This window comes from Lutra lutra, chromosome 10 (genome assembly GCF_902655055.1).
Source record: "Lutra lutra chromosome 10, mLutLut1.2, whole genome shotgun sequence".
Classification (NCBI taxonomy): Eukaryota; Metazoa; Chordata; class Mammalia; order Carnivora; family Mustelidae; genus Lutra; species Lutra lutra.
In genome coordinates this window covers 97,634,370-97,696,816 of record NC_062287.1, presented here as the reverse complement: position 1 = coordinate 97,696,816, position 62,447 = coordinate 97,634,370, and the positions used below count along the sequence as shown (strand labels likewise).

The 62,447-nt window shown below is 48.9% G+C and overlaps 1 protein-coding gene across 1 annotated transcript; it reads left to right on the top strand.

Moving 5' to 3' along the window:
• Positions 1-5,747: 5,747 nt before the first annotated feature.
• On the top strand, positions 5,748-55,795 carry LRP4 (LDL receptor related protein 4). The gene is made up of 38 exons (XM_047692329.1): positions 5,748-6,017; positions 19,727-19,873; positions 21,230-21,346; positions 21,602-21,715; positions 22,198-22,314; positions 22,651-22,779; positions 23,018-23,137; positions 23,569-23,694; positions 24,294-24,419; positions 24,609-24,743; positions 25,121-25,246; positions 25,593-25,823; positions 26,896-27,052; positions 28,490-28,707; positions 28,868-29,044; positions 29,429-29,551; positions 31,183-31,391; positions 31,567-31,648; positions 32,184-32,289; positions 33,345-33,546; positions 34,994-35,183; positions 35,272-35,403; positions 36,313-36,453; positions 36,785-36,871; positions 36,978-37,149; positions 37,751-37,913; positions 38,039-38,264; positions 38,601-38,904; positions 40,693-40,911; positions 41,076-41,210; positions 42,133-42,241; positions 44,158-44,302; positions 44,575-44,688; positions 45,143-45,278; positions 48,423-48,490; positions 49,048-49,135; positions 50,680-50,821; positions 53,284-55,795. The coding sequence occupies exons 1-38, from the start codon at positions 5,966-5,968 to the stop codon at positions 53,614-53,616; spliced, it is 5,718 nt and encodes a 1,905-aa protein (XP_047548285.1). The 5' UTR covers positions 5,748-5,965; the 3' UTR covers positions 53,617-55,795.
• Positions 55,796-62,447: the final 6,652 nt, after the last annotated feature.

Genomic DNA, 62,447 nt, shown 5'->3' with positions numbered 1-62,447 from the left:
CTCTGTCAAATAAATAAATAAAATCTTTTAAAAAAAAATTCTTTGAACTCTCCTACTGGCTTGTGAGTTCCTTGAAGGCAGAGACAGTGTTCATTCATCTTTAAATTTCTAGTGTCTAATAGAGTAAAGGCCTGTTAAATAGATTTTTTTCCCCTCTAGATTAAAAGCCTAGAAAATGAAGGCCATCCAATCCATGGGATTTATGGTTGCCTCATAGGAACCAATTCATGAAATAAATTCATTAAACCAAAAGGCCAGCAAAATGCAAGACTTAATTGAGAAGAGCATTAAAAATCAAATAGAGGAGTGCCTGGTTGGCTCAGTTGAAAGAACATGTGACTCTTGATCTTGGGGTCATGAGTTTGAGCCCCATGTTGAGTGGAGATTACTTAAATAAATAAAATTAAAAAAAAAAAAAAACAAACAGAAAGCATTGGCATATCCTTCCTAGATCTAAATACTGTGTGTGAGAGATCACCATATATTAAGAAATGCCCAGGAAAAAAATCAACTAGCTCAAGAAAAGGCATACAGATTATGCTGCAACAGATTAGTTCAGGAGGATGAGAGGAAATATACTAGGAATCATTAAATAAACTTGGGATATGATTTAGAACTTCCCAAACTTTAGAATCTTAGAACTAAAAGCTTCAGTCTCTATGTCTATTCTTTTCCTTTGAGCCATCCCTAGATTGTTACAAGAGTGTATTGTTCTAAAACTCAAATCTGACCTCATTACTACCTTACTTTAAAAGCATTGCTGACTCACCATTACTAGGATGAAGCAAAATTCCTAAACATGCAGACAATATACATCCCTTCACGATCTGATCCCAACCTACCTTTCCAGCCACCTTGCCATTCACTCTTCCCTACGTACTTAATACTCCAGCCATACTTTCCTACTCATTATTCCCAAACACAATGAACTCTTTCCCACCACTTTGCTTTGGTATAACTTCTTTCTGCCTAGAATGTACCTCTCCCACGTTTTCTGCCTAGTAAACTCTTACACATCCTATAAGACCTAAGCTAAATGCCCTGACCCTGGGAAATCTTATCTAACTTCCTAAATAAAATAGGATAAAGGCCGTGAGGGAGAACAGGCAACTTTACAATGATAAGATGAGGTTTTGTTGAGGCTGGGATGCTGAGCTGAAACTAGCCTTGGAAGGGTCTGGGGAAACAGTATTTTAAGTTAAAAAAAAAAGACAGCTCATGCAAAAATTGGAAGAAATGCTAGCATGTTGCAGAGCTTAAAGAAAGCCGGTGTGGCCAGAGCAGAATGAATAAGGGGAGAAGTGGTCAAAGTAGCAGGCAGATTCCAGGTCATGAAGGACCTCGAAGTCCACATGAGAAGCATGGATATTATTCCAAGTGCAATAGGAAACCATCAGAAGGTTTTAATAAAGACACGATATATAAAGATACGACCTGATTTATGTTTCTTAACAAGTCACTCTGGTTGCTGTACGTATAGAGAATGAATTACAAAAGGGCAAGTGTGAAAACAAAGAGACCACTTGCGGGCTCCTGGGTGGCTCAGTTGGTTAAGCGACTGCCTTTGGCTCAGGTCATGATCCTGGAGTCCTGGGATTGAGTCCCGCATCGAGCTCCCAGCTCCATGGGGAGTCCGCTTCTCCCTCTGAACTTCTCCCCTCTCATGCTCTCTCTCACTCTTTCTCTCTCTCTCAAATAAATAAAATCTTCAAAAAAAAAAAAAGAAAAGAAAAGAGAGAGAGAGAGACCACTTGCATAGTTGCTTGATTCATGTTTGTTATTAAATGTGTTTATTCATTGCTCCATTTGTGTATCCACCATTCTAAATTTATCTTTGCTGCTGAAATAAACAAGATATATTGAGATATTTGCTGCAAAGACTCTACTTATATATGCCAGATGTGTGACTATTAAGCTTTCAGGAGATAGAAATATGTGTAGAAAATCTTGCTTTCCAGGATGTGCCCCAAGTTAGGCCAGAGAACTGAATCAGCCATTGTACCCCAGCCCCTGATGTGAGAACCACTGCTGTACTGGAACATGAAAAGCATTGGCACTAGAAATGGTGGTGTGAAGCGTTTGTGATTAAAGAAAATGCCAATCAGACTCTTTCCTTATACTTTCATTTTTTCCCCCACTTCCCAGTAGTAGTCCCCTGGACTTAGATAACAGCATCCACTGCTAAAAGTTAATGATACTTTCCCGTAAGTCCTCTGGACTCTTTCCTGGATCAGGGCCTTTGCAAATGCTGTTCCTTCTGCCTTCTGCCCCCACTCCCAGCCTGTGACTCTTGCTCGGCTTAGGTGTCAGTGCCTCAGACAGGCCTTCCTTGAGTCCCTAAATCTAAATCAAGTTTCTCCTTTCACAGATCTCAGTAATTTTCCTTGAATGTCCCTATCATTTATCACTTTAAATTCATTCGTGGGATCATTCTTTCAATGCCTCTGCATACCTATATCTCCTTCCAACCCCAACCGTCAGACTGTAAGTTCCAGGAACCCAATATATCTGTTTACAACTGCCTCTACCTTGTCTGGAACATAATATGCCCTTGATAAATACTTACCAAGTGAACGAATACTGGAAATAAGCCTCCCTACGCAGAAGTGGCAGGTGTAGGACTTCTTTAGCTCCTTTAGCTGTGCTTTTTCTTGTTTTTCCTTCTACAACTTTAAGAACTCTTTCCCTCCACTCATGCTGTGTTAACAAGAAGGTGATTCTGGAGAGTAGATGCAGCAATTCTTTGCAGACTCACATTAACCTTTTTTTTTTTTTAAGATTTATTTATTTATGTGAGACTGAGAGAGCACAAGTGGGAGGGGCAGTGGAAGAGGGAAAGGAAATCTCAAGCAGACTTTGTGCTGAGCTTGGAGCCTGACATGGGGCTCCATCTCACAACCCTGAGGTCACGACCTGAACCAAAATCGAGAGTCAGATACTCAACTGTCTGAGCCACCCAGCCTCCCCTCATGTTCTTAATCTTTGAAAGCAGGGTCTCCCAACCTCAGCACTATTAAAATGTGGGGATGGATAATTCTTGGTTATATCATTCTTTGCAGGGAGGATGTCCTGCTCATGGGAGGTTGTTTCCTAGCGTCCCTGGAGTTTACCCGTTCGTTGCCAATAGCACCCACTCCCAAAACGTCTCCTGGGATTGCCCCATGTCTGCGAAATCACTCCTGACTGAGAACCACTGTTTTAAAGTGTAAAACTTCAGGCCTTTTACTCTTTCAGATGGATTATATCTAGAAATTCAGGTTGCTGAATGATGCCTAGGTTATAAGAGAATTATTCCAATCCAGCTGGATCAAAATAGTGCCCATTTCTATCTGGTTTCTGTAGCACTCCCTGTGTTTCCTTTGAAAAGGCCATTAGTGATGGTCTAATTCAGGGCAATATTCTGATCTTGGAAACTCAGTTCCCTGGTCTGTCCTAGAAGGATGAAGGAAGGGGTGGTGTTTCTGAGGAAACTAATGCCTCTGGGACCCCTTTGGAATTGGCAAATTTTCTAGGGGCATGTCCCAAAGGACAATAAAAGGGAGACAAACAGCCCATTCTGGCATGCTTTTCAGGATCTCTCACTCCAAACAAGAAAGTCTGAGAGGCCTGGTAAAAATAAATATGGCCTAGCACTCCTGGTATAAGAGCAGTTTCTGACAGCCAAGACTTAACTCACCCTAGGGGGTGACCCAGGCAGGGACTATGAACGAAGTTCGTTTCTACCCATTGATATTCCCAATGACTCACAGCAGCCAGGGATGGCTCTGTGCACCAGAACCGCACTGAACCATGGAGGAGGAGGCCTTGGGATGCACACACAAAATGCAGCCTCTTGAGACTGAGTCAGACAGGGACAGCCAGCTTCCCCCTTCCTCCTCAATCCCAGAAAAACAACATAAATCATGCCTTCTGGAAGGAAACCTATCCTTCGCATACAGATGTTTATAAATTCTTAATCCCCTGACATTGAAAGTATGGTGACTGCATGTCCTGGATTTTTTGGGACAAATGTATTCATTATACCACATGTCCTTAGTTTTCGTGTGGAAAAAAATGTGGTCTCCAGAATCGTAAGATCTTTCTCAACAGGTCAAAAAGCATAGACAGCATATATTGAAACCCTGAGACCAGCCAAGGCCACATCACAAACATTGTGGGGGTGTGTGTGAGGGAAATGGGTGATAGAATCAGCGTTTCTACTCTCCACTTCTTTCTCCTTGGATTTTAGGCTAATATGACCTAGGTCATCAAGGTCGACTGTCTTTCCTAGCAGTAGGATCCCGTAAAACCGACCTGACTCGACTGCCGCCTTCAGTCAGCAAGAAGAAATACACACAGAGAAAATGCCTAGGCATTAGTTACCGTGGTGATGCTGGTTCAACCACATTTCACCTGTGTAAAAATTTCAGGCAGAACAGTATAAAGAAGTACCAGCTAAAGGAGTTAACACTTCACTTGTTGTTGCTGCTGCTGCAAAGTTCGCGTTAGCTTTGATCAAAGATGATGATTTGAAGGGAAAACCTTTGCAACATTGAAAACAAGCAAGGATGAAATGCCCACCTAGCCATTGGAGAAATCTCCTAATCTCCACTTTGCACGATACCACATTGCTTTTCCCTCGGCTGACATGGAGCATTTGGGTCTTCTGGACTCTATTTACTTGCAAGAGGAATGTGGTTTAATGAGACTGCAGAAGACCCAAAGCTGGGGAATGTTGGCATACCAGCTTGGAGGGAAAACTGATAAGAAGATGCTAAGGAAGCTGGGGGCTTGGACAGAAGGAACAAGACAAGATTCAACAACAACAACAAAAAAAAACAGAATTAATTCATATTATTAATACACTCTGGAGAGAGCACGGGCCATGAAGCGAAGACAAGAGAGGAGTTTAAAACTTTCTGCAGTAAGGGGCAAGTTAAATGCTGCTGTAAGGCCCTACAGACCCAAGCCCAGAGGAGGCTCCAGTCTCTGGGAAAGTGCAAGTACAAGGAAAGACTGACTTCCTTACCCCCTTCCTTCCTTGCCAGGATCAGAAAGTCAAAGAAGGGGAAGAGGCTAACAACACTGATTTACAAAGACAGCGAGGAGGAACTATGTCTGGGTCAATTCTGGACGTCTGAGCTGGGGTGAGAGGACCCAGACAACCACCTCAGGAAATGAGTAAATGAAAAGGGGGAGGTCGTGGAATTATTTAGCCCTAGAACAACGCTGCCTAGACCGGAGTGGGGGTGGAGCAAGACGAAAATCTCAGAAAAGGAATTTTGACAGTGAGAATGCTAGTTAAGATACAGCCCTCCAGGCCCCCTGATGTCCCTTGTTTGATGTTAATAAAGACCTAGGAGGATTATGCATTAGCAAGCCTTGCGTATTCTGAGACATCAATAAAGTCTGGACTTGGGGCTGGTAGGGGGGCCGGGGTCACGTCCAGGCGACTTGGGTCAGCCCGGGTGCTCCTCTCGGGCACAGAATAGAGTGAGAGGGATCGAGAGTTGCTGCTGGGATAATGTTTTAAGTCAGGGACATTTGAGCAGTAGTAGTGGGGACACGGAGGGGGGGCTCTCTCGAGGACGAGGAATGTGGGGGCGGCCTGAAGAGGAGCCCGGCCAGTGCAGGAGGCGCTGGCGGGTGGGGGCCGGGGACCGGGGGGCGGGGGCCGAGGGCGGGAAGGGGCCGGCCCGGCGCTGGGGGCGGGACCAGGCGCGGTGGCGGTGGCGGGGGCTGCGGCGCGGGGGGCGGGGCGGCCTGGCCCGGGACACCCCCTCCCGGTCCCCTGGCGGGGCGGCTTCGGCTCCGGCAGCACTGGAGGCGGCAGCGGCCGGAGGGCGACTTGCGGGGCGCGCCCGCCCACCGCGGACCGGGACGCTTCCCCCTCCGGGACCCTGTGCGGATTCCCTCTGCCGCGCTGTCCCGCGGGAACCGGCGGGACCCCCGGCCGACAGGGAGCGCCGGCGGCGGCCGCGGCACCATGAGGCGGCCGTGGGGCGCGCTGCTGCTTGGCGCCCTGCTCTGCGCACACGGTAAGCGGCGCCGCCGTGCCCGCGCCTCCTGGCCCGCCGGGAAAGTTTGTCCGTGGGTCCGGCCGCTGCAGGACTCACCTCCCGCAAACCCGGCGGCGCGGGCTGGGGCCTGAGACCCCGCGCCCTCTCTCCAAGCAGCAGCCCTGAGCGTGCGTGCGGGGGAGAGGAGCAGGAGCTCCCCCAGCTCTTCCAGCCCGAGAGCGGCGGCCGTGGAGCCGCTCCGCGGCTCGAATCTGGGCCGGGCTCCGGGAAGATCCGAGGCTCCCGCTCGCCTTTCCTCGCTGCTCTTTGAAGAACTAGGGGCTGCTTCCCTTTCAGGTTAAGACAGGGTCTCTGCGTCCTTGGTGCGAATGAATGTGTGCGAAGAAAGGGAGGCGGGCAAGGTTGGTCGCTAAACCATAAATTGTAAAAAGCCCTCTTTGCAGGGACCGGGGGTCTCAGGCGGATTTCGGAGCTGGGCTCCAGTAGAATCGGAATGCTTGGGTTCTGGGGATTCCTCTACTCGGGGAACAGTTAGTTAGTTCCTCGGTCTCCAGACCTTGCTCCCACCGAGGGTCTTTGGGTACTGCTTGCTCGCAGCATCTCCTCTTAGTGGTGTTTTGGGTTCCCTCTCCTGGCTGCGACCAATCAGCTTTCTGCCCTGGATCCTTCCCGGGGGGGAACCGGGTTGGAAAAGGGGCAGAGGAGGGACACAGGGGAAGAAACTGCTGGAAGGCTCCGGCAGAGCCGTCCTGGCCGGAGTAGGGCGGGGGACGGTTATCGCCGAACATCAGAAGGCAGGCTCCGGGTCCGCGCGGTGACCCTCGGGGGAGCTGGACGGATGGCAGCAGAACTGCTGCTTCATCTGCTCCTTATTAATAACTTGTTTAGTGCCCGGACGCAACTGCTGTGTGTGATTTGGGCTCCAGTGGAATCTAGTTCCCCGCAGCTGCCTAGCACCGAGGGTGTACCCCGTGATTTAGCAGCTCCCTCCAGTTTGTGCCCAAAGATCAAAGAACTTTGATCTTTGAACCCCAACCCTATTCAGCTGGGGGAGATGCGAACCTTCTCATTTTCGCAGCCCCGATGAGGGGGTGGGGTTCGGAATGGAGGGGTCTCTCTAGACCCTGGCCCGGCTTGCACCGGGTCTTTCTTTAGCGTGCTCCGGGAGCTCGTGTGGAAGTTGTGCCGATTTCGGAACTTGCCTGGCAGGGCGTGGAGATGCCTGGGCACTCGTTTTAAAGATTGGTTTACCTCCCAAATCCAAAACAGAGTTCTCGTGTCTGTTATTTAAACTACCCGTGGGTTTTAAACAACTTTTTCCATGCCCTCTCTAACGCCGACTGAGTTCTTCCTCTCCGCGTAGTAGCCGGGCCGAGCCACGTTCCTCCTCGCACTGTACTCTCCCCCGCCCGGGCTCTCTCCTAGAAGGTTATTTGTAGCCTCTTTGGCGTGTCGGGACAGCGGCCCTACTGGGGTAGGAATGTAGCTGCTCTTCCCACCACATGGGCCCCTTAAAGGGACAGCTATGCTTTTTGGGGGGGTTTCCCCTTTCGGGCTGCAAGAGAAGGGGATGGAACTTTCCTCTCGGCCCCCTGGAGGAAGTTTTGAAAAAGATCAAGGGAAATGGCACGGCACTGGGAAAAAAGAAAAAAAGGGAAGAAAAAAAAAAGGCTAAAACGGATACCAACAAACCCAGAGAGGAGATTGTCTCCTTCTGCCCTAGGGAAAGGGGAGCTGGAAGGTTCTGGGCTGAGACTGTCCAAGAGAATTTTATTGCTCCAGAGCTGTCAAAAGTGCATACACTACATCTGCCCTGAGAATGGAGGTAGAAAATTGCGTATATTTAATGCTTCACAGAGAAAGGATGGGAGGGTTCTTGATAACTCTTTTAGGTTCTTTTTAAAGATAAAAATTTATTATTATTTATCCAAAGACAAGGACAAAAACTTTCATAGAAACTTCTGAGCACGGGAGACTGCCTGTGCACATGTGTAAGGACACTTAGTGGCAGGAAGATCTAAACTTTGCCTAACTTGATACTGAACCATCCTTGGAGGTCTGGGGGAGGTAGAGGGTGGGGAAGAAGACAGATTCATGGTTTACCAATGAGACTGAGCAGTTGCTCGACCAGAAATATCACCAAGAAGCTTCCTAATACTATGTTCCAGGGGCTCATGAAGAAGACAGTGTTTTATAGTATGGATGCAATACACTAAGGTTTGGGTGCCTGGGTGGCTCAGTGGGTTAAAGCCTCTGCCTTCGGCTCAGGTCATGATCCCAGGGTCCTGGGATGGAGTCCTACATCGGGCTCTCTGCTCAGCAGGGAGCCTGCTTCCCCCTCCCTCTGTCTCTGCCTGCCTCTCTGCCTACTTGTGATCTCTGTCAAATAAATAAATAAATAATCTTTTAAAATAAAATACACTAAGGTTTAAGGTGCTTACTTGGATGCTGCTAGTCCTATGGGCTTTTCCTAGAGCCTGTGTGTTTGGCCTGAACCTACATAACCCTCCAACCTTAAAAGTTTTGTTAAGAAACTTGATTGCTGGTGATAGCCCTGGCTGTCTTTCTCCTGAGGGTTGAGGTGAGGCCTCAGGCAGTATATCATGGTTGGGTTGGAAGAGTAGAAACCATGTTTGTCTTGGAGCTCTCTTCCAGGTAAGCAAAAAGCTGAAAATTCTGCTCAGGTGCTTAGGTAGATTGAAGGCTATTTCTGAGGTGAGTGCAAAAACGTAGAGCTGAGAATGGTCTCCTTTCCATCTGATTGTTGTCATGGTACTTGGTTGACCTTGTCCCTGATCTTGTTGGACTTGTGAAAGATGCTTGGCTTGTCACTGATTTTGGATTTCCTCTTCTGTCCCCTGTTGAATATCAGATAACATCTTTGGGACTGGCACAGGGTATTAAGAATGACAGGTGCAAGGGAACCAGTCTGGCTATGTCTGATACAGAACATGTTGGGTATGTCCATCTTCTGGGCCAGCAAAGAACATAGAAGGTCACAGAGGACAGAGTATTTTATAGGTCTTTGCTCACTCTTTCTACTGATTGGCTGCTACTCTTGATCCCTAAGAAGAGGAAAAATAGGAAGGATTGGCTATGTTGCTTCTCCTTTGAAGAGAAGATCAATACTACGCACTTCCTGGATAGGGAATTTCAGGGACCACTTTAGGAATATTTGTCTTTTCTTTAATGATCGGGCACATCTCATAATTATGAGACAGTTCCATGCCCTTGGTTGAGTAAGTCTGTTAGAGCGTGTTCCCGCCACAATCTCTACATTCCTTGGTGAAGCCCAGCCACAAGTTTTGCCCACAGTTGCTTAGGCATGGGGCATCTGGACCCCAGACAGTGTCTGAATTAGCATCTCATCTTCAGCCAGAGAAGTCCTTCTCCCCTTCTCAGCATGGTGGGATTCTGTGTCCCAGGAAAGACTTCCCACTGACTGGTTGGGTGACAGAGCCCGGGTTTGGCCCTATAAATAGCTCCAAAGAATGCCTGTGCTTATCACTCTCCATCTAGCTTAGAGCTGACAGGCTCAGGTTCTTTCTCCCAGATACACTCAGGAGCATTCCCTAAATTGGGCTCTGCACCCATTCATTTGTTCATTCATTCAGCAAACACACATTTGCCAAGCACTAATGTTAATCACCGCATGCATAGCTCGGTGATTAAGCAGCAGAGGCATCCCTGGGTTTGAATCTTGACTTTGGTACTTCTTGGTGACCTTACGCAAAACACTCTCCCTGAACTTCAGAGTTCTTATATGTAAATGAGGGGAGAGCTGGGGTAGTAATAAATTATCACAGGAGACTATTGTAAAAATTAAATGATATAATACCACTCAACACAGCCTACTCTGTTACTGCAGGCTTGGATAAATGTTAGCTGGTTTTTAGCATATTTGCATAAGTAGATTAGAGATGGTTCTTATCTTTGGACTATGGGAGCCAGGTAAACAGATCATTATACTGTAGTGTCCATCAGCCCTTCATTTCACCTGGTTTTTTGCTTTTCTCTTTTAAAGATCTTGTCCCTTCCTCCCACCCCACCTTGAAAACCTAATGAAACCTAAGCATAGTTCCCCTCCTGTGCATACTTCCAGAAAGGAAATCTGTGAAGCTCTCTCTACCATGGTCTAGGGAGCCCACGCCACCTTAGTTTTCCTGGGAGAGGTCCTAGGAGATGGGGTTTTCCTCTGGGAGCTTCCTTGTTAAAACTCTGGGATCAGGGATGAGGCCAGGCATCTCTCAGATTGCTGTGACCTGGGGTGAGAGGTGCTGGCTGAGGTCTCTTGGAGCTGGAACAGTTTAGAATTCCAAGCTCTTCCTCCCACTGGCCTGGGAAAGGAGTCAGGCCCCAGAGCTCATAAGGTAGTAATTGCCCCAACTTGGGGGCTGGGCCATTGCAGCCCTGCCTTCCTTCATGACTACCGTCTTCAATCAGGAATCCTGTCAGTGTGCAGGGATAATTGATGTGGGTCTCAAGCCCATGACTCGCCCCCACCCCCAACCCCCAGCTCCTCCACCCCAGAGTTTGACCCCTGTTGTCTCTTTGTTTCTTCCTTTTAAGTCGGTGCCAGTGATGTGATGTTTTGGGGGGCTGCGGAAAGTTGACCGTAACCAAGAGCAGCCAGTAAGAAGAGCTGATTCACTGGCCTTCCTGGCGGTCTGTTGACTCCATTTTCTGTTCTGCATTTTTGATTTAGCAAGAAGCAAACATCTTAGGTGCCCTTGGGCACCTCTTTACGCCCTTCCGAGCAAACTTCATTCTTTCACCGCACTTAGGCATTCCTATAGCAGAGTGGATTGAGGCTAAGCGTCTCTAACACTCCTTCCCCTGCCCATTCGGGTCTGAGTGAGGCAGGGCAGGGCTCCGCCTGAGAGCCAACTGGGGAAAGCCTCGCTGGGACTTGCTGCAAGCCCTGACTTGGCCTACAGGAGCTCCCCGCCTCACCTCTGCGCAGAGCCAAGGATTGGAGCAAAGCCGGAAACAAAAGACTGGGAGCAAACCTCCCATCTGGCTGGAAGGCAGCGACACAAAGGTGCTGCTGCATAATTTATCACCAGAGGTTTTCTGGAGCAGGGGGAGGCTCTGGGCTCAAGGCAGAGCTTTTTGGGGGGAGAGGAACCCTCCTCGTGTCTCGGTGTAGGCTCAGGCAAGTACTGAGTAGGATACGGGGAAAGATACCTGATCATCACGTGAAATAAAGCTTGGAGACCATAAGTGCCTCTCCTAGCCCAGCAGCTGCATTTCAGGCCAGGCCTACAAGGCAGGGTCGGTGGGGGGGCGGGGGAGGGGGGAAGGGAGGCCCTCCGAATGTTCCTTTGCTTGGCCCCAGCCTTGGGAGCCTGCCTACCACCCCCTTTTGGGCATGAATGAGGACAAGAGATAGTTTCTCTGTTGCATCGACTACACCCTTCTGGTGACCAAATTCAGATGCGAGGTTATAATATCCATGAGCCTAGCAAATAGGAAAGGGGGGTTCTGTCCTCCTCTTTCTACCCTCCCACTCCTCAGGCAGTTTAGACAAGAAGTTTCAACTATAGGTTCAGAGAGGGGGTAAAAGCAAATGGTTCTAAAATGCATCTCCTCGAAATAAGAATCTCTGCTCTTCTGGGAAGAATCAGGGGTAACCATTTTTTGCCTTGCAAACTGGGATATGTGGTCTAAATAATACAGAGGGACTCCTGGGGCAGTCAATAGTTTAAAATCTTAGGGCGCCTGGGTGGCTCAGTCCTTAAGCATCTACCTTTGGCTCAGGTCATGATCCCAGGGTTCTGGGATTGAGCCCCGCATCGGGCTCCCTGCTCAGCAGAGAGCCCGCTTTTCCCTCTCCTACTCCCCCTGCTTGTGTTCCCTCTCTCGCTGTCTCTCTCCCCTCTTTCTGTGAAATAAATAAATAAATTTCTTTTTTTTTTTTTTAATTTATTTGACAGACAGAGATCACAAGTAGGCAGAGAGGCAGGCAGAGAGAGAGAGAGGGAGAAGCAGGCTCCCTGTTGAGCAGAGAGCCCGATGCGGGGCTCAATCCAAGGACCCTGGGATCATGACGTGAGCCGAAGGCAGAGGCTTTAACCCTCTGAGCCACCCAGGTGCCCCAATAAATAAATTCTTTAAAAAATAAAAAAATAAAATCTTTTGCTGTCTCCCCATCACTGTGACATTTATGGTGCGTTACCACATTTCCCCCTCACAGTGTCCTGACGAGGTACATAATGTTAGGTTCCTGTCTTACAGATAGAAAACTAAGGCTCAGACACAGCTCATGAGTAACTGGCCTAGGATTTGAACCCAGAGCCAAAGTTGTTAAGCCTTTAACCCATACAACCCGTTAGTATGGAATATTTTATATCCAAGCTATAACAAAAGAACTAGGTTGGAACTATCTATATTCTCTCTTAGATTGGCTTCCCCTCTCTGTTTTCAGTCTTCATCTTCTCATGGATTCTCAATGCATAAAGAATAACTTCTCCATGCTTTTGACGGAGGGAGGCTTTATTTATTTACTTAAAAGAGGTGGCAGAAGGAGAAGGAGAGACAGAAGCTTAAGCAGGATCCACGCCTGGCGTGGAGCCTGACACCCGGCTCTATGTCACAACCCTGAGATCATGACCTAAGCTGAAATCGAGAGTCAGATGCCTCATCAACTGAGCCGCCCAGGCGCCCCAAAGGAGGCTTTAAAAGCCTCCCAGGGAGAGAGATGAGGTTTGCTGCTCTCGTGAAGCCATGTATTACCGTGTGGACCTTGTGTTTTGAGAGGTAGGGGGAGAGGAAAGCAGTATTTTGGGAGCAGCCCCTCACAGAGCACGGCCACATCCAAGCCATGTTGGATTTGTGAAATCTGTTGGCTGAGCTGCTGGGCAGGGTAAGTAGACTTTTGAGGACTTGGATGGAGACAGCCCAGTATCATAACTATGTTACTGGGTTGAGAGAGAGGACATATCTAGGTAAAGATGAAGGGATCAATAACTGTGTTATTAATCCTTACTGTGTACTTCATATGTATTATTTCATTTAACGTCCCAGCAAGCCTGTGAAGGAGGTCCTGTTATTGCCCCCATTTGACAATAGAGGAAGCTAATCCAGTTCTGAATTGTTCTGTGATTTAGGTTCTGAGTGCTCTTTTCTATACTTGCCTCCTAGGAAGTGACTGATGATAAAGCAAAGATAAAGGATACTTATGAGCCTTGAGCTCCTCCGGAGAAAGGCATTGAGGAGGACTCTCGCCACAGTCCCCTTGTCCCCCTCTTCCTGTGGTCATTCATGCCACCAGCTTAACCCCTTGAGAGAGGCATTGCAGCTTGGCCCACAGTAGGATTTTTAGACACCTTGAGTCCTGAAATAGCGGGGCTTAATCATGGGGTGGCTGGATAAGACCGCTCTCAGTGAGTCAAATTCTATCATAGTAATAACAAGAGCTGTCGTTTACTGAGAGCCTAATATGTACCAAGCATTATGCTAAGTGCTGTTTATGAATTAACTAATTTAATTCTAATAATGTCCATGTGAGGTAGGGTATACGCTAATCCGGATTTTCCTGATGAGCAACTAAGGTATAAAGAGATTTAAATAACATGCCCAGGGGCAGATAGCCAGGAACTAGCTTAGTTTTGTTCCCATGCTCTTAGCATGAGGCTCCTCTGCTTGGAGGGCCCAGGATTTGAACCCAAGTAGGGCCTCCCCTACTTGAGAGGCTGACCATTACGAACTTCTGTACCATGGTGAAGAGTGGCAAGAGAGGGACCAGTAATCATGTGTCTGAAGATGCCCTTTACTGAGGCATCCCACTGGGAAAAGACTTCACCCAGTCTTCTCACACCAGTTGAGGCTGGCCTCTAGGGACTTAGGGACAGAAATAAGTAGAGGGGTGCCTGGGTGACTCAGTGGGTTAAAGCTTCTGCCTTCGGCTCAGTTTGTGATCCCAGGGTCCTGGGATCGAGCCCCACATCGGGCTCTCTGCTAGACAGGGAGCCTGCTTCCCTTCCTCTCTCTCTCTCTGCCTGCCTCTCTGCCTAACTTGTGACATGTCAAATAAATTAAATCTTTAAAAAAAAAAAAAAAAGTAGAATCATAACAGGTTCGTATCACAGCCTGACAATCCAGCGGGCAAAAGGAGCTCTTCCAGGAGAAGAGAATGATTTTGAACTGGGTAGGACCAGGACACCACCTGAAAAAGAAGATTCCTGTTTTCTTCAGTACAGATTAGGTAGGAAATAACTACTTTTATTTCTGATATTCCGGGCTCCTCTTTTCCTTTGGCTCCAACTCGCACAAGACTCTAGCTGAAGATCTCCTTCATTCCTTCATTTTACAAACTTGTATTGATTGATTACTACATACCAAGCATTGAACCGTGCACTGTGACTACAAGGAGAAAACTCTGTCATACAGTTCCAACTGCCAGGAGGCTTGTGGTCTGGGAACAGTGATCCCACAGCAGGCTAAATGCTACCAAAAGAGGAGGCACAGGGGCCCTTTGGAGAACAGACGAGGGGCTTTCAGTTTATCTGGGGCCGCATGGGTCCAGGTCAGGCAGCATCAGGAAAGGGTGCACTTCCTGGCCTCCTACTGCCCACCATTTACCTTTTTCGGTGTTGGTTCTGATGTTTTCTAAGCAAGCTCTGTCCTTTGAAACAGAGGCTGCTTACAGGTGCCCAGGGTTCTCCCGATTCCATATATCTTGTGGATGAGGCGAAATTCATTTCCAAGTGGCTCCTTGCTGCCACTCCTTTTAGTTATGTCAGTTTTGTCTCGCTCCGTGGGCATCCCTTTCAGTGAGACACACTGACTGTGTAGGCTGCCCAAGGAGCTGAAATCAGGGGATTGGTCCCTTGATTGGCCTGGAGGTAGTTTATTTCATTTCACATCATTTATCTTCATTAAATGAGGTTAATATCCTCACCACTGCCACCAGTGGGCAGGAGGAGAGGGGAGAACTTTGGTGTGTTACAAAAATCGTTGTCTGATGATAAGTGAGTGATGGTTCCACCCTTTCTGCTGTCCTCCCTTTCCTTCGGGTAGCCGTCCTATCCCGGCACTCACAGCATGCTCCTTAAGCCTTCTTGTTCCTGGTTCAACTTGAAAACGCTGCTCAGTAGCTGTGTCCACCGTGAGCCTCTAAATGACAGGTGTGGCGCCCCCTGCAGCTGAGTGTTCTATGGGATGGTGGAGGGCAGTGCCTCTCTAACCTCCAGGATGCATCAGTGGCCTCTGGGGAACTTGTTGCAAGTCCAGATCCTGAGGTCACATTAAGAGAAGAATACTGGGGGCGCCTGGGTGGCTCAGTGGGTTAAGCCGCTGCCTTCGGCTCGGGTCATGATCTCAGGGTCCTGGGATCGAGTCCCACATCGGGCTCTCTGCTCAGCAAGAAGCCTGCTTCCCTCTCTCTCTCTCTCTCTCTGCCTGCCTCTCCGTCTACTTGTGATCTCTCTCTGTCAAATAAATAAATAAAATCTTTAAAAAAAAAAAAAAAGAGAGAAGAATACTGGTCTAGGGGTCAGAATGGGGCTGCCATTCTGGCTCTGCTACTTACCCCATGACCTTGGCCGAAGCAGATGACCTTACTTATTAAGTGGGGACTGCAGTCACTACTTAAGGTTATTTTAATGATTAAAGGTGAATGCAAGTAGGCGTGCACATGTGCCTTACAAACTCTGAAGAGTAACTGCAAAATAGTATTATTTGTTGTGAGAAACCCTGTTCGTTTCTGGACCAACACAACATGGAGGCCCTGGTTCAAAGCGCTGGGGCTCCAGACTGTCCCTGCTTCACTATTTTTAGGGCAAGAGACGTTGGTCTTCAGTCTGAGCAGTGACCAGAAGGAGAGGTGATTGCTTGAGATCCACAAACTCGCTGTGTATTTGCTAATCAAGAATGCGTAAAGGAGAGGGATCCCGAAGTCTCAGTGTCGGAAACTCCCCTTTTTGACCTCCGCCTTTTGGAAAGTCTCGTTTGTAATAGCAATACTACTTATTGGGAGGCAGTGAAATGAAGTGATTAAGAGCAGAGGCTCTGGGATTAATCTGCCTGGGTGTGAATGCTGGCTTCAGTCCTCCGTTAGTACCTGTGTGACCTCCCTGCAGACTTCACCTCTCTGTGTCTCAGCGTCTTTAAGTGTAAAGTGGTGACAATAATAGCAGTGTCACCTCCCAGGGGTGCTGAGAGCATTCAGTGATGGAACATAAGAAAAGCACTTAGAAAAATATTTGAGAGACGCCCAGGTGACTCAGTCAATTAAGCGTCTGCCTTTGCCTCGGGTCATGATCTCAGGGTCCTGGGATAGAAGCAGGGAGCCTGCTTCTCCCTCTGCCCCCTGCCTCCCCTGCATGCTTTCCCCTCCTCCCTGGTCAAATAAATAAATAAATAAAATCTGAAAGAAAGAGAGAAAGAAAGAAAGAATCTGAAGGGCATCTGGTAAGTACATACTCAGTAAAATATGATGGTTGTATTTTTATTAAGGTTTTGTCATTTGCCAGTCCTGTGGTAAGCAGTTTACATGGTACCCGTTTCATGGATGAGGAAACTGAGGCTCAGAGACCTTAATCAACTTGCTCAAAGTTGTAGAGCTGGTGGTAGAACCAGGACTTGAATTCCAATCTCTCTGACTCCAAAATCTGTGTTCTTTACTACAACGTGCCACTACATGTGATATACCACCAAATGGATGTCGCCCTTCTTTCCTTCAGAACAAAGCTGTGAGAAATTGGTGAGGTGGCTGAGGCAAGGGAGGCAAGGTGTAAGTGGTGGGATTTTGGTTAACCTCCCAGGAAGACCCTAGGAGCCCATTCACATGTATCCCCAAAACCGGATGACTTGCCTATCAAGGGCAGGGAACACTTGGGGGAGAGATCTCTTCCATGGTTGAATTGCTTTAGGTCAAAAGACCCAAGCCCCTGGAGGCTGAAGGGAGTGTGGCTGGCCAGTAGCTTTCAAGGCCAAGAGCACAGCTGAGTACTCCAACTTACCACTTTCCAAAGTGAAGACTAAGCGTGCCACCTGCCCTTCTCTGTTTCCTTTCTTCACTCTTTTTGTTCAAAAGGGTTAAAAGCTGTCCTTTCTGATCACAGCCAGGACTGGCGTGAAAAGGCAGCATTCCACCTCCAGGGATCCAAGAGGGGCAGTGGTTGTCCAGAGAGCTGGCTTTTTGAAGAGTAATGTGTCTGTGGAGAGCCCAAGCCCAGGGTTTGCCTGATGGTGGCTGCCTGACCTCCGCAGGCCAATGTTCCCATGCTGCTCTGCCAGGCAGGAAGTCGGGGCTCTTCAGTGCCGGCAGCTAACTGGATGCCCACCTGATGGAATGCCCTGTGCTTTGTTCCTGAAGTCCGAGCGTTATATCAGGACTTCTTTTATCTTGCAGCCAAAGGCGGGGGTGGGGCCCTAAAAAAAAAAAATCCACCGAGAACTGAAGGCTCCTCTACCTTCGGTATCTTTTGTAACTTGCACAGGGCACCAGCACCACAATCCTGCTGTTCTTGCTCTCCTAATCCTGGTGCTTTGGGAAAAATTCAGCCCCTGCATCCACAACAGCCCACGCCCCCAGCCTGCATTTACTGAGCATCTCCGGTGTGCGCCAGGGCCCGAGGTCAGCTTCATCCGTGTTTACCTTCTGGTCCAATCCGTGTGGCTTTTCACAAACGAGGAAGCAGAGGCTCAGGGAGCGACTTGTGCAAGGTCACACAGCTAGTCAGGGGAGCCCAGTCTGTCTGCTCCAGTCCCAGGGGACCTCTCCTGCTTTCCTCCCCTGCTCCCCTCACCCCGCTTCTTCCTCTCTGGTGTTGTCACCCCTTCACCCGACGTGAATTCCACGTTGGTGTCACCCCCGCTCCCTGCTGTGTTCTCAACCTCTCTCGACATTTGGGACTGGACAATTTCTTTGTCGTGGGGCCTGCCCTGTGCACTGTAGGCTGTCCGGCGGCATCTCTGGCTTCTACCCATCAGATGTACCGCCAGTCATGACAACCCAAAATGTTGTCACACATTGCCAAATGTCCCCCTGGGGGAAAAACCATCCCTGGCTGAGAACCACTGAGTCAGACTTATCTTCCCACTTCACCGTTCCTCCCAGTCAGGGGCATCTGCATGCTGGGAAGCCCACCGAATGGGAATCCTTTGGAATATTTCGTCTTTGCTGTTCCAGACAGCCAGCGTTCCTTAAAGGAGTGCCCATAGCTGTGATGAGCTGGTCTCAAAAGTTGTTCCCCGTCTGAGTGAAAAAAGCCCTTTCCCTTCTCAGCGCTCTCAGAATGGGGCTGGGTCTCCAGTGCTTCCCTGGGGAAGAATCCTCCATCTTGCCCTTGCATAGAGACCTGGACAGACAGGAGCCCCAGGCTAGGAGTAAAGCCTTCCTCTGAAGTGTAGAGATGCTGCACCTCTCAAAACGATTCCTTTGGCTTCCACAGGAAATCCAGCATCTTTTTTAGGGCAGCTGATTGCCTTAGCTTGTGGAGGGGGAAGGCAAGGTCTCGGTTGAGGATATGGTGAAATCTGTGTTCCTTTACTCCAGAAATGTACATTTCACCTGTAGTTTCAATGGTTCACTGATCCCAAATGCTGGCCATCTATCCATCCATCCATCTGTCCATCTGCAGGGTAGGATAGGAATCCATGCCTTATGCTCACGCTTACCTTTGGGGGCTCAACTGGAGAGGGACAGCTTCAGGGCTCTCTCCTTGCTTTTGGAGAGGATAGCAGTACACCCTTTCATTCTGGGCCCTAATTCCTTCTCTTTTCCACCCCAGCCTGAGGGCAGGGCCCCGCTAAGGGGAGGAAGGGGAGAAGAAAGCAAGGGAGAGAGATGAGCAATGAGCGGTGGCCCCCTTCTTTCCCAGCTGCAGCAGCCCAGCGGGTTAGATGAATGCAGGGAGCGGGGGAGAGTGACCCTGGCAGAACCCTTTGTTCCAGCTGAGGCTGGAGCAGGGGCACTGAGCCATTCACACGCCATCCCAGGGCATCCTGCTGGGCACGCTGGGGAGGGGGCACAGCAGCCGGTCATGGGACTTGGCCAGGCAGATAGCTCCATGTTCAATAGGGAAGCCCAGCTGCCGTGCTGCTGAGCCTGGGGGAGGGGCAGCTTTTGCCATCCTTCCTCCGGGCTGTGGCCTGTCCTATAGACTCGTCTCAGTCACTCTGCCGAGGCAGGCTGGTCCCCCTGCCCTGGGGCTCTGCTTCTCCTGGTCACCCTCCCCAAAGGTGAGTTCTGACCTCTGATCAGGAGACTCGCAACATCTGTGCTGCTTCCTGCTCCCCTGTGTGGACTCCTTATTCCAAAAGGGGCCCCGGCATTTTAATTCCACTACTGGAATTCCTCCCTGGCCAACAACCAAGGGTCTGGTCCTGGCCTGAGACAGAACCATCCATATTTCCACCTAGCTTTGGAGGACAGGGTACTGAGTTGCTCTCTGCATCACCCTTTCTGCCCCCTTGCCCCTTTTCCCTAAGAGCACCATCTCTCTGAGTGATATCATTTATCTCTGGGGTACTTGGGGGTACTGGGCAAAAAGCCTGGTCCTAGAGGGGGTACCTGGACTGCTTATGAATCCAGAGCCACAGATTATCTTCTGGACCATTTGTGCCTTGGAGGAAGGTGGAAGGCATGACGGCGTGATCTGTATCACTGTGGCTCCCTGGGTGACAGTGGCCCCAGACTAGGCTTGTCAGCTTTGCTCTCTAGAATGGGCTTTGGTTGGGCGGGAGCAGAGCCCTCACAGGTTCCTTTCCCCTCTGCCCAGGCCTCGCCAGCAGCCCCGAGTGTGCTTGTGGTCGTAGCCACTTCACGTGTGCAGTGAGTGCCCTCGGCGAGTGTACCTGCATCCCTGCGCAGTGGCAGTGTGACGGGGACAACGACTGCGGGGACCACAGCGATGAGGATGGCTGTAGTAAGCACCTCCCTCCCCCACCAGGCACCTCCAGCCTCCCTACACCCCCCCCCACCCTGGGCAGTGTCAGGAAGCCATAGAAGAAGGACCCAGGGGTGAGGGTCTGAGGAAGTGTTCTGTGCACTGCCCGTGTCAGACTCAGCACGTTGGACTCCTGTGGAGGTGACAGATATTGACAGAAGGGTGGTTTCTTCACTGCATATATGGCTCCAATCCTCCTGTCTTTCCTATATTTCCACGCAGATATGAACGATAAACTGTGACAAGTGTGGAAGAAAACACCCTTGAAAACCATAGGCAGTCTCTTTAAATAGATCTCTCTGTATTCATGTGAATGCGTATTTGTGCATTTTTAATGTGCATACTGCATGCGGATGCAGATCATTTCTGTTTCTCATGCTGGTATTCTGTATAATAGGAACTTTGCAGAAAATCTTACAGTCTCTTTAAACCTTCCTTTCCACCAGCGCGGTAACATACACGCAACAGGCTTGGGCATCGTGCCCCGGCTCCCTGGACCTCTCGCTGCTGAGCCAGTTGTCTGGGTGCCACTGCAGCACCTATGTCTGCGGGTGGTTAATTAGTCTAATAGGATGGAAGCTGCAGCCTGGACCTTGTTAACCCCCACCGGTTTGGCTAATTGTGGTGATAAGTGGCTCACTGTCCTGTGCGTTATCTCAAAAGACCGCCGTGAGCCAAGTGTAATTACCCCCACTGTTACAGTCAGAAAACCTATGGCTCAGACAGGGTACCTGACTCACCCTGTGGGATAAGTACTGAGTTCTAGAACTGGAAGTTGAGCCCAGATGTGTTAATCTTCACTTAACAGGAGGAAAAGGGGTTTGGGGCGCCTGGGTGGCTCAGTGGGTTAAGCCGCTGCCTTCGGCTCAGGTCATGATCTCAGAGTCCTGGGATCGAGGCCCGCATCTGGCTCTCTGCTCGGCAGGGAGCCTGCTTCCTCCTCTCTCTCTGCCTGCTTGTGATCTCTCTGTCAAATAAATAAATAAAATCTTAAAAAAAAAAATAACAGGAGGAAAAGGAAAACAAAAACAAAACACCTCTTTTTCTTGCTCATGTTTCTCTTACTGCTTTCCTAGTGGTTTGGGGTTCCTTGGGCCTCCCTGCCCTGGGAACCCCTCGTGGCCATTCCCTGCAAATATTGTGGCTTCTTAGTTGTGGTTTCTTCTTAGCTTCTCCATCAGCTGGGGGCAGGCATGGGAGTCTGTGAGGAAGGACTATAGGTCACGTCGGGAGACGCAGGGGAAGGGGTGTTGGCACAGGGTCTCCAGCCAGGTGAGGCTGTCCCGTTAAATATCCCAGACTCATTCTCTGTTGCCCTCTTTTCCCGGGACTCAGTGCTGCCTACCTGCTCTCCTCTTGACTTTCACTGTGACAATGGCAAGTGCATCCGCCGCTCCTGGGTGTGTGATGGGGACAACGACTGTGAGGACGACTCGGACGAGCAGGACTGTCGTGAGTGCCGGTGGCGCCAGGCGGGCTCTGTCAGGCTCTGTTGGGAAGGGATTCTCAATCAGAAAATGATGCCCCAGGTCCACATCAGCTCTAGGGTCTTAAGCTCTTTGTCCCTCCTTTCACCTTCCCTCTTGGTTAAATGAGCCCAAGAGAGCCCCCCTGCTTCAGTGTTGGGAGTGTTGGGAGTAGCCCGCCAGCCCTGTTCTTGGGGCTTCCTGTCGGGCTTGCAGCAGCCTGACAGCTCTGTGCCCACAGCCCCCCGGGAGTGTGAGGAAGATGAGTTCCCCTGCCAGAATGGCTATTGCATCCGGAGCCTGTGGCACTGCGACGGGGACAATGACTGCGGTGACAACAGTGATGAGCAGTGTGGTGAGTGGAGCTCTGGGGGTGGGGGTGGGGAGGATGGCTGCAGTGGTCTGGCCTGGGGGAGAACAGGCAGCAGCGGCTCTAGCCCGTCTGCACCGTGAACTGCCTGGGGTATCTGGAGCACCTGGAGGAAGGCTGAGGGGTAGAACCATGCAGACCCCAGGAACCGCAGGACTGGAGCCCAAGGCCCAAGTCTCTCCAGGCCAGGGACAGAGCAGTGCAGACCCCACGGGACAGGAGCCCAAGTCCCAGTGTCTCCAGGCCAGGGACAGAGCCGTGGGGACCCCCTGAGAACCCGGGAACAGGAGCCCAAGGCCCAGCCTCGCCAGGGCCACCGCTTCCCCCACCACAGTCTGCACCAAGTCTGTGATGTCTGGCAGGGACTGGGTCAGATCTGCAGGGGCAATAGGGTGGGCGCTGGGGATGATCAAAGGAGGGCGGCCTATAGGGCTCCTGCAGGATTGCTGTCCCCTTGCGTCCCCCAGACATGCGCAAGTGCTCTGACAAGGAATTCCGCTGCAGTGACGGAAGCTGCATCGCCGAGCACTGGTATTGCGACGGTGACACCGACTGCAAAGACGGCTCTGACGAGGAGAGCTGTCGTGAGTGGCCCCAGAACCCAGGCTGGTGGGCTGGGCTGGGCAGAGGGCGGCATCCCAGGGGCCGAAGGCTGGGGCAGCAGGGTGCATGCGCAGCGGCCCGGGAGGGCGGGCTCTTCAGAAACAGCACCTCCGGCGCTGAGCAAGGCTGGGAGCATCTTCCCTGGGTGCGGAGGGGAGGGCCCGCTTTGGTCCACCAGCACATGGGAGTCCATTATGGCCATCCCAGATGACACTCACTTTCCTTGCCTGAATGTCTTACCCTCTGGAGGAGTCAGGGCCTCTCTCCTGTGTCCAGGCCTGAGTGTACGCCCCTCCCTACCCCTGCCTGCCTTCCAGCCTCAGCAGTGCCAGCGCCCCCCTGCAACTTGGAGGAGTTCCAGTGTGCCTACGGCCGCTGCATCCTCGACATCTACCACTGTGACGGGGATGATGACTGTGGAGACTGGTCAGATGAGTCCGACTGCTGTGAGTGGTCTGGCCAGCAGTGCGGAGGAGGAGGGAGGGAGGCCAGGCCCAGAGGAACTCCTGGGGTGGTAAGGCACAGGTGCCAGCTGGGGCACGAGCTCCGGGGAGGAGTTTCCGGATTCCGGGCTCCCTGTTGGGCAGAGATGGAGGAGGCGGGTGCTGGGGCCGGGCTTTCTGGTCTGCCCTGGACACTGTGTCAGGGACTGGCTAGAGACAGGAGTCTGTCCTATTTCCTCAGCCTCCCACCAGCCCTGCCGCTCGGGAGAGTTCATGTGTGACAGTGGCCTGTGCATTAACGCGGGCTGGCGCTGCGATGGCGATGCGGACTGTGATGACCAATCAGATGAGCGCAACTGCAGTGAGTGGGGGCAGTGCCAAAGGGCAGGGCTGAAAGTAGGGAAAGGGCTCTTGGAGCCAAAAAGGCCACCATCAATAAAGACAGATGGGGCAGGACTGTCGTGGACGGTGGTGTAGGTTGGGCACAGCACAGAGGTGTTCTGTCTGAAGGGATGCCAGTCACACAGTGGATGTACACATTCTGTAATTATATAGATTTGTATATTTGTCCCTGTAGTTTTCTCATGAGTGGCAGGAAGGCGTCTTGATGAAAGGTTACCTGTTTTCTAATTTGCGCAAAGACGCCATTGGGAACAACTGTGAAGGAGGACAGTGGCGTGGATGCTGACATGGGCTGCAGTTGGGGAGGCGGGGTGGGGCCTTGGACCACAGAGGGGCAGAGCCTCAGGCCACAGCGGGGCCAGCCTCTCATGAGGCCTTTGCTTTGCCCAGCCACCTCCATGTGTACAGCTGAACAGTTCCGCTGCCGCTCAGGCCGCTGTGTCCGCCTGTCCTGGCGCTGTGATGGAGAGGACGACTGTGCAGACAACAGTGATGAAGAGAACTGTGAGAACACAGGTGGAGTCTCCCAGGGTTCGCCCAGGCCCCTGGGTCCATGGTTGAGCTGGCGGACAGGGGTGGCTGAGGGTGTCACCACTGCCATTCCAGTGGGCTACAGAGATGATGCTTACATCACATCTTGCCCACGGCCTGGATTTTTCTTGCCCTTCTCAGTTACCAGTGTCAAATCCAGGTGCATCTATTGCCTGCCCAGCCGTATGGCCCGGGACACATCAGCCACCTCTCACGTTCCGACTCATACACAGCCAGCCCGCCTGTTGCTCTCGCCTTGTGAGCAGGCACTGTTCTTTGTGGCTGACGGCCCCCACTGTCTTGGCCATGCTGCCGGATGCGGGACACACGGATGCACTCTCTCCCTCTGTCCCACATCCCTTACCATCCCACTGTGGTGTTCCTGGGGAGCAAACGAATGCAGACATCCAACCAGCCCTGTCTGAGCTGCTTCCTGCCCTGGACCCCAACCCTCCCACCTTGAGTCTCATCTGTCTCCAGCTCGCCCTAGAAAATGACAGGCTCCCGTCCTTTTGTTGACGTAAGCCCTGCCCTGCTGTGACCTGCCTCTCTCTCCCGCCCTGCTCTGCTGCCTCCCCCTCTAGGAAGCCCCCAGTGTGCCTCCGACCAGTTCCTGTGCTGGAATGGGCGCTGCATCGGGCAGAGGAAACTGTGCAATGGGGTCAACGACTGTGGGGACAACAGTGACGAAAGCCCACAGCAGAACTGCCGTGAGTGTCCCCAGTGGGCGGGCACAGCCCCTGGTCTGGCTGAACCCCACCCATGTGGTTCAAAGAGAACCTTCCCCGGGGATTCGTGCAGCCTCGGGAGCTGTTCTTCGTGGTCCAGGTGGAATGCCAAGTTGGCTGTCTGGGGGAGGATTCTGGGCTCAACTCCCATCTCTGGCTTGGCTGGCACAGGGCCCCGGACGGGTGAGGAGAACTGCAATGTTAACAACGGTGGCTGCGCCCAGAAGTGCCAGATGGTGCGGGGGGTGGTGCAGTGTACCTGCCACACAGGCTTCCGGCTCACCGAGGATGGGCACATGTGCCAGGGTGAGCTGGGGCCTGCTTTGGAGCTGGGCAGGGGCAGTGGACAGACAGCTGTGTTTCCCATGGGTCAGACATTTGACAGACGCAACCTCCTTTCATCATCCCCTTAGCAGGTGGCGATGGTCCTGTCTGTCTCACAGATGGGGAAACTGAGGCCCAGAGAGGTTAAGTAACTTACTAATGGCCACAGAGCCGGTGAGAGCAGAGTTGGGATTCCAGCCCAGGTCTCCATGACCTTGATGCCCTTACCACTTGTTGTATACCCTTCCCACTGGGCCTGGAGAGTAGATGGGTATGTGGGCAGGAAAGCGACTAGTCAGCCTGAGAGTTGGGGTGGGAGGGTGGCAGAATGGAGATCTGACCCCACCCGGTCCTCCCAGATGTGAATGAATGTGCTGAGGAGGGGTACTGCAGCCAGGGCTGCACCAACAGCGAAGGGGCCTTCCAGTGCTGGTGTGAAGCAGGCTATGAGCTCCGACCTGACCGGCGCAGCTGCAAGGCTCTGGGTAAGAGCTGTTGGCATTCGGCTTGCTGGGCAGAGGGCTGAGCCTGGAGACATCCAGGGGCTCCAGTCCCTGGGATTTGCTGACAGGTAGAAAGAGTTTTCATCTCAGGACAGTGGAGCTGTGAGTTGCATTCTGAGCCCCAAGAAAAACTCTGCTGGGGTGGGGTGTGGGGGAGAGTATGCTTTGGAGGCTCCCACTCTTCTAGTCCAGTCATCAGCAGATGTGGCCATGCCCTCAGCGGCAGGGGGCCACATTTGTTCTGCTGAGGATTTGGGGGTGCATGCTGACACGTATCAGGGGCAGCTCTGGAGCCCAGTGGGGGCCCCATTTCTATGCCACGTCCCAGGGCCGGAGCCTGTGCTACTGTTCGCCAATCGCATCGACATCCGGCAGGTGCTACCGCACCGCTCCGAGTACACGTTGCTGCTCAACAACCTGGAGAACGCCATTGCCCTTGACTTCCACCACCGGCGCGAGCTTGTCTTCTGGTCGGACGTCACCCTGGACCGGATCCTCCGTGCCAACCTCAACGGCAGCAACGTGGAGGAGGTTGTGTCTACAGGGCTTGAGAGTCCAGGTAGGGAATGAGGCCCCAGGGGGAAGGGCAGGGCCACAGCATGTACAAAGCAATCGTGGAAGGAACAGGATAGTGGCTCACAAACATTGGTCAGCAGAACATCTTTCTCTTCCGGCGAAATCTTGGATGGAATTCTAGTAGCGAAAAACGTGAATTTTAACGGTTCAGGTTTATGACATTTGCTCATTATTGGACTCAATAGTAATGAGATATTTTGATGAATATAATCATTTGAAATCAGAGATTTATGGGCAGCAGTTACAATTTGTTCTAAGTCTTTTTTTTTTTTTTAAGATTTTATTTATTTATTTGACAGAGAGAGACACAGCGAGAGAGGGAACACAAGCAGAGAGGGAGGGAGAAGCAGTCTTCCCACCAAGCAGAGAGCCTGATGCGGGACTCGATCCCAGGACCCTGGGATCATGACCTGAGCCCAAGGCAGATGCTTAATGACTGAGCCGCCCAGGCACCCCTTCAATTCACTCTAAGTCTTAGCATTTGGTTCAGTTCAGAATTTTGTTTTGGTTGCTTTGTATTAAGGATAGTCTCCTCAATCCAGAGAGATACATACAAATGTCTACAGATTTAAAAAAAAACAAAAACAAAAACAAGAGCTCACTCTATAATCTCAGCCTATTCTACAGCCCAGTGAAATGGATTAGATTCTGGCTCATAAGCCTATGGAACTTCCGAAACCCCTCTACAAAACTCTGAGCCACAGTTTGCAAACGCGTGAGCCAGAGCAGCAGGAGACTCTGAGCGTGGGTCAGGGAGCCAGGATTCAGGAAGCAGAATGTGGTTTGCTGTGAGGAGGAAGTGCTTGGCCTTGGACAGTTCCTTGACTCCTCTGTGCCTCAACTCCTTCATCTTCACAGGAGTTTTAGTATCTAGTTCCCAGAGCTGTTGTGACGATCAAGTGAGTTAATATACATAACTATGGTCAGAACGTGGTCAGAATATGGTCAGAACAGTGTCTGACCCAAAACCTTCATGTAAGATTTTGCTCTGTCATGTCGGCCCAGAGGAGTGTTGGCTGAGTCCCTGACCCATTCCTGCTGCCTCTTTCCATCAGGGGGCCTGGCTGTGGATTGGGTCCATGACAAACTCTATTGGACCGACTCAGGGACATCAAGGATTGAGGTGGCCAACCTGGACGGTGCCCATCGGAAGGTGCTGCTGTGGCAAAACCTTGAGAAGCCCCGGGCTATTGCCTTGCACCCCATGGAGGGGTGAGTGAGTTGAACCTCAAGCTTCCAATCCCTCCTGCAATATCTAGCAACAGTTTCTAGGCCGCCTGGGCCAGACCTTGCTGGGGGGGCCTCTTCACAATGTGGCATTAACAGCATTGGCTATGCACCCAGACACGCCTGGATTTGAGTCCTGGCTCTACACTAAATGGCTGTGTGGCCTGGGACAGTCTGTTTCTGCCTCCGCTCACTCACTTGCTAACTCACTTACAATTGGTGATTTTTTAAAAAAGCACACCTACTCCCAGCTGTATGAAGATTAAAAGAGACTCATTTTTCAAACTGGAGATATAATTGACATATAACCATATATTAGTTTCAGATGTACAGCATAATGGTTCAATATTTGTGTATATCGCAAAATGATCACCGCAGTAAGTCTCGTTAACATCTGTCCACGTATGACAGTTACAACAACTTTTTCTCGTGATGAGAACTTTGAAGTTCTACTCTCTTAGCAACTTTGAAATAATACAGTACAGTGTGATGACCTATAGTCACCATGCCATAGGTTACATCCCCATGACTTACTTATTCTATAACTAGATGTTTGTACCTTCTGACCCCCTTCACCCATTTCACCTACCCAAAATGAGATGCATTTTATTTTTTTTTAAGATTTTTTTAAAGATTTTATTTATTTATTTGACAGAAATCACAAATAGGCAGAGAGGCAGGCAGAGAGAGTGGGGGAAGCAGGCTCCCCACTGAGCACAGAGCCCAATGTGGGGCTCGATCCCAGGACCCTGGGATCATGACCTGAGCTGAAGGCAGAGGCTTTAACCCACTGAGCCACCCAGGTATCCCAAGATTTTATTTATTTGACAGACAGAGATCACAAGTAAGCAGAGAGGCAGTCAGAGAGAGAGGGGGAAGCAGGCTCCCCGCTGAGCAGAGAGCCTGATGTGGGGCTCCATCCCAGGACCCTGGGATCATGACCTGAGCTGAAGGCAGAGGCTTAACCCACTGAGCCACCCAGGCGACCCATGAGATGTATTTTAAATGCCACACTACACATTAGATCATTGCAGGTGCTTAATATTTTTATTATTAGCTCATAGGGTTGATCTAATTAATAAAAAGTAGTAATAAATTTTGTTATTAGAAAAAAAAAATCTCCCACAAGGGTTGGGATTTTTGTCTGTTCTGTTCACTGCTATACTCCTAATCCCTAAGAGACAGCCGTGCAGGTATTATTAAAAGAGAGAGAGAGAGAGATTTGTTAAATGAATGAACACCCTGCTAGAGACATTTAAACTCAGACATTTAGAAGACACTCTGTGGACTACACACAGATTGTGTCTCCTACTCGTTGGAATCCCCTGGGTTAAACAGATAAAAGGCCCCAGTCTGGCTATTATTCCTGTTACTACCTGCTTTCCGCTGCCTGTCTCTCAATTTCCTTTTGTCTCTTCCTAGTACCATTTACTGGACAGACTGGGGCAACACCCCCCGCATTGAGGCCTCCAGCATGGATGGCTCTGGACGCCGCATCATCGCCGATACTCATCTCTTCTGGCCCAATGGCCTCACCATTGACTATGCGGGCCATCGTATGTACTGGGTGGATGCTAAGCATCATGTCATCGAGAGGGCCAATCTGGACGGGAGTCACCGCAAGGCTGTCATTAGCCAGGGTGAGGTCCTTTCTCCACTCTCCTTCGTCTCTCATCCTTCTGCCCCAGTCCCAGCCCCCAGGAGCCTTGGCAGAGGGTAAGATTTGCGCAGTTGCCAGGCCTGGGCCCAGAGCCCATGGCAGGCTCTGTCTGGGCTGAGGTCCTTCTGGACTTTCCCCAGGCCTCCCCCATCCCTTTGCCATCACTGTGTTTGAAGACAGCCTGTACTGGACAGATTGGCACACCAAGAGCATCAACAGTGCTAACAAATTCACTGGCAAGAACCAGGAGATCATTCGCAACAAGCTCCATTTCCCCATGGACATCCACACCCTGCACCCCCAGCGCCAGCCTGCAGGTAAGAAACGGCCCACCTGGTAAACCTCCTGTGCCTCTGGGAACCTTCCCTGCACCTGTCACAGCGGCCATTGTTTCTGGCCAGGAAGTCTGTGCTTGGCACGGATAGGGGCCAATTTCTCCCTCTGCTGGACATTCAGGGTACAACATCGAGACCCCAGAAAATGGGCTTCACTGTCCTGACCGAATTCATGCAAACCTTCATAGGCTATCTCTTCTGTCGGGGATTCACTGTGTTCGCAGCTGGGGCAGGTGGAAAAAATAACGAGCTATGGTTCCTCCTTCTAGGGAGCTCACACCCTGGTTAAACGACTGAACTGCCTTGGGGTGGACTCCACCAGCCTTTGGTGTTTCCTGACCCTCTTGCTCTGGACTCTTTGAACAGGGAAGAACCGCTGTGGGGACAACAATGGCGGCTGCACCCACCTGTGTCTGCCCAGTGGCCAGAACTATACCTGCGCCTGCCCCACAGGCTTCCGCAAGATCAGCGGCCACGCCTGTGCCCAGAGTAAGTGGGTCTGGGGCTCCTGCCTCAGTGGACATGCCTTGTGGAGGGGGTGTGGAAGGAACGGGAGATAGAAATCCAAGGGCTTGCATGTCATGGGAGAGGAAGGACTTATGAGGCCGGTGGCTCCTACAGCAAAGCTGAAGCCCAAGGGCTCGGTGACAGCACCCAGCAGAGTATGGGTCCCCGCAGCCAGGCTGGTGGACCATTTCATCAGGTCAAATGCTTTATCCGTAGGCAGTGAGACGGTTCCAGGCCCTTCTAGAAAGCCGGGGTTTCTGTCTCTTTACCTTTAGCCTCCCCCTGTTAAAGACGTCCTTTCAGGCCCTAAACCAAAGAGCCAAGATGAGGACCTTGGGTGATGTTCTGTACATGGAGACCTTGGATAAATATGTGTCTGATAACTGGGAGAAAATGGGGTTCCCTGGTTGCTCCTGGATCTGCTATTTTGGCTTCCTTTGAACTCCTGCAGGGTCATTGCCTTGAGAGGGCCGCCTTATCTAGCTCAGAGTGACAGGTGTTTTTTTTTCTTAAGACTAGTCCAGAGAGAGGGGTGATGTAGGAGTATGGCGTGACCAGCGAGGGGCTTGGGGTCATTCCTCACACATCAGCAGCTGCTCTTACTTTCTGCTGTGTTCCCACTGACCCTCTCGTCCTTTGTTAAAACCAAACTTCTCTTGGGATCTGGGTCCTTCCCAGAGATTGATATGAGGGGAACTATCCAGAGGAACAGGGGCTATTCATTCAGCACACGTTGATTGAGAACCTACCTTCCTTGATTCTTGTAAGTGCCCTGGTTTGTCCCTCTTGTCTCAGTGAGGTACAACAGGTCTCCCCAGGACCTCCCCCATAAGGGTTTCTCAGAGCTTAAAAGGAGACACATGGTGAAGTGAGGCAAGGAGGGTCTTCCAGGCAGATATGTACACTGGGAAATATTCAGATAGGCCAGAATGGGGTAAGGGATGAAGAAGAGCCAGTGGGGAAGAAGCTGTGTATAGGGCGTTGGCCAGAGCGCCTTCTCCGGAGCCAGACCTGAGTCCAAGTCCCAGCTCTGGTGCTTTGTGGCTGAGGGAAGGTGGGTGAGCTCCTTGACCTGCTGTTAGCCTCAGGGTTGCTAATCCAGGAAACGAGAATAAGAATGATGTGAATCACAGAGTTGCCAGGAGAGTGAAGGAGACAAGGCAGGTGAGGAAAGGAGTAAGCTCAGTAGGCATCGTTTGCTAACTTGTGAAGAGAAGGGGACGAAAGTGATGGAGTGGAGCTGCAGCCCTGAGGCAGGCAGGGAAGGAAGGAAGTGAGGTCGGGTGGGAGTGGATGGCCAGCCAGCCAGTGCGGCCGAAGAGGCTGAGCAAAGAGGAGAGGAAAGGAGACGAAGCTGATGGATGCTTAAACGGGATATGCCTCTGGGCCCTGGGGAGAGTCTGTTTCCTCATCCATTAATCCTAAAGCCTGAGTCTGTCAGCATGGGCCTGCCCAGTGCTCACAGGGGGCCGGAGGTGTGAAGAGTAGGGGACAAAGGGCACCAGCTCCCAGGAAGTGTGATTGAACCAGATGTCACAAAGGTGAGCGTCTGTGTCTGTCACTGTGATTGGATTTAGAGCATTAAAAGGAGACCCCTTTCGGCCTTTGATCAGGTCTTGACAAGTTCCTGCTTTTTGCCCGAAGGATGGACATCCGTCGGATCAGCTTTGACACAGAGGACCTGTCCGACGATGTCATCCCACTGGCTGACGTGCGCAGTGCTGTGGCCCTTGACTGGGACTCCCGGGATGACCACGTGTACTGGACAGATGTCAGCACTGACACCATCAGCAGGGCCAAGTGGGATGGAACAGGACAGGAGGTAGGGCCCATCAAGGGCCCAAGCCCTCGGGGAGGGCAGGGACGGAGGGGATGGAATCCACCCTGTCCCGGAACTAGGCTTCCCATACCTTTGCCAACCTGGAGAATTGGGACAGTTGGGCCCCAGAGATGAGGTACAAGTCCAGTTGGTGATCACAGCTTTGCTCTCTGTCTAGGTCGTAGTGGATACCAGTTTGGAGAGTCCAGCAGGCTTGGCCATTGATTGGGTCACCAACAAGCTCTACTGGACAGATGCGGGTATGTACAGGACAGCCATGGCCTGGCTCTGTGGGATTCTTCTTATTAAAATTCCAGCGTCAGGGAGAAGGGACCCAGTGTTCCTCCCAGACCACTTGTCTTGGCCTTAGATCTTGGTGGGTCAGAAGAGCTGAAGCTAGACGCTCATATCTGAGGATTTGACATTTGCCAATCAAATGTCAGCTTCTGCTGCTGTGTAGCTGGTGCTCAAAAATGTTTTGAGGCATTTCAGAGAAGGAAACGATGCTCTGTGGTTTTCCTTCCATCACTGTCTTAATAAAAATGGGCATTTTCTATGCGCCAGGTGAGTCTGGGAGGCAAGAGGAATGCCTTACAGCAGAGCTTCTCAAAGTGTGGTCCTTGGACCTGCAGCATCATCTTCTCCAAATTCAATTCCCTCGATATCTGTCATGCATCTGTCGCAAAATATTTCTTGATCATCTCCTGCAGGCCAGGCTCTGTGCTGGGAGCAGAAGGTAGTAGGGTGAAGGACCAAGGACTGAGTTCATACCTTTGCCCCTTACTTCTTCGTTAGGTACAGACCGGATTGAAGTGGCCAACACAGATGGCAGCATGAGGACTGTTCTCATCTGGGAGAATCTTGATCGTCCCCGGGACATCGTGGTGGAACCCATGGGCGGGTGAGCACCTGTCCCTTTGGGACAAGCTCCACCCATCCCACAGCTCTGAGCACTAGAGGGGAGCCCAGAAGTTTGCGAGAGGGGCCAGATCTTATGGGCACACCTAGGCAGCCAGGGCAGTTAACAGACACCAGAGGGTACAGTGACAGCTCTGTCCCCACAGTGGACGAGGAAACCTTTTAAATTTTTTTATCTTTTTTTTTTTTTTTGGTCCGCTAACCAAAGGAACTCATTGTAAATAAACCAACCAACCAACAAATAAGTAAATAAATCTGTGGTAAGTGCAGATTCCCTATAGTCTCACTCTACAGCAATGACCAAGGCTAACGGTTAACCGTTTAGAGTATTTTTTCAGATTTTCTTTTACACATATATATATCTGTTTGGTAGTGTTGATGGTGGTTTTGGTTTTATGCAATGGTATACTGTTTTGTAACTTGTTTTTTTTTCCCCCTTAACTATATATCCTGGATATCTTTCCACTTAATAATACAGAGCTCTCTTGCTCTTTTTCATGGTTACATAGAATTCTTTTAAATTTGTGTACCATAATTATTGAACCCATCTTGTCAAGGAAACTTTTTTTTTAAAGATTTTATTTATTTGACACAGAGAGAGAAATCACAAGTAGGCAGAGAGAAAGAGGGGGAAGCGGGCTCCCTGCTGAGCATAGAGCCCAATGTGGGGCTCGATCCCAGGACCCTGATATCATGACCTGAGCTGAAGGCAGAGGCTTAACCCACTGAGCCACCCAGGTGCCCCAAGGAAACATTTCTTGCACCCCATTCTTACTTCCCCTCTTTCTTTATCCCTGAACAGGCCTCATTTGCCAAGCACTCCTTGAACCATTGAGCTATGGCTTTATTAAAACCCTGGGGAACCTCTGGATAGTGATAGAATGTACGAGACCTTCAGAGACAGCTTTGAGCCAGGACCGGGCTGTGAGCTGAGACAGGAGGCTGGGGCAGCTAGTGCAGGCAGTTGGCACCCTAGGCACCCCGAGTCCCCCTGGGGGTTAACTAGAATGCTATAAGACCTTCCTTGCCTGTGCCCAGGTACATGTATTGGACTGACTGGGGTGCAAGCCCTAAGATTGAACGAGCTGGCATGGATGCCTCCGGCCGCCAGGTCATCATCTCTTCCAATCTGACTTGGCCTAATGGATTAGCCATTGACTACGGGTCCCAGCGGCTTTACTGGGCAGATGCTGGCATGAAGACGATTGAATTTGCTGGTCTGGATGGCAGCAAGAGGAAGGTAAGTGTGGTGTGAAGACATCATCCCCCACGACCCTGAAAGCCTCTGGGGCAGCTCCCCCTGGCCTGCAGCTTGGAGGACCCAGAATGAACTGTGTGCTATTCCTTTGAGGCTGTGGCTGCCCTCCAGAGCTGAGGAGGGTGGGCGGGAGATTGTTGCCTGATGATGAAGGGAAACTAGGGGATTTGTGTTGATTGTGGTGCACAAACCTTCCTACTAACCATCACAACAGACACTATTTAATCGCCAAATGCCTGCTGGACCTGTGATTGCTCTCTTTGTTTTTGCTGTTGTTCATTGGTATAATTTCAGACAAAAAAGTTGTGAGACTTGTCCCATTGGTTTACCATTCTCTATACACACACGCACACACACGCATTATTATTTTTCTGAACCGTCTGAGAATAAATTGGAAACATCCTATCTGTGACCCCAAAATACTTCAATTTCCTAAGAACAAGGACATTGTCTCAAGTAACCACAGTGTGATGATCAAAACCAGGAAATTTAGCATTGATACAACATTACTGTCCATGTTTAGTCTCACCACCAATTGCCCCAATAATGTCCTTTGTAGCTTTTTTTTTTTTCTTTCTCCTTTCTTAGACCAGGATCCAATCCCAGATCACAACTGTGTTTAGTAATCAGGTCTCTTTAACCTCTACTTCCTCATCCTTATTGAACCCATCCAGTCAAGGAAATGAGTCCCTTCTGTGTCTTTCATGACCTTTGTATTTTTAAATATCAAATGCCAGTTATTTTGTAGAATGTCTCTGTCTGCTGTTCCCTTAGACTCAGATTATGTTTGGGACAGGAGTACTACATTAAATCAAGCCATGTCCAGTGTGTCTCACCAGCAGGCACAGATGTCAGCTTGTCCCTTTGCAGTGATACTAACTTGGCATGGTTAAGGTGGTTGGTGAAGGGGGTGTCTACTGTTTTTCCTTTTGTAATTAATAAATAATTTGTGCAGAGAGACTCTGAGGTTACCTAAATCATACGAGATCTTTTACAATCATCACACAACCCTTGGAGCCAGGCGCTGTCACGGTCATATCACAGATTGGCAAACCAAAGCTCAGAGAGTTTTTTTGTTTTTTTGTTTTAATCAGAGAGAGGGAGCGCGTGGATGCAGGCACGCACAAGCAGGGGGAGCGGCAGGCAGAGGGAGAAGCAGGCTCCCCGCTGAGGGAGGAGCCTGATGCGGGACTCTATCCCAGGACCTTAGCATCATAACCTGATCTGAAAGCAGCCGCCTAATTGGCTGAGCCACTCAGACACCTCTCAGAGAGATTTGATAACCGGCTGTTGCTCAAGGTCGCCCAGCAGGTGGCAGTGGAGGAACTGCATCCTGACTGCACGTGTGGGGGTAGATCCATCTTGACCACCGCTCTGTGCTTCGCACCTTGCTGGGGAATGACATAGTGCGGCCCGCCCCGCCTGGCAGGTGCTGATTGGAAGCCAGCTCCCCCACCCCTTTGGGCTGACCCTGTACGGAGAGCGTATCTATTGGACTGACTGGCAGACCAAGAGTATACAGAGTGCAGACCGACTGACAGGGCTAGACCGGGAGACCCTGCAGGAGAATTTGGAGAACCTTATGGACATCCATGTCTTCCACCGCCGGCGGCCCCCAGGTGAGCAGTCTTTGGCCCGCCATGGCTTCTCCTTGGCCTTCCTTTGCCGTAGACCTCCCCTTTGACGCCCCTTCACCTCCCCCTGCAGTGTCCACACCATGCGCTAGGGAGAATGGAGGCTGCAGCCATCTGTGTCTTCGGTCCCCAAATCCGAGTGGCTTCAGCTGTACCTGCCCCACGGGCATCAACCTGATGCCTGATGGCAAGACCTGCTCACCAGGTAAGTTGGAGCGTCACAAACCGGGATAGAGCCTCTCCAAGTGGGGCAGTGGCTCTCTTCCTTCCCTGTGGGTGGACTCCACGGTGGGTTGAGAAACCATGAGAGGCATAGGGGAGACCAAAAAGTTCTAGAGAGAAGGAAAAGTCCAGAAAGAGGCCCAAGGGACCAGGTAGACAGGATCATAGGCAGAGTCTAACTTGTTCTTATGGGGTCTCTATGCATATTAGAAAAAGATGCTCTTTTCCCAGATGCCCTGCTTTCATTGTTGGAAAATTGTCATAACACACTGATCAGGTTAGAACAAGTCACTTCAGTTTTATCTGCCCAGAGTTTATATAATGAATATTAAAACATATGATCTCTCCAATATCATGGTACCTGCCTTGGAAGTACCACTTTGTGAGTGTACAACATAGGTGACAGCCTCAGCTGGAGGGTCCCGGGAACAGGGCCTGGCTGCCCAGCAGTTCGAAGTTGATGTTTCTCCCTAGGGGATGCTACATGACAGGCTGCATTTGAACCCTAACGTCCTTGGGAGTTTGAATAAGAAAGGATCTGTGAATAGGCCCTCCATGATCTGTAGGGAAAGCCCTCTTTCATTTAACATAAAGTTTTTTAAACCAAATGGTAAAAGTTCTTGAAAAGTGTGTCACTTCTAGAATATAAACAAAGAGCTCTCATTTACAACTATATGTCAGGCCCAGTGCTAAGTGCTTTTCTGGGTACAGATCTCTTCTAGTCCTTACAGGATACCCTGCCCTTATCCCCATTCTACAGATGCTAAAGCTGAGGCTTGAACAATTTAAAGAACTTACCCAGGATCCACTAGAAACTAACAAGAGACTCCAGATCCTCTTACTGGCTGCACTAGGGTGACTGTCCTCTTTCCTTTTGTCCCCACCTGGGCAGGCATGAACAGTTTCCTCATCTTCGCCAGGAGAATAGACATACGCATGGTCTCCTTGGACATCCCTTATTTTGCTGACGTGGTGGTACCTATCAACATTACCATGAAGAATACCATTGCCATTGGAGTAGATCCCCAGGAAGGTCCGTGTGGCCCTCTGTCCCCAAGCTACTGCAGCTGCTGTTCTTTCTCTCCCGTTGCTTCCTGCCAAGAGCCTGGGGCTTCCTGTTCCCTCTGAAACAGCCCTGCCCCCATCTCTGTAGCTTCCTCTTGGGTAACGAGGGCATGGTTTGGGGCCTCGCTTCCATCCCTGCCAACAACTTTCCTCTTACGCTCATTCTTTATTTCCCTGGATTGCCTCTGCTCAGGGGTAGAGGCTCTCTCTGACACACTCTGGCGTCCCTGTGGGTGTCCCTTTGGGTGTCCCTTTGGGAGAGGCATGGGTTCACACTGAGCCAAGCCTTCCCTTTCCAGGAAAGGTGTACTGGTCAGACAGTACCCTGCACAGCATCAGCCGTGCCAATCTGGATGGCTCTCAGCATGAGGACATCATCACCACAGGTGGGCCTTGCTTCCAGCCCAGGGACGCCCTGTCTGACTCCAGAGCTGGGGAAACAGCCCATCTGTTTTAAGGCAGGAGCCAGCGTGCGCTCTTGACTTCCTGCAGGGCTGCAGACCACAGATGGGCTTGCGGTGGATGCCATTGGCCGGAAAGTATACTGGACAGACACGGGAACCAACCGGATTGAAGTGGGCAACCTGGACGGGTCCATGAGGAAAGTGCTGGTGTGGCAGAACCTGGACAGCCCGCGGGCCATCGTGCTGTACCATGAGATGGGGTGAGACCCGGCTCTGGGCAGCGGGCTGGGCTAGGCCAGCTGGGGCTCCCACAGGGGTGCAGGAGAAGAAGTGAACGCAGGCCTGCCTCAGAGGAACGCAGAGACGGACCTCGCCCCTTCTGACTTCTTTTGGGGCGGGTAGGGTAATATAGCGGTAAACGGCACTAGCCTTGAAGTCAGAAATCCAGGATTCAACATTCTTTACCATGTGTTAGCTGCGTCTGTCACTCCGGGTCCTGTTTTTAACCTCTGATCCTCAGTTTCCTCACCAGTAAGTGGAGGTGATAGTGAAAATGTATACCTCATGCTCTTGGGAGGACTAAGTGAGAGAATCCATGGAAAATTCTTTTTTAAAGAAATTGTGGTTAAAAAAAAAAATTTACCATCTCAGTGGTTTTTTAAGTGTACGGCTCAGTAAAGTCTATTCACACGATGGTGATACATCTTCAGAATGTTCTCGGCCTGCAAATCCAAAGCCCTAGACCCCCTGAGCGACAACTCCACTTTTTGCATGAAATACTTTTCACAGCGTTTGGCCTGTGGTCAGTACTTCCAGCATATAGGAGCTCGGACATAGCAGCGAGTATTTTTCCTGGCCCAGGTTTATGTACTGGACAGACTGGGGGGAGAACGCCAAGCTGGAGCGGTCTGGAATGGACGGCTCAGACCGGACTGTGCTCATCAGCAACAACCTAGGATGGCCCAACGGGCTGACTGTGGACAAGGCCAGCTCCCAACTGCTCTGGGCTGATGCCCACACTGAGGTGAGAGTCCTGCTCCTGTTGCTTTTTCCAGAAGCCCAGGGAGATGGGAGGGGGGTTGTTCAGGATCTCTACTCAGGGCTCCTCGCCGACGCATAGTCACCCCCCACCGTCTCCTTCCTCCACAGCGAATTGAGGCTGCCGACCTGAACGGTGGCAGCCGGCACACGCTGGTGTCCCCCGTTCAGCACCCCTATGGCCTCACCCTGCTTGACTCCTATATCTACTGGACCGACTGGCAGACCCGGAGCATCCACCGTGCTGACAAGGGGACCGGCAGCAACGTCATCCTGGTGAGGTCCAATCTGCCGGGCCTCATGGACATCCAAGCTGTGGACCGGGCACAACCACTGGGTAAGAGTGGGCCAGAGCTGGCTTTCTGAGGGTAGCCTGATGTCTGAGATAAGTCGGGAGCACAGAGATCCTTCTACGATCTCAGAGACAAGGACCTCCCTAAACCCCCTTCCTTGATCAGGCTGTACTCTGTCTGGGTGTGGCTCTGGGACTCTGACTGCTATCACCTTCAGAAAACCTGAAGGGAGACACACCTGCTCCTCCTCCCTCATCTCTGCCAGGCACCAGATTCTGTCGCAGGACAGCAGAAAACCAGGCATAAGAGACCAGGGCCTTTGTAAGCTTTCTTCAGGAATCCAGGCTGGATGTCACGGCTCATGCGTCTCGCCTCCCCAGGTTCTAACAAGTGTGGCTCTAGAAACGGCGGCTGCTCCCACCTCTGCTTGCCTCGACCCTCGGGCTTCTCCTGCGCCTGCCCCACTGGCATCCAGTTGAAGCGAGATGGGAAGACGTGTGATCCCTCCCCCGAGACCTACCTACTCTTCTCCAGCCGAGGCTCCATCCGGCGTATCTCGCTGGACACCAGCGACCACACGGACGTGCATATCCCAGTTCCCGAGCTGAACAATGTCATCTCCCTGGACTATGACAGCGTGGACGGAAAGGTCTATTACACAGACGTGTTCCTGGATGTTATCAGGTATGAATGTCCCTGAAATCTCCAGAGGACACAGACCTGTGTCCCATCCCTGGTGGGGTGAGGTCATTGTCCATGTTGACCTCTAAGCAGACTGAGTGGTTCTAATCCTGACTTGTTGTTCACTTGTCACTAACAATAGAGTTCAGGGGCACTGGGTTATTCAGTTGGTTAAGCATCTGCCTTTGTCTCAGGTCATGATCCCAGGGTCCTGGGATCGAGTCCCACATCGGGCTCCCTGCTCAGTGGGGAGTCTGCTTCTCCCTCTGCCTGCTGCTCCCCCTGTTTGTGTGCTTTCTCTTTCTGTCAAATAAGTAAAATCTTAAAAAAAAAAAAGAATAGAGTTCAGATTTGGGGTTTTTTATTGTTGTTGTTTATTTCTAGATTAATAGAAGCCCAGTATATAAAACAAGCAGACTGAGGACCTGGAGCCTTTACCCCACTGCCCGGCCCTGTGGGAGCTCCTTGCATCCCCTAAGACTCATTGATGAGTAGCTAAGCAGTGTATCTGTATTATAATACAGGAGCCCTGGCCAAATGCCAAGGCCTGGGGTTGTTCACAAGGTTGCGTTTTGCTGTTTTAAAAATATTTTTGTTTTGTTTATTTTACTTTTTATTATTCTTTCCATTTTTTTGGGTCCCATCATAGCTGAGGAATGTGATGGCCTGCCACTATTTTGAGGGGTTTATTACGGCAGAGATTCTCCTATAAAAGAATTAGGGCAGGGCGCCTGGGTGGCTCAGTGGATTAAAGCCTCTGCCTTCGGCTCAGGTCATGATCTCAGCGTCCTGGGATCGATCCCCACATCGGGCTCTCTGCTCAGCAGGGAGCCTGCTTTCTCCTCTCTCTCTGCCTGCCTCTCTGCCTACTTGTGATCTCTGTCTGTCAAATAAATAAAATCTTAAAAAAAAAAAAAAAGAATAAGGGCATTCCCCTTGGTTCTCCCTGAGAGGCATATTAGAATCTCAAGCTGGGGTGGGGCAGTTGGGGGGTATTGGTGGTGGTGCCTGGGTGGCTCAGTCGATTAAGCATCAGCTTTCTGCTCAGGTCATGATCCCCGGGGTCCTGGGATTGAGCCCCACTTGAGGCTCCCTGCTCAGTGGGGAGCTTGCTTCTCCTTCTCCTGCTCCCCTCTGCTTGTGCTCTCTCTTTCTCTCTCTCACATAAATAAATAACATCTTAAAAAAAAAAAAAAAAGAATCTCATGCTGGGAGCAGGTGGGAATATGTAGTTTAGAGAAGTTCCTAAAGTGTTTGTGACATACCCCCATCCTGTGGCTGAATTCTGTGGTAGAGGACTAATGTAAAAATACACAGGGAGATTGGACCAATGTGCCTTTCTTATAATTACCACTTATCAATCCTTATCTCTCTCCTAAGGTATATGGGGAATTACTGACCTGTCTTCTGTAAGACATGGGCCCAAACACCTCCTACTTAGAGCAGGAAACACTCTGTCCTCCCAAGGATTTGTCCATTAATTCTGCTAATATTTTGACTACCTCCTGTGGCTAGATGCTGAGGAATGTACTGATAGATAGGTAGTCTCTGTCCCTGTGGAGTTTATAATAGGGATCTAATTATAGGAACATGGATTAAAGGGGTTTCAATCTAGGGGTAAGAGGCTGGCTTAGTTGGAAGAGCATGTGACTCTTGATCTTGGGGTCATAAGTTTGAGCCCCATGTCAGGTGTAGAAATTATTTTAATAAATATGCTTAAAAGTCTGTGGGGGTATCCAGTCTACCTCTGGTCAGTCGGGTCAGTCATCCAGCCCTGGGCTATTCCCTCAGGAGAGCAGATCTGAATGGCAGCAACATGGAAACAGTGATCGGGCGTGGGCTGAAGACCACTGACGGGCTGGCAGTAGACTGGGTAGCCAGGAATCTGTACTGGACGGACACGGGCCGAAATACCATTGAAGCGTCAAGGCTAGATGGTTCCTGCCGCAAAGTGCTGATCAACAACAGCCTGGACGAGCCTCGGGCCATTGCCGTTTTCCCCCGGAAGGGGTAAGTTCATGGCCGGCAAGAGACCCCCAGGGAGGAAGGGCCTGATGAAGAGTCCCTAGGAAAATGCCCATGTACTAATGGTGTCAGTGCGTCCCCCCTAATTCTCCGAGCCTCTGGTTGCCATCTTCCCTTGCCTTGGTGATGATGGTGGTATTGTATCTCAGGTACCTCTTCTGGACCGACTGGGGCCACATTGCCAAGATTGAGCGGGCAAACTTGGACGGCTCCGAGCGGAAGGTCCTCATCAACACAGACCTGGGCTGGCCCAATGGACTTACCCTGGACTATGACACCCGCAGGTGGGAACCCTGTCCCACGGGCTTCCTGGAAATTGAGTGGGTGGAGGAAAGGATGGTGGAGAGTCAGACACTGAAAACAAAAAGATAGAAAGCTCTTCGGTAGGTAAGGAGGAAAAAAGCAAGAAGGATGAGGGGATGTATTCTTAGAGCAAGGGTTGCTGAATCCGGCCCTCAGTCCTCAGATGGATTTTGTTTGTGTGGTTTGCATGTTTTTGATTTGAATGTCTTAAGCAGAGCCTGTCCTCTGGTTGGACCACAGATCCCATGACCCCCTACTCATTGGAGGCTGATTTTTTTTTTGCGTTTGTTACTCTTCTGATCCCTTCACTCATTAGAATTTGCAACTCCTCGTCTAGATCAAAATGCTAGAGGGTTAGAGAAGAGGGTGAAAGGTGCTTCGAGGCAGCCAGCTTCCCTTTCTGCCCCCAGAAGAAGGGAAAGGAATCAAAGTCACCTGGAGAGTCAGGCTGGAGAAGAGGAATGCCTTCTCCCCTTAGCCTCAGTGAAGTCCTTGTACAGCAAGATCTCTTCTTTTTTTCTTTCTTAATTTGTGTGTGTGTATGTGTGTGTGTGTGTGTGTGAGAGAGAGAGAGAGAGAGTGAGAGAGAGAGATCTCTTCTTGAAGAGTGCGTCTAAGAATTTGGACTTTGATTCTTGGGATCAGATGAACCTGGAGGGTGGCTCCTCTGAGATCACAAGGCTCTCTACCCCACCCCAGACAGCTCTGGCCCCCTCCTTGAGTTACCAACCTCCCTTCTTCAGCTTTGGGACTCGCAGTGACCTCTCTGATCAAGGGCACCTTTTGACGACTCACAGCGCCTGCTGAGTCAGCTCAGGAGGGGGCCAGATAGCTCCTTGTGGGGAAGGACTGGGCTTCTTGGCAAGCATTTGGGGCAGCCACCTTCTCTCTTGTCCTTCACAGGATCTATTGGGTAGATGCACATTTGGACCGGATCGAGAGTGCTGACCTCAATGGGAAATTACGGCAGATCTTAGTCAGCCATGTCTCCCACCCCTTTGCTCTCACTCAGGTACTGGCTCAGGAGAGAGGTAACTAAACCTCCTTGATTGGGGGGGTATTCCTTTGGGATCCCAAGTTGGTGGCCTCAACCCTAGTTGCTACGCGACAGACAGGCTATGGAAGCTCATTTCAGGGATGTTTCCTGCACACTGAAGCCTTGGCACCATGTGTCTCCTAGTCCCGTCCCACTACTCCACGTTCTAGCGTTTGAGGGAGGGACTCGGAAATGCAGATTCCTGGGCCCTGGGCGATAAAGACTCTGCTTCATGAGCATTGGGCTTAGGAAGGTGCATTCTAACAGGTTCCCTAGTTGATTCTAATGCCATGTTTCCGTCAGCTGAGCCCAGGCAGCTGGCTTAGTGGCTGTAGGGTAGAGGGGCTATGAGCCCAAGTATTGAGGCAGCCAGCCAGTTGGTACATTTATTGAGCTTCTAATCTGCCAGCTCAGTGGGTTCAAGCTCTGCCTGTTCATTGAACAAGTGCAATTTTAGAGAAGATACTGAACTTCTCTAAGCTTCACTTACCTAAAAAATAAGTAAGTTTAATAATGGTGTCCTCCGGGCACCTGGGTGGCTCAGTGGGTTAAAGCCTCTGCCTTCAGCTCAGGTCATGATCCCAGGATCCTGGGATTGAGCCCCACATCGGGCTCTCTGCTCAGCGGGGAGCCTGCTTCCTCCTCTCTCTCTCTCTCTCTCTGCCTACTTGTGATCTCTGTCTGTCAAATAAATAAATAAATAAATCTTTAAAAAAAAAAATAATGGTGTCCTCCTGGGGCGCCTGGGTGGCTCAGTGGGTTAAAGCCTCTGTCTTCGGCTCAGGTCATGATTCCAGAGTCCTGGGATCGAGCCCCACATCAGGCTCTCTGCTCAGCAGGAAGCCTGCTTCCCTCTCTCTCTCTGCCTGCCTCTCTGCCTACTTGTGACCTCTGTCTGTCAAATAAATAAATAAAATCTTAAAAAATAATAATAATAATGGTGTCCTCCCAAAATACGTGCAAAGCATTAGCACACGTATCTGGAACTCAGTCGTGTTATTTTTAATCATTTTAATTATCACTGGCTGACATTTTTTAGTTCTAACCCTATATGATAATTCAGGGGGAAAGGAGATCTACCAAGCTTGGGGCCGAAACAGGGATCCTCAGTCATTTAAAAATCTTTGTTCATTTTTTACCAATGTCCACTTATCTGTATTGTGCATCATAACCTACCAGCCAATAAGATTTGGGTCCTGCCTACTGATAGGCTCCCCCTACCCCGTACTCCAAATGTAAAACTATAGGATGATATTGAATATGGTTTTTCAATCTCTAAGTGTCCCCTGGGATTTCTGATACATACCTGGAAGCAGGAGGTGAACCACCTTCTCTGCGTTCCCCACCCCTGGCCAAGAAATCTGAGGATCATTTTGCATTAGAAGGCAGCTTCCCCCAGAAGTAACCAGAAGATTTGGGCCAGGGCTCTAAGTGAAGGGCCCAGAAGAGCCAGGACCTTAGAAGGACCCCTTGCCCCCGAGTTCCTCCTATTTACTAGGTACAAGAAGTTATTATTCATTGAGCCACGAAGTCAACTGACTGAGAATTATGTTAGTGCTAGAAATTGAGAGATAAATGAAATGCATTTTTGTCCTTGAAGGACTTAGTCTTACATCACGGGCAGGTAAGCAGATGAACACAGAGTGTCAAGGCTCCCTTGTAGAAGGCACAGAGCAGCATGGAGGAGGGAACTCTGTATGGACTGGGGGAGATGTCCTGGAGAGTGCCATATTGGGGGACACACGGAAGTTGGCATGCTGGATAAGACAAAGAGGGCATTTCAGCAGAGGGAGTACACATGCTGAGGTGTACACTGAGGGAGTACACTGTCCTCTGCTGAGGACAGACTGTTGAATAATATCTACTCTTTATTGGGTTTTCCTGTTGAGTAGCAGGACAGATGGATCTATTGGACAGACTGGCAGACCAAGTCAATCCAGCGTGTGGACAAGTACTCAGGCCGGAACAAGGAGACAGTGTTGGCGAATGTGGAAGGGCTTATGGATATCATTGTGGTTTCTCCTCAGCGACAGACAGGTGGGCTTCCTGGGTCCTGAGCCTGCTTCCTTGCCATCGGTGGGGTGGTGGGTCTCCCCAAGGACTCTAAATGACCGAGACATTTAGACTCACAGGAGATCCTTTTGGCTCCCATTTCAAGCCCCTAGGCCTTTTTCAGCCCCGTGTGGTTGTACCCCTTCTGCCCTACTGCCCTGGGAATGAGGTGCCCCAGAGTTCCTCCTTACTGAGAAGTGCCAAACTGGGAAACCTGATTCTATCCCAAACCAGACACTCACCCGCTCTGCCTCTAGGGACGAATGCCTGTGGTGTAAACAATGGGGGCTGCACCCACCTGTGCTTTGCCAGGGCCTCGGACTTTGTATGTGCCTGTCCCGATGAGCCAGATGGCCGGCCCTGCTCCCTTGGTGAGTTGCACTGGATGGGCCCCTGGACCAGCAGAGCCATTGGAGTGGTAGGGGATCATCATTGTCAGCTCTGTCCTTCTGGGTGGGATCCCCCACAAGGGGTTTTATAGCAAAGTGACTGGGAGCAATGAGCTTGAGCTTTGGAATAGCACAGACCCGGGTTTGCCTGGCTTCTGGCATTTACTAAAATGGAATTCAGGTCTCCTGGTTTCCTGACCCCTGCTGTGGCCCGTGTATTACTGTCTTTCCTGACCTTTGTGGACCAGCTAGCCATCCAGAAGTACTAACATTGGAGCCCAAATCCGTTTTATTTACAGTATGAAGAAACTTTAATGAGGGTGCCTAGGATAAGGACAGCTAAAAGATTGCTTTGTCAAGTGTCCCAGGTGTTACTCTTGGATCATATGTAGAGATCTGGGGCTCCAGGGGCTCACGCAGTCCTTTTTCTCTCCAGTACCTGGTCTGGTGCCCCCAGCTCCCAGGGCTACCAGCCTAAGTGAAAGGAGCCCAGTGCTACCCAACACACTCCCTACCACCTTGCGTTCCTCCACCACTCGGACCCGCACATCTTTGGAGGAGGTGGGAGGAAGGTAAGTGCGTTCGGTATGGGATTCAGGGCTCTTTCTTCCAAATCACCATCCCCCTCCAGCAGAAGACTGGAGTTAGCTTAGTCATTCTGGCACATGGGTGGTAGAGCACATCATTAGCTACCAGGCCCTGCTTTGGGCACTGGAGAGGATATTTTGACTTGTAGACTGTTGCAAGCGATTGTCTTTTTAGCTCTGAGGGCAAGAAGCTTTAAGTGCTTAGAAGATCTCTAAGGGAGAGGGAAATCACTTAGGAGGAGTTTCCTACATGGCGTTCCTTCTTCCTTTCTGTGATGTTTGTTCTTAGGTAACCTGTTTAGTATATTGTCTTGTCCTGCAGTTTACTTAGAAACCACAAAGTCATAGTGGTCTCAGGGCTGTGGTTTTATGACTTGGGACATCCTCAGGACTGCGGTTGGCTTATAATGACCTCAAACACACACGTGTGTGTGTGTGCACATACACACACACACACACACACACACACACACATGTGCACACACACACCCTGTTATTAAATAAGCAAGCATAACCATGAACAGTTCTCAAATCAAGTATAAAATATTATATTTAATTAAGTTGATGGTACTATTAATTTAAGATGCATCCCGATTGAGAGTTTCAACTGAGAAAATGACCAACATCAATTGTGAGATGCCAGTGATTGTAAGACACATTCCTGTTCCAGAGATGTTAGACTATAGAACAATGCACATCTTAAAACTGACTTTTATGGCTGAATACTATTGCATTATATATTAGGGCACCTGGGTGGCTCAGTTGGTTAAGCATCCGACTCTTGATTTTGGCTCAAGTCATAGTCTCAGGGTTGTGGAACTGAGTCCTACATCGGGCTCTGTGCTCAGCTCAGAGTCTGCTTGTCCCTCTCCCTCTGCTCCATCCCCCCACTCATGCTTTCTCTTTCTCTCAAATAAATAAGCAAATAAAATCTTCAAACAAAAAAGAAAGAAAGAAAGAAAGAAGGAAAAATTCCATCATATATATACACCACATCTTCTTTATTCATGGGTTGTTTCCATGTCTTGGCTATTGTAAATAACACTGTCATGAATGTGGGGGTGTAGGTGTCTTTCTGAGATAGTGATTTAGTTTCCTATTGTTACTGTTTTATCTTGCCAGACATTTTTCTATTGAGACATTTTCCCCATTGTAATATACTGTCTCTTTAGTATCAACTTTAGCTTAAAAAGATAATTAACGACTTCAGTTCTGAAAAGCAGAAACATAATAATAATCCCAAATGAGAACTCTAGACTCATGTCTTTAAAATTATAAAATTTGCATGGTGCCTAGATGGCTCAGTAAGTAGTGCATGTGACTTTTGAGCTCAGGGTCATGAGTTCAAACGCCACAATGGCGTAGAGTTTACTTAAAAAATAAAAAAGAAGGGCGCCTGGGTGGCTTAGTCAGCTAAGCATCTGCTTTAGTCTCGGGTCATGAACCTGGGGTCCTGGAATTGAGCCCTGGGTCAGGCTCCCTGCTCAGTGGAGAGCCTGCTTCTCCCTCTCCCTCTACCCCCCTTTCACCCCCCACTTGTGCCTGCTCGCACACTCATGCACACTCTCTCTCTCTCCAATAAAATCTTTTTAAAAAAATTAAAAACCAATAGTGTAAAAACTAGAATTGGAAGTATTAAAAAATGAATGGAATAAAATCATAAAATTTACACAGGATCAAATTCATTCTGTTTGCCCCATTTTCTCTTTTTGGAAGTTTGTATAGAAAACTAAACATAGGGATATAAACATGTATCTTTTTCACTAACTTCTGAGTACTGGCAATCATGATTAATCAGATTTTCTTTAGGATAATTTAGAAAACTTTCGAACCCTACTCAGATAATTTTCTAACATTCAGAGTCTGTCTGAAGACTCCGTGTATCTTGGTTTCAAATGCTCTTGCAAATAGCTTTTCTCTAGCCTTTTAGGAGATGCCTTTAATTGCCTGTTCATAATGTGCCACAAAGAAGTTACCTTCTTAGCATTTCAAGTTGGTTCTCTGAGCCCTCCCTCTGGATGTCTTGCATATTCCCTTGTGAAAGAATGGAGAGAAGAAAAACAATTTTTTTTCAAGGTCTATTTAGACCTTGTGCTACTCTGTATCCAATCAGAGGTTTGCTTGGCTGGTAGCTTCTTCCAACTCATCCTGGTAACTTAATAAATCCTACCCCTGGTATCCTTAGTGTTCTGTCAGCAGACGTCCAGCTTACTTCCAAACTGCTTCTCCTTTTTAGAGGAATCTTTTTTAAAGAGTACATATTTAAAAACCCATTTAAATACAGGGCGCCTGCGTGGCCCAGTCATTTGAGCAGCTCAGGTCACGATCTCAGGGTGGTGAGATAGAGCCTGCCTGCAGCCCGCATCAGGCTCTGTGCTCAGCAGGGAATCTGCTTGGGATTCTCCCTCTCCCTCTGCCCCTACCCACTTGTTCTCTCTCTTTCTCTCAAATAAGTAAATAAATCTTTTTTTTTTTTTTAACTATTTAAGGGGTGCCTGGGTGGCTCAGTGGGTTAAAGCCTCTGCTTTTGGCTCAGGTCATGATCCCAGGGTCCTGGAATTGAGCCCCACATCATGTTCTCTGCTTAGGAAGCCTGCTTCTTCCTCTCTCTCTCTCTTTGCCTGCCTCTCCGTCTACTTGTGATCTCTGTTTGTCAAATAAATAAATAAATAATCTTTAAAAAATAAAAAATAAAATAAAAAACTATTTAAACATGACTCATACTGATTTCTTTGTATTTCCTGGTCTGTGCTTCTGATATCTCTCATTAGGTACAGTCAAATATCTGAAAACCTGACTCAAAAGCCTTTTTCCTGTCCTTCCCAGGACCTTTTTTTTTTTCTTTTTAATTTAAGAGCGAGAGATTGGGGATGGAGTGGGTAGTGGCAGAGCAGAGGGAGAGAAGGAATCTAAAGGAGGCTCCACACCCAGCACAGAACCTAATGTGGGGCTCGATTGCATGACCCTGAGATCATGACCTGAGCTGAAATTGAGAGTCAGATGCTTAACCGACTGAGGCTTCCAGGCGCCACCACCGCCCCCCCCCAGGACTTCCCCTCTTTCCTGGAGGAAGGCAGGATCTTTATCAAATACAAGTAGCCTTCACCTACAGTTTTCTCTGCCCCACAGATGCTCTGAAAAGGATGCCCAGCTGGGCCTCTGTGCCCATTCCAACGAGGCTGTTCCTGCTGCTCCAGGTGAGCCCTGAGGGCCCAACTGTTCAAAGACGAAGAAGCTTTAAGGCACCAGAGCCTCCACTGATATCTTCCAGAGCCTTCATGGGGACTCTTTGGGGTTGTTGAGCCCGTGTCTCAGAGTAAATCCATAGAAAAAATAACATTAGCTAGCTACCACTTACAGAGTGCTTTCCACGTGCCAGCCGTTTGTTAAGCTGTGTATGTGTGTGTGCACCTACACATGTGTGCATGTATGTACATGAATGTACACACTCAGCTTTCACTGCCACGAGGCTAGGAACAGTTTATTATTTACATTTAACTGATGAGAAAACACAGGCTTCAAGTCAAGCATCGTGCCTTAAGTCTCATGGCTAGTAAGTAGTGGACCTGGTCATAGAGATGCTGGCAGGCTGATAGGTTTCTTCTCAGCCCCCCACCCCTGTGGCCTCTTCCCTGGCTGTTCTCAGATGCTTTGCCATCCAGGCCCTACCACAGGAGCCTCCCATCTTCCCGCCCATCACACCAGCTGGCGGACTGTCCTTGGTCCCAGCTTAGCATGACTCTGTTCCTCCTAGGCGAAGGACTTCATGTCAGCTACGTCATCGGTGGGCTCCTCAGTATCCTGCTGATTTTGTTGGTGATTGCAGCTTTGATGCTGTACAGGTAACCTCAGCCTCGTCACGGGGGGCACGTGACCATGGGTCCTCATTCGCATGGCAGTGATCTCGGGAGGCTCCACGTCTTGCTGATCCAGCCTCTGACCAGCCTCATGTCGAGATGGGTCCCTGGTCAGAGCCGCAGAGAGGATGGGTAGAACCTGAATCCTGAACTCTTCTTCACCATTCACAGCCTGAGCAGGTTCCTCACGTTACGACCCAGGGGCCCTTGGGACTTTCTTTATAGGCTAGGATGCTAAGCCTTACTGTGTGAGGCAAAGCTGGGACCGACGCAGGCATCTCTGCTTTGCCACTACTCTACCTCCTCTCAGACCCTGGAAGTTGGAAAGGCCTTTTCCTCACATAACCATGGCCTCTACCGCAATATTATTTGACCTATCATTGCTCAGTACGGATCATCCTGGGAAGGTGGAGTGTGTCATTTTCAGTTTAGAATCCTCTTTTTACAACCTCATATGTATTTTCCCCAAATGCTTTAAACACCGCTTGCAGCAAAATTCCAGGATTTTGCTCTGCTGCTGTGGCTCCTGCTAATAGTAACCACCACCACCACAACAACAACACGCTAATAATAATAGTCATACATAGTGGATATGTATGAATGCCCTCAACAATGGTTGTAGTACAAGTATTATTATTCCTCACTTTACAGATGAGGATCAGAGGCTCACAAAGTTTAGATTATGTCCACCAAGATCCCAGCTAGTAAGTAACAGACGTGGATTGACACAGATCTGTCTTGACTCGGTATATCAGCTATCCATTGCTGGATAGCAAATTATTCTGAAACTTAGCAACTTAAAATGACAACCATTTATTATCTCACAGTGTGTGGGGGTCAGAAATCTGGATTCAGTTTAGCTGCGTGCCTCTGCCTCATGGTTCTCTTACAGACGTCAGTCAGGGCTGTGGTCTTATCTTAAGGTTTGACTGGGGAGGGAGTCCCTTCCAAACACACTCATGTAGCTGTTGGCGGGATTCAGTTCCTCACAGGTTGTTGGACTGAGGGTGTTGGTTCCTTGCTGGCTGTTGGCTGGAAATCTCCCTCATCACTTCCCTGCCTTGTGGGCCTTCCCAAAAAACACCCGACAACATGGCAGCTTGCTTCCCCAGAGCAAGCATAAGCGAGAATGAGGAAGGAAAGGCAACCTAAGATGGGAGCTACAAGTTTCTTTGGAACCTAATCTAGCATCCATGACTTTTGTAAATCCTGTTCATCAGAAGTGAGTCACCAGGGCTGCCTGGCTGACTCAGTCAGTGGAGTGTGTGACTTTTGATCTCGGAGTTACAGGTTTGAGCCCCACGTTAGGTATAGAGATTACTTGAAAATAAACCATTAAAAATAATGTAGAAGTGAGTCACCAGATGCAGCCCACACTCAAGGGGCAGGGATTCAGAAGGGGTAAAGACCAGGAGGTGGGGATCACTGGGGCCATCTTAGAGGCTGCCTACCACTTTCAGGTTACAGCTTCCCCAGATGTCATCCCCATAAACATATGAACTAATTTCTCATCACCTTTCTTCCTAAAGACACAAAAAATCCAAGTTAACTGATCCCGGAATGGGGAACCTGACCTACAGCAACCCCTCCTACCGAACTTCCACTCAGGAAGTGAAAATTGAAGCAATCCCCAAGCCAGCCATGTACAACCAACTGTGCTATAAGAAAGAGGTAAAAATTACAATTTATATTCAAGGTGGGATCTTGTTTTTGGAGAGGGGATGGATATGCTCCAGTTGCCTAAATGGATCAGTGAGGGATGCCGGGTGGTCCCACCTACCATTTTGGAAGTTATAGTGAACACAAGAACTGAATCTGATATGGGATTCTGGAGAGATCTAGACTTTCTGAGGGACCAGCTTGAGGGACCTTAGTGAGAGCAAGGTTAGTAAGCAGATTTCAGAAGGTCTAGGTCTGAAAGTGTACACCTCCCTGCCAGGAAATATTTTCCCCGGCTCATAGGTTTTCTCTCCTCTAGTGGTCATTCCCCTGCAATGAGGCTGCACCCCTCTGAAACACCCCAGATTCCTAGACAACACCCAAAAAACCTGAGAACTTCTGGACTCTCCTTTTTCTAACCTCTGATCCAAGCTGTTGGCACCTAGGGCTGGAAATGGCTGGGTTTCTTGCTATTCTTCCTCTTATCACAGAGTCAAGAGATTTCTGTAGAATTCTGAAGGTTTACATGCTTTTGCTCTCTTAGCTCCTTTGTTGCTTCAGTGAAAACGTATGTGCTGAATGTTTAGGCTTGAAAAATAGTCCCATTTCCACAAGGGACCGGTATCCCCTAATTTCAGATTTTCCTAGTCTAATACGACCCTTGCTTCTTCCAGAATCTTGTAACCTTTCATCAGAAGTTTTATCCCTTATGAAACCCTAATTGGTCTACTCGCCTGGCGTCTGGCACAGTCAACACTCACCCTTACCTCTCCAGGGCTCCCACGCATAATGAGTACATTTTACATAACAATCACATGCTTTCTGGATTCATACATTTCCATATTAAAAAAGCTTCCACGGGGAGCCAAAACACCACCTGCAGGGCTAGTGTGCAGTTTCAGGGATGGTAGAGCCCTCCTCGATTAGTACGTTTGAGAGAAAGACTCCTGAGTCTTAGGTTCCTAGAGTGTTTGATGCCCCCAGAGAAGAACCGTCATAGGGGTCCTAGGTTAGACCTGAAAAGTGTGTGACCTGTTTCTTCTGTTGTATGCTTTTCCTCAGCAGCTCTTTCATCCCTCTGACAGTCTTTCACCCTTTCTCTTCTGATTTCCTCCTGATTTCAGGTACCTGTTGCCATGTGTTTGGAGAGGAAAGAGTGTTCCCTTCCCCCTACCCCGATTGCCATTGCCATGTCCCCCATCTCTCCTAACCTACCCAGCTTGTCTCTGCGATGAAGACACTGCATGACTCGGTGTAATCTGATGCTAATTTCAGCTCGGAGGCTGTGATGCGGTGTGCTTGTGTGCTGTCTGTCTGTCTCTGCTCTGTGGACGGAGCTACCACTCCTAGAGGGCCATCCTCAAAGTCTCCTTTTTAATGTAGGAGCTCAATCAGGAGAGTGTGTCACTCTTGATCTCAGGGTTGTGAGTTCAAGCCCTATGCTGGATATAGAGATGACTCAAAAATAAAATCTTTAAAAAAAAAAAAAAACTATAGGGGCTCAGTTAGACATCTGTCGAGTTGAGTTGTTACTAAAACAGCGGAGCACTTAGAGAACTCTTGGCCAGAATGCTGTCCCAGGACAGAAACTATGGCATGGCCCATTTTCTCCTGGTACCAGTGGCATATCGGTTGGTATCCCCCAGAAACCAGGAGTAAGCCTACCCTTTGAGAAATCCATCAAGGGAGAAGCCTGAGTAGAACTTAAGGCTGTCCTTGGAACAATCCCAGGTTGCTCAGGAATGGCCCAAGGCTCATAGGAGTGGAGCCAAAGCGGCTTCCCCAAAAAGGTGATAAGTTACAGGACCCCAAAGGATTGACACTCAGAACCCAAATAACAAGATTTTCTGGATCCCTCCTGTCTGACCTCCCACAAGTTTTCTCCTTAACAAAATTAGAAAGAAGAGAATCGAGAATAGAAGAGCACAGAAGTAGTTTAAAATCCTGAATAAATGCACACTGAACTGCCTTTATCACTTGCTTTTGGCCACATGTATCAGCATGATGTCCCACGAATAAGCCACAATAACGATATTGCAACAACTAACAGGATTTCGTGTGTCTTGTGCATCAGGCACCTACTAACTGCATTCCATGTGTCTCCTCACTGACCCCTCACAGCGATTGGTTATGAGGTGTGAGTGTTGTTATTCTCCCTACACTGCGGATGTGGAGACTGAGTTTAGAGATGCTAAGTAATTTGCCCACGGTGATGTAGCCAGTGAGTGGATGATGCAGGACCGGAAGCCTGTGGTTCTCCCTCCTCCTTGTCTGAGAATGGTAATAATCATCCTAGCAGCTATTCTTCGTTTAGGCTGACTCATCTCTTTGCTCTGACCAAGTCTCCCCATTTGCTTGTGGGATCTTTGTACTCTTCCCACCTCCTCTCACCCCATCCACTTCCTTTTCCGGTTCACCAGGAGATCCTCTCTAGAGAGCTATCTGTGACCCTGTGTCCCCACTCTCCACCCTAGGGCGGGCCTGACCATAACTACACCAAGGAGAAGATCAAGATCGTAGAGGGAATCTGCCTTCTGTCTGGGGACGATGCCGAGTGGGACGACCTCAAGCAACTGCGCAGCTCCCGGGGGGGCCTTCTGCGGGATCACGTGTGCATGAAGACAGACACAGTGTCTATCCAGGCCAGCTCTGGCTCCCTGGATGACACGGAGACGGAGCAGCTGTTGCAGGAAGAGCAATCGGAGTGTAGCAGCGTCCATACTGCGGCCACTCCAGAAAGACGGGGCTCTCTGCCAGACACAGGCTGGAAACATGAACGCAAGCTCTCCTCAGAGAGCCAGGTCTAAAGGCCCATGGTCCCTCCTCTCCCTACCCGTTCCTTCTCCTCTACGGACATCCGGTCCTTGTGCTCACTTACACAACAGGCCCCCTTCCTATGTGCTTGTCCTTCTCCTCCACCTCCCACCCCGTAACTGCTCCCGAGCCCTCAACCGGGAGCTGTTTCCACCTGAGTTCGTAACTACCTGTGCGCAAGAAATGACGGTGCGTCCCGAAAATTTAGACCTGGATTTTACCACGAAGCTCACCTCTTGCGCTCCGTCCTGAGCGCCCCGAAACCAGGCTCGGTAATGATTCCTCATCAGTACAGAGCTCCACCTCTCCTTTTCCTGGTACCCTGCCCCACGAGAACTGATGACCCAACACTTCACTCTCCCCCAGCAGAGCCAGCCTGGCTGCTTCCCTGAGAGAACTTCCCCATCAGGGGCTGGGGCAGGGGTCAAGGGTAAAGAGAGAGATGAAGGAAAGAGGCTTAGAGAGGAAGGAGGAATAAGCCCCGCTGGTCCGGGTGTCTCGGAAGCCTCCAGCCTCAAGTGCATCGGTAATATGAGAAAGCTTTTAGGGGTGGTTGGGCTGCATCTACTGTCCATTGCTGGCAATGGATATTATTCTTGCCCTAAGAGCTACTGTTTTTTTTGGTTTTTGTTTTTCGTTTTTTGTTTTTTCAGCTGCCAATATTGGTAAGATCTGGGTGTGACTCAAGCTGTTCTTCCTCCTGCTAGAGTGTCTGGAAGCTTCTACCTTTTGATGACAGGGTCTTTATTGCATGGCAGCTGGCTAATATGAATTCCCCCGCTGGTACCACCACTGGCCAGTACCCTTATGTCTTTGACTCTAAGTAACCAGGTTGTGAGCGGGGGTTTAAGTAATGTGGGGCCCCGAGCGCTGAGTCTCTGCAAGGTCCAACCAGCGCTGCTTAGACCAAAAGTAGCATATCACCTGAACCTTAACATCCTGCCACTCTCTCCCCACTCATTCTCTGGGATTCTAAGAGATCCTGAAACACCTTCCATAGAAGGGCCAGGAGTTTTCATAAACAGTCAGGAAGAGAGATTGGGTTTTAGACTTGGGGCACACAGGGCCTCAAGGGAAATATCCATGAGGTTGAACCTCCTGTGTTCTCTCTCAAGTGCTCAGGGATCTAAGTTAGTGGAAAGAGAACCTGTGGCTCTAGGGGTGGTGACGTTCCCGTTCCAGCTCTCTTCCCCACTATGTGACGGACTTTCCAGGCTGTGATGCCATCACTTGGTTTGTGCTCGTTCACACAAAGAGTGTGTGTCTCCTGCTAGGATCAGCGGATTGGAGACATTTTGTCTGCCCCAGACCTTCTATAGACCCCTTCCTTTTTTTTTTTCCCCCCCTCCCTAATTTGCTTTTTCTGACTTAGCCTTGTGGTGGTAAGGAGAAGCTTACATCAAAACACAGAGTAGGGGGCAAAGAGTAGAAAGGGAGAACAACCAATGAAGCCCTCTCAGCCTAGGGCAGATCCAGACCCTTCCACCCAGGAACTGGAAGCAACAGGAGAAGATGACGGGCTGAGAAGAGAGGCGAGGGCTTCTCGAGGAAGCTTCCCAATTGGAAACATCTTCTGTGGTTATTGGTATTGAGAAATCAGCTGCCACACGTGAGTGAAATGGAGAAGAGCAAGGCTTTTCTGGTCAGTTCTGAGGCTGCTAGAGACAGGTGCCAAGCCTTGAACCCTACTGGTAGTAGCCAGCGCAGGTCTGGGCCCACACACGACAACCTGGCCAGGCCAGCAAGGCTTTGCCAGTACACACACACAGTGGGAAAGGCGAGGTGCCACTCACGGGAGGAAAGGGAGATATTTCACACTTGACAGGGCGGTAAAAAAAGGAGCACTTTGGGTCCTCAGATTCATGATTGAGGATGGGGAGAAAGTAGGAAAGTGGCATTTTCTTGATTGGAAAAGGGGAAGGATCTTATTGCACTTGGGCTGTTCAGAATGTAGAAAAGACATATTTGAAGAAATATCTATTTGAGCACTGATTCACTATGTAAAAAGCAAAACTTCTCTGTCCTAAACTAATGGAAGTAATTCTCCCGCACTCATGTGTAATGGTTTTAACGTTACTCACTGGAGAGATTGGACTTTCTGGAGTTATTTAACCACTATGTTCAGTATTTTAGGACTTTATGATAATTTAATATAAATTTAGCTTTTCTTAATCACCGTGCCTGGCTTGGAGTCATGACTAATCACTGCACCTGCTCTGTCTGGCAGACCCATGCTTGCGAAAACCTTCTTGCGACATCACCTATAAGTCACTCAGGGATGTGAGAACATTGAGGAACCATAAAAGATGTGAGGTTCCTGGCTGGAGATTCAACTCATCTTGAGAAGACGGGTCAAGACCAGAGTTCATTGGCTTCTGAAATCCTTACTTCCTCTAGAACAGTGATAGCAGATGACAATTGAGTGCCAACTCTGATTGATTGATAGTGGTTGCCCAAGGTCCTGTTGAGATTCAACAGGGAAGGTGTCATGATTTTTAGTGACATCTCCTTCAGGCACTGGAAAGAAGGGTCATGGTTTATATACCGTGTATCTTCTATCTCTGTTCTAGGTCTATGAGGACCTCATTGTCCCAGAACTTGACTTTGCCTTGCCGTGATAATCACTGGCAAGACTGTCTGATGTAGTAGGAAAAGGACTGGGTACAAGGAAGGTTCATCACAGGCCAAGATCTGCTACTAGCTTTTTTTGATCTTAGTCAAGTTTCATAATTACTCTGACAATGAATCAAATCAACATTGATTCCTTTTATTTATTTTTTATTTTTTTCCTTTTATTTTTAAAAAGCTGCCTTCTCATAATTTATACACCGCATCTCAAGGCTAGGGCAGGGAGCTAGGGATCCATTCTCTGGTTTTCTGGACATGACACCTCTTCAGTGACAACTGGGAATCATGGAAGTCTCCGTGCCAGATGTGGAATTGTGTGCCAAGTCTCAATAGTTGATTTTCTAAACCACAAGCCTTTTATAGAATAGTACTTCCTTTCATTCCTTTATCTCTTGCTGGGGGCCAAGCCCTGCCCAAGCCTGACCCACAGAGCTTAAACTTGAGCAACAGCTTACAACCCTACTCTACACCCCCCAACAAAGAAAGAAAGACTGAAGTTTCTCATATTTAAATAACAATTCTGAGGGTAATTTACAGTGCATAATTCTTCCAATGGTGGTGAGGGGTATGTGTTCTAGAACAGAAACAAGTGTTATAGCTCAAGGACAGCCATCCCCTTACACCACAATTTTTTTTTTTTTAATTCACACCAGAGAGGAAAAAGGAGGACATTTAAAGCAATGAAATCCAGCCTAAAGCATAAGCCTATGTACTTGTAGAAAGTACCCCCTCCTAAAGGCTCAGGGTGACAGGCCAGACCATGAACAGTAACCACCAGAGCTAGGGACTCAGGTAGAAATTTCCAAATGAGAAGAAAAATGAATGCATTGAGCACACACCATTTGCTCAAAAGTCTGGGAGATGTTTCTGGAAGGACAAAGTTTGGTGAATGCATTTTGACACCTTGCGATCCCAAGGGCCAGTATAATCAGGGATTCAACACTGCCTGAGACTTAGAGATCTACCTAAACTGCGACCGTCCTGTCACTTTAGGGTTAGGAAATGGGAGAGGAAAAGGATGCTGGGCCCAATGGCCCAGGTCTTCATAAGAAATCTGGAGGTGGGGTGAGGCAGATGAAACTTTAGCAACAGTGTCAAGGACTTAGCACCCTGTTTTCAGGTAATGAACATGCTCTGGCTTTTACTTTCTTTTTTTTTTTTTTTTTAAAGATTTTATTTATTTATTTGACAGAGAGAAATCACAAGTAAGCAGAGAGGCAGGCAGAGAGAGAGAAGGAAGCAGGCTCCCTGCTGAGCAGAAAGCCCCATGTGGGGCTCGAACCCAGGACCTGGGATCATGACCTGAGCTGAAGGCAGCGGCTTAACCCACTGAGCCACCCAGGCGCCCCAGGCTTTTACTTTCTTGATCAGTAAAATGAAAAGGTTGAGGCAGATGATTGCTAAGGTCATTGTTTTTATGTTCTTCCAAGAACTCTTGTAGATGAAACAAGAGTTGAGAATTCCTTGTCTGGTTCTCTGGCTATAAAACCTGATGAGTAGGGAGAGAGTTGGCCAAATTGTAACAAACTGGACATATTTTTGCAAGGTAATTATGTTCAAAATATAGTCTCTGCCCCTCTTTGTGTATTGCATGAACGAATGACGGAACCTAAGATTAAAAGGTATAGAGAGGTCTCCAAGGCATGAACTGAAGCTTTCACCAAACCTGGCTCTACAGAAAACAAGATGCTGCAGAGGAAATTAGAAAAAGCTTCTAAAGAGCTGAGGATGGACAAGGTTCTAAGTGTAAAGCACTGACCTTCAAGAACATAGAGTAAACTTCAGTTATTTCTACTTGTGGACATAATGAAAAATGTAGATGAGCCCTTTCGGGCTAAGAAACAGTCTGAGAGTATGTCTTCTCTTCATACGTGAAGGTGACTCAACTGATCCGCTTAACAGGATGTGTGTCTGGGGGTGTTTCAGGCAGCCTTTGTTTTGAAACATTCCCTCACTTAGTGCCTATTTATTTTCTCTCTAGATCATTCTCCCATTAAGCAGCTGGCAGAGGCTAAGCAGAGCTCAGCATAGGGAACAGAATTTTATTTCCACTCAAGGCTCCAGCTCACAATTTTGGACTCCTTAACAGGATGTTAAAACAGATACAGACAGCCTAATTAAGGGTCTGAGTTTAAACCCAAGGCTGGAGTTAGCCCCAAGCTATGCAATCTGCCTATGCCATTTTATAAGACACAAAGAGCCAAGAACTCTCACTTATCTTGTCCTTCTTGGTGGTTTTCCCTCCAGCCCCTAAAAGCTTGTTGACAGCCTGCTAATGAGGTCCCTATCTCTCCCTCTGCCTCCTTCCTCTTTGGTGGGGCCCCCCGTGGTCAGAGTTCTTGGACAGCCTGCCGTTGGGGGGTTGTGGGAAAATGGGTTTTGAGGAAAGGGTTGTTCATTCCTTCATTCAATAACCTATTCAATGCAAACAGTGCAATCTGGGAGAGGCTTCAAGGCCAGTCAAGACACAAAAAGTCACAGCTGCTTGAGACCCATGTTAATGTCACCACAGCTATCTCACAGGGAATAATGCACGAGGCACACGCACTGAAAGCTGAAAGGGAGTGGATCACTGAAACTGCTCTTAGGCTGCAAATATGAATCCAGGTGCCCTGTTTCTCTCCCAGAATGCAGTTTGTGATTATGATGGGATGAGCACTGTCTCCACCCTAGCAGGCTTTTCAGAAATGCTCAGCACAGTTATTCAATAGCCCCAGTGCTGGCATTTGTTTACTGCTTCCGGTTGCAATAACACAATGGTCACCTCGATCTCTAATGCCTACAAAGGTTTCACTTTCCTCTGAATACCTTCCTTATGAAGAACTACTGGGAGGCCCCTGGGCTAAAGTAAGCAGGCATCACATAGATAGAAGCTATTTGGTGATTACCCTGGACTGCAAAAGATGACTGGCCAAACATTTATTGAACACCTACCATGGAGCAAGGTATTATGTTAGATTTCCAAGACAAGACCCTATAGGATCTGCCACTCCCCGCCCTACATTATCTTTCAGACCTCATCTCCTTCTATCCTCCTACTGCCAACTACTCTGCTTCAGCTGTATTGGTCCCGGTTTCTCTAACCCGAGAGGCATGGTCCCAACTTAGGGTCTTTGCAAATCTGTTCCCCTAGTTGGCACTTCCTGTAGAGAAAGAAACTCATGGCTAATTCCTTTGTCTTCAAGTCTTTGCTTAAAGGTAAGCTCCTTAGTGAAACCTACTCTGATCATGCTTTATAAAATTAATGTTTTTCTAACTCTACTTCCCTGTCCTTTTTACCATGTTTTATTTTTTGTTTTTCCACTGCACATATTGTCTAATAACATACTATATAATTTATTAACGTGTTGAGCATCTATGCTTTTTCACTATAATGTGAGTACCATAAGAGAGGGGTTTGTGTATATGTGTGTTTGTGTGTGTGTATTTCATGCACTGGTTATCCCAAGCACCTAGAACAGTCCCTGCACATATTAGGTGCTCAATAAATATTTGTTGAGTGAATGAACAACTACATGAATGGAATCAGACATCCAGTGCCCACCTTTTAGTAGGGCTACACATAAACCATATAAGACAAAAGGGATTTGCCATTTTGTTCTAAAGCTCTCCAGGATCCAGATTCCATACATCCTTTATTGAACAAATTCCACTTTAACATCATGCTCTCTTTATAAATGTAATTTTCAATTTATTTCCCGTAATATTTAAATAAAGTAAACATGCCAATGACCAATGATTAAAGAAAACTATTTCTGTATGTTCCTAACCTATTTCTCAAAGGTTACTGTGACCTTTTTGCTCTGCTTGGTTTCCCCTAACCTATGGATCTTTCCTCATGACCCATCTTTTCACTCTCTACTCCCCCTCTCTGTGGTCTCATCCATTGCTACAATTCCATCTTTTCTACACCTGTATCACTTGAGTCCTAATCTTTTCTTCAGTTCTCATCCTGAATTTCCTAGACCTACTTAGAGGTCTCATTGGTACCTAAAAGTAAACAGGGCTAAAACAAAATTTCTTGTCTTCCGCTTGAGAATGTCTTCTCCAGACTTTCTACTTCCATTTGGGCAATCACGGCTTCCCAGTCCCTAGGCTCAGACCCTGGCATGCTCTTTGACTCACCTCCCTAAATGGGCCCCACCCTCACCTTTGCAACAAGTTGGTTGCCAAATCCTTCACACTTTGTTGAATCTGTTCTCAGCATTTCCACTGCTATCACCTCATAGCAGACTCCTAACTGGGCTTCCAACTCTAACCCATTTTAGATAATCACGCTGATCAGTTTTCCTAAAGTGCAATTCTGATTTTGTCGCTCTCTGGTTCAGAAACCTTTCATAGCTCTCCATCACCTACTTAAAGTACAAATTCCTTACCTTGGTATTCAAGACCCTCCTAGAATGTTCTTTCTCTGGCAATCTTGTATCCCACTACTTCCCAACATGTGCCTAAAACCTAAAATCAAACTCATATGTTCAATTCCCTACATATAATGTACTTTCTTGCTTCTGTGCCCTTGCTCCTACTTTTCTCACTACTAGACGTTCTTCCTGCTACTATTTAAAAAAAATTAACATGTCAATGGCAAAGAATTCATTTCCCTCTCTACACACTCCCCTTGTTAAATAATTTCTTGAAATTCCAGGAATGTTCTAACCATTTTCAGGCATGTACACAAATACATATGCATTTATAACCATATACAATAAAATTATTCCATATATGCTTTTTTGCAACTTGCCTTTTTTTTAGTAAAATAAAATTTGCACACTTTTTCTACCCCAGCACATACAGATTAGCCACATTCTCTTTAACAGTTGGGTAGTGTTCTATTGAGTGGATATACTGTAATTATGTAACAAGTTACCTATGAATGGACATGTGATTTCCTTTAAAGATTTTTTTTTTTATTTGACAGACAAAGATCACAAGTAGGGAGAGAGGCAGGCGGGGGGTGGGGGGAGCAGGCTCCTTGCCGAGCAGGGAGCCCAATGCGGGGCTTGATCCCAGGACCCTGAGATCATGACCTGAGCCGAAGCCAGAGGCCATAACCACTGAGCCACCCAAGTGCCCCTGGACATGTGATTTCTAAGGTTTGGGGTTTTTTTGTTTGTGGGTTTTTTCCGTATCTTAAGAATTGCTGCAGTGAATATCTTTGGATAATTTTCTTTACATAATTGCATAGACCTGTAGGACAAATTCCTAACAGTGGCATTATTGGGCCAGAAATCATACACATTTTTAAAAAGATTTTATTTTTAAGTAATCACTATACCCAATGTGGGGCTCAAACTCACAGCTCAGAGATTAAATGTTGTATGCTCTTCTAAGCCAACTAGGTGTCCCACACTTTACATTTTAATAACTGGTAAATCATCCTGAAAATGTGCACCAATTACAATCTTACGAACAGTGAGTTTGAATGTCTGTTTCTCAAAAAATGTGGGCCATCCAACAGTTGCCAAACTTTTTCATCTTTGCTAATTTGATAGATTAAAAAATAATCGTTTTATTACTTTTACCCATCCCCTCACCATCTTTTAGTCTGTTGGTAATTATATATGGTTGAAATCCCAGATTACAATTCTATCCCTTTCACATATCTTCCCTTAGCAAATTTCTTTGTTTGCTAAGCATCTAGTTTTTCTTTTACCTAATTCTCATTCTACTTTGAAAATTAGAATGTACAGATTAGACTGTATGTTTTCCTCTGACCACTGTAGTTTGTACATTCCTTGAAAGTAAGGACATGATCTTATTCATAGAAACATAGAATTTAGAGCTAAACAAGGCTTTTCTTTTTTAAGATTTTATTTTTAAGTAATCACTACACCCAAGGTGGGGCTGGAACATACAACCCTGAGATCAAGAGGTGTAAACTCTGTTGACTGAGTCAGCCAGGCGCCACACGACAGCCCCTCCCCCGCCCCCCCCCCCTTTTTAAAAGATTTTATTTATTTATTTGTCAGAAAGAGAGAGAAAGCACACAAGCAGACAGAGAGGCAGGCAGAGGCGGAGAGAGAGGCAGGCTCCCCGCCGAGCAAGGAGCCCGACGCAGGACTCGATCCCAGGACCCCGGGATCATGACCGGAGCCAAATGCAGCGGCCCAACCCACTGAGCCACCAGGCGTCCCTCCCCGCCCCTTTTAAAAAAGATTTTATTTTTAGAGCTAAACAAGACTTAGAAATCATATTA

Excerpts from the sequence above, each read along its gene's own strand:
- LRP4 (XM_047692329.1), top strand. The coding sequence starts at position 5,966 with ATGAGGCGGCCGTGGGGCGCGCTGCTGCTTGGCGCCCTGCTCTGCGCA. Across the intron at positions 31,392-31,566 it reads GGGATGGAACAGGACAGGAG|GTCGTAGTGGATACCAGTTT; the intron begins GTAGGGCCCATC and ends CTCTCTGTCTAG. Across the intron at positions 38,265-38,600 it reads GGACCGGGCACAACCACTGG|GTTCTAACAAGTGTGGCTCT; the intron begins GTAAGAGTGGGC and ends TCGCCTCCCCAG.